Raw genomic sequence first — 72,089 nt, 5'->3', positions numbered from 1 at the left:
CCACTGATTCACTCCCCAAGTGGCCACAACAGCCAGAGCTGAGATGATCCAAAGTCAGGAGCCAGGAGCTTCTCCAGGTCTCCCACGCAGGTGCAGGGTCCCAAAGCTTTGGACCGTCATCGACTGCTTTCCAAGGCCAGGGAGCTGGATGGGAAGCTGGGCCGCCGGGATTAGAACTGGCGCCCATATGGGATCCCGGCACATTCAAGGGGAGGACTTTAACCACTATGCTATCGCGCTGGGCCCAGCATTAGATGCATTTGCCATGGAATTTTTAACAGAGTTTTCCAACTAGGAATTTAATTAATAGTATTTAAGTTAGAGCAAAAAAGAGCAAACCTTAGAAAAAATCCTACAAAGGGTAATATATTTATGCATGAAGATTTTTCTAAAAGGATTGCTGCAACACATGCACAGTAAATGGTAACACCGTTACTCAACACTTCGAGTGTTTCTAACAACAATGTCTCCTCACACAAAGTTATAGCACCTGTGCTGATTTGTTTTGTTCCGTTTTGCTGATTACATCAGAATGGTATTCCACTTTAAATTCAATTAGCTGTAGCATCTCTCCGTTCATGCCTACTTCTACTTTCTCCATGTGGGAGAAAATTCCTGATCGTTCTTCATCCATATATGCCAGATTTAGCAGGGAGCATCCATCTGGAGTGAGGAAGCTGTCTCACCTGTTCTTTCTTCGCTTAGGACTGTGTTACCTGGACCCTTCCTCATATAGTATCTGCAAATATTTTTCAATGCTGCCAATTAAATGCTCCAAGAAGTGGCTACCCAAGCTCAAGGAGCTTGCCTCCATGGCATGTGTTAGCCCGGAGGGCCCGAGGGGGCAGGCAGAAAGTCCCTAGGGGTCACTAAAAGTTTCTACCAAGAATAGCCAGCCTGCCACCTCCACTCATTCAAATGGAGTCAACCAATCAGAAGACAGCACATACCCCTACCTCAAGCCCCGTCAACCCCACTGCTTTAGAAATACATGTCTCATTCCGGGGGCGACTTGAGTGGTCCACTCCCTTGCAGACCCCAGTAAAGCCTGCTAGTCCCACAGTTCTGGTGCGGGTTTTATCCAACAGCATGACCCAGTCTCCAGCCACACCCTGTAGGTCACTCTGCTGAGGTTTGAAATCAGCTTTTCCCTTGGGGGTTTGTCTTGGTCTTCGATTTCCACTGATCTCTTTTTTCAGCAAGTGAGATCTTCTTATTCACCCTCTCCTTAGAATTCAGGCATAGCAGCAGCGGTACCTTCAGGAGTATTCCTTTTATTGCAGGTTCTTTTCCAATTTCCACTCTTCACCCAAGCCAACCCAACATGCACACAGTCACACATACCTCTCTCTCTCTATGGCCCTCTCTATGTTTTTCTCAACATTTTTTCCCCTCTCTAACTTCTGTGGCACAAGGGTCAACTAGTCACGCTAACTTTGCAAAAGCTGCAGCCAGCATTGCTGCTGTACTCACAGAAATGTCATTTTCAATATTTGCTCTTCTTTTTCACAATCTATTTCATGTGGTTTGCTCTAATTATCAAACAAAATCCTAGAATGCATTTTGTTCATTTGTATATTTTAAAAATCCGATATCCACGTAGTGTGAAGTTTTTCATTTGTCACAGCATTGGTTTGTATTTATATTTAACATGTCATAACATTATGCTTTGTACTTATTTCATTCATCTGTATATTGAAATGTGAAATCAATTCCATGGCAATGTTAGTTAAAGGAGGAACTGAAAACAAAGTTTTATTTTCTGTTTGAAGCAGGCAGTTCATTTCAGATATGGCCCCTTTTACATGCACATTCACAACCATCTGGAGCCAGGCAGGGCTTATCTTTTATTTGATGAATTATTTTTCATTTTCACATTAATACTAGACGAGTTTATTTTTTAATCATCCAAATTCCAGTAGTTCAGCTAAGAAATAACTATGTCCCTTTCACAGAAACTGTAGGAAAATCAAACACGCATGCACTCATTTCTTTTTCCTTCAAAGAAACCTCATATATTACCAGAGTCAACTTCTGATGATTCAGATATTTCTACTGCCTTGTACACAGTAATTTGTCAAATTTATATCTTTCCTGCTTGTTGTCTACTAGTTTCATTCAAATACTAACGTTTAGTGTGCTTTATTCAATATAATCATCCCTGTTTACCTTACTGAATGTACATTGCATTCCTGACATTCTCTAAATCTCCTGTCAGACCATGATGCCAATTCTCTTCTATTTGATGAGCTTCGATCCAAGAAAATAAAAGACAGGAGGTTGAAACACAACTTGAGGTTTTTTTATTTGCCAACATTGCAACACTTGAAAAATAAACTGTGATTTTAATCATTTTTTAATGTTCTACAATGAATTCAAGATAAATAGCTTAGAAGTGCTATGATAGAGCATATTAGAATGGGAATTATTAAATCCCTTCTATTTAATGAAAGGCACATTAAGCACCTCTACCACACTTTTTAAGGCAGATATAGATTACGTGTTTTCTGACACAGAAATGTTTGGCAATAGACATATATTACCACTTTCCATATTTTGTCTATATGAGTTAAAGTGTTATTATTTTCAATCTGCTAAAAAAAAATTTAAAGCTGATGAATAAATAAAATAGGCCTGCATTGTGGGTGCTTTGTTATGCAAATCAGAAAAGATCTTAAGCAAGAGCACCAGAATTTAATGCTTAGAAATGTGGAAAGAGGTGACATTGATAGTCATAAAGGACTTTTCAAGGTCAGTGAAATGGTCTACCTCAACTAGTAACCGATTTTAAACTCAGGTAGTCTACTTTTGAAATCGACTCATTATTTCAGATTTTTTTTTTAAATAGCAATTAAACCCAAGTGGGGAGGAGGAGAGCAGTAGGACCAGGAGGTATTTGTGCTTCTACACTGGGTATACTTTCCAGCAGCAGCAGAACCCTCACACATATGCAAAGGAAGCAGCCACTAGGAGCTCCACAAAACCAGCCAAAGACAAAAATTCGGACTGAGTTGCAGGCAGCTGAATCAAAAGAAATGGATAACTGATAAACACAGCAAGCAAGTAAAGCCACAAGTCAGAGAGGCGCTAAACTACAAGATGATTACCAACACTCTTTCTACCTCATCTGCTTTTCATCATCATTAGTTATCACATTTAGAATTTTTAAATGCTTTACGCTGGCAGGATAAGGATATTTTCACAGTTGATCACCACTCCTTTCTCCTCAGATATGCTGATGTACAAATACACGACTCAACATTTTTTTTTTCTTTTTATTGAAACAGCCACTTATTTGAAACGCAGACTTACAAAGAGGGAGGGACAGAAATAGAAAGATGTCTTATATCCATTGGCTCACACCCTGAATGGCCACAATGGCCAGGCCTGGGTAAGACCAAAGTCAAGAACCCACAGCTTCATCAAAGCCTCCCACACGTGTGCAGGAGACTAAGCACTTTGACCATCCTCTGCTGCTCTGCTAGGTTTACCAGCTGGACCAGAAGTAGGGCAGCAGGACTTGGACCAAACCAGTGCCTATATGGTATGCTGCATGTAAGGAACTGGCTTTACCCAATGTACCAGAATGCCTCAACATTTTTTTGTGTTTTTTCAAATAAGCTCGATAAAACTACAAAGGAATTCCAACATTTCCTTACATATAACATTTCCAAGAACAAAAAAGAAAAACTTCATTAGGTTATTATTTAACAGATTTATTCAATAATAAGTATTTAGTATTAATTCATTTAGTTTCATTAGCAAAAGCTGCCAATATAGCACAAGCCATATGTTAACACAAAATTTTCTATTTATTTGCCCTTGTTTTGACTGAAAGCGGGGAGCTATAACGAATTTTTGTTTTGTATCATTATTGAGCATAGTAAAAAAATAAGATTGTAAGATCCAATCATCTTCCTAGAGTTAGTTTTCTGTGGTTATATTTTCTAGATTCTTTTTGCTTCAGTTATAAGAACACATTTAGGATACTTGCTGACTCTTCCCTTTGAGAAAATGACATAAAAGTTTCTATGGATGGCAAGTCTCTCTCCAAGCTTTAACAAAGCGTTTCTAGCCTTCTACACTTTTACTTTCACACTAACCTGTGTTTTAAGATTCATTTGGCAGCTGACCCCATTCTCATTATGTCCACTGTCACCAGCACTCCAAGGAGAAAGGTATCATATCGAAGCCGTGTTAAGAAGTAATTCAAAGAGCCTTTACTTAACACTTTGTCATGCCCAGCACACTGCTGAGCAATGAGGGTACTGGAGTAACATCAGCCAGCCCCACCACAGAAGCTTCTCACAGTAGTCAAACACACATTCAGTCACTTAATGGATACCTAAGGCTACAAAAGCATGTGCCAGGAATAGTGTTAGGACAAAGACAGAAAAATAAATACCACATACATTCAATCCCTAGTGCTCACAGACTGCTAAGAAAAGGAGGGAAGTAGCTAAGAGTAAATCTCAGGGAAAAGTACATGAAGGAAAATCACTTAAAGGGATTGAAGGTTATTTGCTTTACCCAAATGCATCAAGGAAATTAGCTCACTGAGCATGCTCAAAACAGTCCTGCTAAGGAAATAAAGGGAGTTCTGGATATTCTCCTTCATTCAGGCAGAAAAGTTGCTTCCACTATATCTCAATTCTGCCTAGCAAAATGCCATCCTGAGAACACCCACTAAACGGCTCTGTCTCTGGGCACTTGCCATTTGGCATTGCTGGGATGTGCAGCAAGGATATTAATTACCACTCACCATGCAATTAATGCGGTTGATACTTCTTGATGAGATCAGTGAGTTTTGTGGATCTTAGATTAATGATTCCAATATGACAGACAGCAAGCCACTAAATGGTTACCAGGTGGCTAGTGCTACCCCAGTTAGAACTAACGAAAGTAATATTGCCACACAGTCACCTCATAGCAGGATTCATTACATGAAAGCCGAGCTTTCTCCTATTTTTCCAAATACTTTTCAGCAGGAATCCTCATTTTTCCCCATTTCTATTTTTAGGAAATAAACTGACTTCTCAGTGGACTCCACCAAAAATCAAAGAAATTATTTGAAGATAAATATAGACTTGATGTCACTGAAGCCCAGTGAGGGTTATCCACTTTAGACTGCACTATCAACTTCTAGCCTTTGGATGAAGGGAAACAGATAATGTTAGTAATTTAACTTTACCACTTACATGTTTGACCGCTTAAATAGTCTATGATATATTAATGAAAAGACTCTTTATGTTATTCAGGACTATCCTAGTATTATCGTGTCTTAAATGAAATACTTACTAAAAAAAAAAGAAGAAGAAAGGGGGAGGAAGGAAACGTAGAAGGAGTGAGGAAGGAGGGAAGGGAAAAGAAGAGAAAATAATTTGACAGAAGAAAACCTGCTAGAGACAAAATTCTATTTTCTGTCTAGTAAAAAATAGCCAAAAATCCCAAGATAGAACTCGCATATCTTTACCAGGAATCACTGAGATAGAAGGCATTCATTCATTATTCTTGCATACCCAGCACCTAACTTAGAGTTTGCAACAGAAGTGACCAATCCTGTTGAGTCATTTACTGACTAAATTTGCACTGTGGCAATTCAGGCACCTATGTCACTGTGTGTACAGGGACCTGATGCTCAAGCCCAGAGTCATTCTACACAGAGGCAGACAATGCCACCACCTCAGCACACACAAGTTCAATATGTAAGGCAACAATAAATACTTACAGCCACTTTCCTTAAGGACCTTAACACTGTTTTTAAGACAAGATGGCTATGGTTGGATTATTGCAATAGTTACTGTACCAGGAACTAGAACATTCCATCCCAAAAGTCTTTGTGTCTATTTCACTCCATATTTTAATCTAACTTATGACTCCTCTGCCACAATAAGAAGTCTCTTATTACGAGCCAGTGATGATTTTAAAAAGTCAATCAAGTCCCCCGACAGAAACCCTAGGATGACTTTGGCTCCTCTCATGGTGAAAGCTGATATTCTTATAAAACCTGAGTTCCCACACCCTGACCTCTGTCCCCAGCTAGGGAACCAGTGGGACCAGGCTGCTTCACCTCCATCTCCTTGTCACAGAACCCTCCTCTCACTCTCTTCCTGGAGTCAAGTTTACTCAATATTAAAATCTAAATGAGGCTTATCCCCTGTTTACTATTTATCTATTTACTGTTGGAATAGAAGGTAATCAAAATAAGCCACTTTGTCATAGGGGTCATTTCAAATTAATTACAACATAAAAATTGTCATACAGAAGGGGCACTCCTCTTTTCTGCCTAAAAGTGGAGCATGAATTTTCCTTTGTAAAAAAATGAAGGAAGGAGGATATTCTTTATCCTGGAAACCACACTGACTCTACCCAACATATTTTACTAAATAACCCTTCTTTTCAGAGCCAGCCTTGTGGCATAATGGGTAAAGGCATCACCCACAAGGCCTGCTTTCCATGTGAGTGTCAATTTGAGTTTTGGCTTCTCTGCTTCTGTTCCAGCTCTATGCTAATGCATTTAAAGAAAGCAGTGGAAAACAACTCAAGTGTTTGGGCTCCTGCACCATGTGACAAAGCTATAAAAAAAACTCTAGGGTCCTGGCTTTGGTTTGACCTAGCCCTAGATACTGCTGCTATTTGGGGGAACTGGCTGGCAGATGGATGATACTCTCTCTCCATCTCTCTTTCTGTAACGTTGCCTTTCAGATGAGATCGGGCACGTTCAGGGTGGTATGGCCGTAGACTAACATTGCCTTTCAAAGAAATAATATGTAAACATATATATTCTTTATCTCCTATTAGTGGGCAGTGGGCAGCAGCCGAGTGGGCAGTGGCAGCAGCCGAGTGGGCAGTAGTTATTTGTTTGGGAGGGGTCATAACATAGAAGGACTAGTTTGTAAAGTCCCCTTTGTTTTCTTTTTTAATAATGTCATACCATAGCAATTTGAAATATTCAGGCAAAGATTTTTTTCCAAGCAAAGAAATTCCACTAACTCTTCAATTACCTACCCCTCAGATTTATCAAGTTTGAAGGTTTTAGGCCCAAGTGGCCTAACATGGATTCTAACAATTTCTTCTTCTCCCATTAGAATCTCTGACAGCACAACTAATCACAAAATGCTTTCTAGCTCACTTTGGAAAATAAAATGGTAGAATCATTGTTAAATCAAAATTGAATTTAGTGTTATTTCATTTAAATCTAGGATACATCAATTTGTGAATCACTAATAAAGAATGAAACACCATTAACCTCATTTTTTAAAAAAGATTGATTTCTTTTTATTGGAAAGGCAGATTTCTACAGAGAAAGAGAAGAAGAGACAGAAAGATCTTCTACCCACTGGTTCAATCCCCAAATGGTCCCAACAACCAGAGCTGAGCTGATCTGAAGCCAGGAGTTTCTTCCAGGCCTCCCACACTGGTGCAGGGTCACAAATTATTGGGCCATCTTCTGGTGCTTTTCCACAACATAAATAAAGAGTCGGGTTGGAAGGGGGGTGGCTGGAACACAAATTGGTGCCCATATGGGATGTGTTGTCACAGGCAGAGGGTTAGAACGCATGCTACCACACTGGCTTCCCTTCAGTCTCAACTGTAAAATAATTTGATTTTAAGACATATCCAAGGGCAGATATGGTGGTATCACAAGCTAATCTTCTACCTGTAACACTGTCATCCCAAATGGACCAATTTGTTTCCTGAGTACTACAGTTCTGATCCAGGTCTCTGTGACCTGGGGAAACAGCAGAGGATGGCCCAAGTCCTTGCACCCCTGAGGAAAGCTAGATGAAGCTCCTAGTTCCTGGCTCATGGTTCCTGGTATTGGACTGCACCATCTCTGAACATTGAGTCCATTTGGGGAGCAAACCAGTGGATGGAAAATCTCTGTCTTTCCTTCTTTCTATAACTCTGCCTTTCAAATAGAAAATAAAAACCTTTAAAAACAAACAAAAAAGATACATCCAAATCTCAGAAGTCTCAAATTAGTGTCAAATATTCTCGTTTTCTTCGATTGGAATAATAACAAATCTATTAGTTAAAGTAAACAATTGGGTCTGCCATTTAAAGTCGGCATCTGCAATGCCTTATGAGCATCATTCGACTCTAAACTGCTCCACTTCGAATCCAACTGCTCCGCTTCCAATCCAACTGCTCCAACTGCTCCACTTCGAATCCAACTGCTCCACTTCGAATCCAACTGCTCCACTTCCAATCCAACTCTTTGTTAATGCACCTGGTAAAGCAGCAAACGATGGACCAACAGCTTGTGCTTTACCATCCACGTAGGAGACCAGGATGGAGGTATGCACTCCTGGCTTTGTCTTGATCCAGCCATTTCAACCATTTGGAAAGGAAACCAGCCTATGCAGAACTCTTTCTCTCTCTGTCTCTCTCCTTCTCTTCTCTCTCTCTCCCTTTCTTTTTATAACTTTGCCTTTTGAATAAATAAATTTTTAAATAAATAAACTTCTAAAAGTAAACTGTTGTTTGACTACGGATATTCTTGCAATTGCACAATTACAGAATAGTGTTGTAGATTTAAAAAAAAAAAAAAAAACCTTTTAGATTATCCCAGAAGACACTAATTCTGGCTAGCATGAGCAGCATAATTAATCATGACCTGCAAGCCCGAGATCAGGCAGCAATGAACTTCGATCCAAATAAATTGCATTTTAAATTTATTCCCTTTGAGGAAAACTCTTAGGTTTTAAAAAAAAAGTGCTATTATCTTGGGATAATATTGGTCTTTCTTAAATTCATAAAGCAATTGATTTCTCAAATTGTTTTTACTGGAATTCCAAATTTTCACAAAATGACTATCTAATGAAAACATTCACCAACATGATTCTTTATATCAAATTCTTCTTCCTGCTGAGTTCTAATAGAAACTAGAAAGCATCTTTCTAAAAACTGTACTGACTCATAGCAGATAAATCACACACCATAAGCAAGCTAATGCTACAACGGCGGAGGATCTGGCAGCCAAACAGCCAAGAAAAAATGAAAACTACTAGGATGAAGATGGAAAGTGCTTATAAAATTTCAAAGTACGTGGCAAGATCTTTCAAAATGTGAATTATAAGCAATAAGAAATGTCTTAAGAATTTCATGTTATGAAGGGTCATATAATTAAATATTTTATTTGATTTAATAATGAAGATATGGAAAAAGAAAAACTGTACAAAACACAGTCTGAAATAGCTCCCTGCATTAATGGTGTATGCATTTAAAAAAAGAATGTCAATAGATTACAAAGCACTCTTCATTTCTCTCACAGCAAGGTAACTAAGCGTTCTGTCACCAAACCTGTTACCTCACTGCTCCCTGACCGAACGCCTTTAAAAGGATGAGATGAACACAAGTGTTTAACTCTCCTAATATATCAACAACAGAAAATAAAAGCAGTTCTTGAAACAGTCATCTAATTTCCCACTAATTGAATATGCTCATGTTTTTGGTCCCGCCCCAAAAAAGTGCTGGTGCCTAACATTTTTTAGAGCTCAGTAGGAGAGGTTTACCAATTTAGTGACAAATTAATTCAAAACCAAAACATATCTCCACACCTTTTACCAATGCCACACAAACTCAAGGGCTTAGTATCTGTCAGGATGCCTGAATGTGCTACTTGAAATGTTAACTAAATCACACCATAACTTCAAAGCTCATTCTTCCTCATTCACAGTGAACCAAACACAGGAGGTGGCCTAAATGACCAATGTAGACATGCCATAGATACAATATGGAAGAACTTTCCAGAATGCAGAAAAGTTCCCTCCAGAGTGCAACACACCCGACAAGTAGTTTTGTTGTTGTTTGTTCTTTAAGAATCAATGAAGTAGGGCCCGGTGCGGTGGCGCAAGTGGTTAAGTCCTCGCCTTGCACGCCCGGGATCCCATATGGGCGCCGGTTCTAATCCCGGCAGCCCCGCTTCCCTTCCAGCTCCCTGCCTGTGGCCTGGGAAAGCAGTCGAGGACGGCCCAAAGCTTTGGGACCCTGCACCCATGTGGGAGACCCAGAAGAGGCTCCTGACTTCGGATCGGCATAGTATCGGCCGTTGCGCTCACTTGGGGAGTGAATCATCGGATGGAAGATCTTCCTCTCTGTATCTCCTCTCTGTATATCCGCCTTTCCAATATAAAAATAATTAAAAAAATTAAAAAAAAAGAATTAATGAAGTAGCACCTGGGGGGGGGATATTTTGAGAAAAAATAGCACTAATGCTATAAATGAACCACTAAAAAAATTCCAATTTTGGTTCAAACACAGCCTTAAATCAATATAAGAATGAGACGCCTAAATCTCCTTCCTTTGGTTAGCTTCCTTTTTTTGCCCAGCCCATTCTGGTCTCTCATTAAGCATCCCTCTCCTAATCCTTTTTCTTTTCACCTGTAATTCAGAGGAAGATGATAAATTTTAGGGGATAAGAATCTAACAAACTACCTCATCCAGTAGCATTTAAATTTAAAACATGATACCTATAGGAAGAGTAACAATACATCTGGGTACTCAAAAACTTGCTGGAGAGGTTGGTGTTGTGGCATATCTTGGAAAGCATTACCTTCAAAGCCAGCACCCCACATGGGTACTGTTTCATGTACCAGTTGCTTGACTTCCAAACCAGCTTTTAAATGTTGACATTTAAAGGTTAAGCTGAAGATAGTCTGTTTGGGTCTCTGTCAACCATGTGGGAGATTATGGTGAAGCTCCTGGCTCCTGGCTTTGGCTGGGCCAGCCCCAACTCTGTTAATGGCAGCCGTGTGGGGAGTAAGTCAGCAGATGGAAGATCTTTCCTTGTCGCTCTCTGTCTCTCTATCTGAAACTCTGCCTTTCAAATAAAATAAATCTTCCTTTCGAAACATTTCCTGGGGTATCAGATTAAAAGGTATTCATTTTAATAAAAAAATTTGAAATCCATGCATAGCCGCAGTCTTCAGGAAGTTTGTGAAAATACATATTTTTTAAAAAAAGCAAATCTCAAATCATTTGAGCTAAAATAAAGTTACTTTTTGTAAATATCACTAACCTCCAAGTACCTTCATGTCACTAGCAGTGGAATTTCTGAGGTGCTTTTTAAATTCCCCTTTGGTATGTACAACTAACCCTATTTTTGTTTACTAAATTCTACCCTATTTTCTACCTCACATGTCACAGCTATGCTTCCAGCTTCTGGCCTATCAGTTATTAGATATTTTACATGGAAACATGTAAGATTTTCTGGAACAAACAATATTCACACACTGAGTTTCATGAAGCTTACCTAGTTCAATGTAAAAGGATGTTTCATAGTATAAAACAATTTCTAACCCTGGTGAGTCATTTCCATTTTCTTAGTATAGAATGTCCTCATTTGTCTCATTAGTAGGAGTGCATTAGATGAAAATAGTACACTTTCATCTTGGCTGGTATGAACTTTTTCTTTTATATTTTTCTGTACCCAAGAGCATGTGGCCAAAGGCAAAATTGAAAGGTTTTTTTCTTTTTGTGTGTGGTTTAGGATGCTTTAAATGTAGAACACTATGTAACCATGTACTTAGTGTACATAGCTATAAATGTAACTAATATATACACATACATTTTTGGTAGCAATTTTCCTTTCCATAACAGTCATATACTCAATGTGTAGCCCCAATCTCAGAGTAACAGTCTTCATGAAAAGATTGAGAAGGAGCCTAAGAAGGATTGTTGTGCCGGGATTTTGTGATTCCCAGAAAATCATCAGGAGTCTGAAGTCAATGCAAGCACATAAAGGTGGTTGATTCAAAACTAACATAGGCTCCCAGCCCAGCAGAACGGTGGAACAGTATTAGCCGCCACCAAAGTGGCTGAAGCAGGAAAAACTACAGCAGAAGGGGCAGGAGAAAGTTCAAAAAAAGAGACTGAGGTTCAACAGCCCAAGGTTTTTGTACATTTCAAGCCAATTCCATTCCATTATACAGTCCTGATTGGCCAGTTTATCTGTTAACTTTCAAAAAGAGCAAGATGGCAGGCTTCTATTGGTGGGTTTGAAGCAAGCAACTTTCAAAAAGTACAAACTGATGGCTATAGGGCAGTGAGCGACTTCCCTAACAAGCACACCAGGGGTCCCCTTCCTGAGGAGTGCTCTGCCTACCTGACCTGCCAGGTGTCCTGCCAGGTGTCACATAGACTGTCGGGCCTAGAGTTCACACAGCCCCCAGCCATGCAAGTAAGGCAGAAATAACAAAAGCAGAAAACACTTAGGTTCTTCAGGATATGGTTGGAAGAAGGGGATGATGGTATCTTTCATATAAAATTTCTCATGTTGAACCTGAAACCTGGCCAAGACAACCAACCGTTTTGTTATCTCACAGCATAGGGTACAAGGAAAGCTAAAACAACTGCAAATTTAATTTCCTGGTGACTAGAATTGCCAGGGAAGATTTAAAGCTACTGATGTCCTGAAGCCATCCCCAGGAGTCTCGAATTTTGTTTATTTTATTCATGTAAAAGGGAGAGAGAATGAGACCAGGAGGGAGTTTTTCATCCACTGGTTCATCCTCCAGAATCCCCCCAGCAGCCCAGGTGCTGCACCGATGGTGGGAACCAGACACTCAATCCAGGTCTACCGTGTGCGTGACCTGGATCCCATCATCTGCTGCTTTCTCCCAGGGTGAATGTTAGCAAGAAGCTGGGATCAGGAACTGCGTCAAACTGGAACTCAGGCACTCCAACCTAGAGTGGGTATCCCACTGTGCCAAATGTCTCTTCTCCCCCTACGATTCAGATTGGCTGAGGATGCAACCTGAGCATCAGGGGAGTTAAGAGCACCCCGGGTGAATTGTTCATGTAGTCAGTGAGAGCTATTATTATTATTATTATTATTATTATTATTATTATGAAAGTTATAAAAAGGGTAAGAGATGAAGAGGAGGGGGAGAGAGACAGAGAGAGAAATGTTCCACCTTCTGATTCATTCTCCAGATGGTTATTTTGGCCAGATTTGGACCAGAGTAAAACCAGGAATCAGGCATTTCATCCATAACTCCCATGTAGGTAGCTGGGGCCCAAGTACTCGGGCCATCTTCTGTTGCTTTTCCCAGGCCATTAGCAGGGATCTGGATCAGAAGTGGAGCCGCCAGGACCTGAACTGGCATCCATATGAGATACTGACATTGCAGACAGTGGATTTACCTCTGTGCCATAAAACTGGCCCCTGTGTGGTCACTGGTCATCAAAGAAGAGCAGACTGAGCTGTTTCAGACACCTATTTGAACTGATTGATTGAGCCCCAGCTACTTTCCCCAGTGAAATGGGAACATTAGATCAGAGTCTCAGATAGCAGTGCTCTGACCCATTCATTAATCAACAGCTGTTCCTCACACTCCTTCCCTGTGTGAGTTCTGCCTCGCATTGCAGTACAGAAAGTCACAGACAGCAAACAGCCTAGCCAGGGAGCAGCCACTGCAGCTGGAGGCTGGATCTCCCTTCTTTAATTACAGGGAAGGGTGAGAAACTGCCTTTCTGTGAGGCAGAAGCAGTTTAGGAATAAGGCTGCCATCTGGCGGCCTTGCTGGGCACCTCACTCTTTTTTCTGGAAAAAGAAAAATGTGAATGACTAACCATCTCCTCCTTCTTCATTTGCACACCAGACTAAAGCTTAGTTATTCCTCTGCAATGGAGGCTGTGTGGCAGAACAGAGCCAACCCTCAGTGCAGGCCAAGTTCAAATATTTCTTCCACCCACCTGTTTGCCTTGAAGGTTCTCTTTAAGGGTTTTCAGGATAGTTATCAGTATAATTGAAATGTAGCAGTTTTGCTACCAAAAAGGATTTAATACGGGCCAGCACGGGACACAGCAGGTAAAGCTGCTGCTTGTGACACCAGCATCTCCTCGGGGAACCAGGTCCAGTCCCACTGCTCTACTTTCAGACCATCTCCCTGCTAATGGCCTGGGAAAAGCATCAGAGGGTGACCCATGTAGTTGGGCCTGTGATAACCATGTGGGAGACCCAAGTGAAACTCCTGTCTTTAGCCCCGTCCAGAGCCAGCCATTTCAGTCATCTGGGGAGTGAACAGCAGATGGAAGACGCCCCTCTCTCCCTATTTCTCTCTTATTGGTAACTCTTTCAAATAAACAAATTTTTAAAGAATATAATAGTAGGCCCTGAGTTTAACACATAGGAGAATGACCTGAAAGATTTATGAAAAATGTAGACTGTTGGGTCCCATTCCCCGAATTTCAGACTCTAAAAATGCTTAGATAATGCTGGGAAATCAGAGAAGGTATCAGGTGAGACTACTGGTCCAGGAACTACATTTTAGTCAAGGATGCATTCATTAATAACTCTTAGGAATCTCTTGAACACATCAGCCCACTCAAACGGCAGGAGAGGCAAGAGTAGATGAATATGCCATAGCCTTAGGTATCGATCCAGGGTTTAAAGATTTCACTCTGAGATTATTCTTTCATATTTATGGTCTAGCATGAGGGTTAAAGAATGCCTTGTAGGAAGAGGTTTGGTTAAAGGTTACACGGAAGATGCCCCTTCAGTGTTTTGCCTTCAGTTCTCTGGGGACACCTGGGAACCATTTTACGATCTCTCTCCTAACTCCTTCCAGTCCATTTGTTTAGCGGGAGAACACCTTCACAAGCCACAGGGAAGAACTGCTATGGATTTCAAACAGGATTTTACAGACATGGAACCAGATACGTGGTTTACATTCTAATAGCACCATCTAGTGGAAAGCTTGGAAAATTTTGTTTTATAACAAGCAGCCTAAAATGGAGGTGGTTTGTAATTCATTAACAGGAAACAAGAGAGACGCAATGTTTGCCAATTGAAGCACAATGGAGAAGAAAAACAAAGTCAAATTGTGGTTATATGAAGGACATTTTTCAATTATATATGAGGCTCTATGCAAATAGAACAAAGCCATTGGCTGAGAAACCACGCACACATAGGTGCAGATACAGAGTAGTCGAAGGCAAGCAAAGCACGTTACATCAAGATCAATCAACCTCAAAGCTCCTCATAAACAATTGATCAGTAACTTGCACACCAATCCAGAAACAAAGCTCGCTTTCTGCTTGGATGTAAGAGGATTCTTGCTCCAGAGCAGAATCTGTTCGATTCTGTGTTCTCTACAGCCCAGGGAGAGACAGAAGGGGAAAGAGATGTTGAGCTGCTGTTGCTGCTTTGAGAGGGCGTTAGCAAGGGAGATAAAATCAAGATGTTAAAGACATTTGCTTCACTAAACCACAAAATACTTGCAGGAAATGATTCCACGTGAAAAGACAGTTGGGGTGTTTTGTGAAATGGTTTGAACTCAGTGAAATACTAACAAAAAGTAATTTTGTTTTCCAATCATGCTATTGGTTGACTCCTGCCTTCCTGTCCCTGCAGGAGTTCTCGACAGATTCCATTGATGTCTGATCATTTTAATGTTTGACACAAATCACATAACTTTATCTACCCCAGGCTTAGGAACAGATGACCCAGGGGGTCCAGCCTCCTCATCCAGGCTGCGGCATCAGGAAGCCAGCTGGTGGCACAATTCCGTTTTCCCTACTCCTGTAAAACTAGTGTTGTGAGGTGAGGTGAGGTGAGGTGAGGTGAGGTGAGGTGAGGTGGGGTGAGGTGAGGTGAGGTAGGACTGGAGAAGGAATGAACTGGGATCGTTTTGCCCAATTTGTTGAGCAATTTACAATTTCCCCATGAGCTGTTGCAGTTAATCTGGATAACGGCAACAGTTGACTAGTAGCTGATTGTCCCAGAGGGTGGTAGGCAAGAGAAAGGGAGTGCTGTGTAAATTCATAAAGCCCCAAAAGGTCACCCTGTCCTTGTCCAGCTCTGACTGTCCTTTCTACCCGTCCTCAGGCTCCTCCACCAGTCTCTCCCACCTAGCAACAACACACCCAAGAAGACCCTAGTCCCAGTGACCTCCTCACACACCCCGCATTGGAAGGCCAGGTCCTTTCTGATTCACAGCTACTCTGCCCTCTTGCTGGCCATTTCCACACAGGTTTCTCAGACTCAGACAAGAGCTGACCAAGGAAACACTCAGCAGGAACTGCAAGAAAGATGAAGTTACTGTCATCTGCGGCACAGTGTCTCATTAGAAATAGCCTTCCTTGAGCACTCTGCAATCTCTGGGTGGTATCTCCTGTTGGTCCAAAGCAGCAGGAAGCCAATTGACTCGGAGATTCTGGCAGATCTACTCTGCAGCACCTGGCCGAGCTGATGCTGGAGGCAAAGATGCAGAGTCCACAAGTCCTGAGCAGCACTGCAATCTTGTAACAGAGCTGGCTTGGCTGATTTCATTCTCTCGCTCTTTTTAAAAATGTATCTATTTTACTATTTTATAATACAGTTCCATAGTCTCTGGGATTTCCCTTTTTCCCCCTCCCCCAAAAACCCATCCCCACCTGCTATATCATTACAGCAGTATAGTCCTTTACCAACAGTCATAAGTCCATCATTCTGTTATTTAAGTGTATCCTGACATTGCAGCTATGGACAAAGGCAGAGAGTCCAGCATCCTATTATCTAGATATATTTAACAGTTTTGTTGGGAGTGCATCTTTGATTTGGGTCTTTCTTATACCCAGAATGCCAGACTGAACCTTGGCATGGCACCTGTTTCTCTGGCCTGTGTTTGTATTCCAGGCAGTATTTTCTGGTCAAGAGGAAGGATCTCTCTCAAGATCCTGTTATAGGAGATGAAATGCAGGGCTTTGCACTGCATTGCTGAATTCTGGGATCACAATAGCAGGCTGTTGCCTTGACAGTGCTCTGCTCAGTGCCAGGCTGCGTCTCAAATACTTTTATCAATATTGTTGATAAAATTCTACCTCACCTGCTATTTTCTACTTCGAGTGAGACTTCAATATGCTCGGGATTTTTAAATTACATTTAAGAAACTACATGTAATTCTGGAGAGAACTCCTATATGTATTATATTTCAGCACCTTCAACTAAAGCTTTATTAAATTCTATTTTTCCTTGTATCAAGAATCCCTGTACTAATAAATCTTAAATGAGTTTTACATGTGCTTAGGACTATGCTTTAAAGGAGAGGTAAGATCTTATGTTGGATTCCCAAGAGGCAGACTCTGAGATAAGAATTCATGAGCAAGTAATTTTTAGCTGCCCCACCCCATCCCCCTTGTCTGTTGGGAAAAACAGCCCAAGACGTTCCAAGCATGCCTAAAAGCAGAGAGTTCCCAACCCTATGACCCTGCGTACACTATGGGTTTTCCTAGATGTTTACAATAGTAGTAGACTAATTTGCAAATTAACAATAGTAAGAGATTAGCAACAGGTTAAGATTAATTATAACAGTAAGCTGTAATGTGTTATCTGTTTCTTCTTCTTCTTTCTCTACTATTGGTTATTTTTCAGACCAAGGTGACTGTGAGTAACTGAAGCCTTACATAAAGGAGAGCTACTGTATAAAGGCACCCTCAGGACAGATCAGTAAGAGGGTAAGAAACAGAAAGCAAAACAGAAAGCAAAACAGAAAGCAATGTTCCAGATCAAGTCCCATAGAGGGGAGCTTCAGCCTGGACCTGCAGGGATCATCAAATTTCCTGCAGCAAATGTATCCAAACTGGAAGAAAAGGAATTGGTTTTTGATGCTCCCAAACATGCTGTCATTGGATGAATCTGAGGTTAGCCATCAAATATTTGCAAGTGCAGGCTATTGGACTCAAAACCTACCAAGGCTCCAGGAGGTAACAGGACAAGTAAAAAGGAGTGCAATGTGGTGATGTAATACATATTTGGGGTCAAAATCATGGTGAAGTGAGTTAAAAAATCTGACTGCAACAGACTGATGGAATCATGACACCTTATGAAGGACTATACTATTGTAACAACGTAGGGAAAATCATTCAGTGGATAGGACTTTGTAGGGGGGAGGAATTACAGATTCTACAAAATTGTACCATAAAATTCAAAAATTAAAAAAAGAATGTACATATTTAAAACAGAGCTCAGGGGCAAACATGAAGTCCTGGAAACTCACCAATGAAAGCAAATCAAGAGTTTGTCAAAAAAAAAAAACAAAGAAGAAAGAAGGAAAGAAGGAAGGAAAGGAGGAAGCAAGCGAGAGAAAGAAAGAAAGAAAGAAAGAAAGAAAGAAAGAAAGAAAGAAAGAAAGAAAGAAAGAAAGAAAGAAAGAAAGAAAGAAAGAAAGGAAGGAAGGAAGGAAGGAAGGAAGGAAGGAAGGAAGGAAGGAAGAAAGAAAGAAAGAGTCAAATTGCCTGCAGGGCCAGTATCCCATACAGGTGCTGACTGAAATCTCAACTCTTTCACTTCTGATTCAGCTCCCAGGTAATGTGCCTGAAAAGGATGCAGAAGTTGACTCAAGTACTTGATCCCCTAAACCCATGTGGGAGATCTACATGAAGCTCTCGACTGCTGGCTTCATCATGGCCGAGCCCCAGACGTTGTGACCATTTGGGGAGTAAACCAGAGGATGGAGATCTCTTTCTCTCTCTCTCTCACACTCTCTCTGCAACTGCCTTTCAAATGAATACATCTTATTAAAGAAAAAAAAGGACTACCTGCTTAATTTCTTTCTTCCTTTTTCCTTTCAACTAATTATTGCTTAATCCTGCCTCCCTAAACTAAAACAAAAAATAATTGATTTTCATCCCTAGTTCCTGACAAATTCTAAAACCCTTGGCATTTCCCGAATGATAGAAGTGAGAACATCTGTTATTCATCACAAGCCCCTTTCAACCAGGTCTGAGTTTATGTTATTCTCATGGCTCTTGGCAAGTTCCCAGGTCATGTCAGAATGGGGCTGCTTATAACAGGAACTCAGTGTGGCATTAGCTGTGGAACTTGCCGCCCACTCCCACCCTGAGCAGAGTGAAGAGAAGCTGAGATTCAGGAAGGTCTACCTAATGGTACGCCCATAAAAACATGGTATTCGCAGAGCTTTCCTATGTGGGCAGCTGTATGCCCAGACGGGGTATGGAAGCTTTCTGTCCCACCTCCCAAGTTCTATTGCTTGCATTATGTACCTTTTCCATTTGACTATTCATCTATGTTCCAAGTTCTGCGGACCATTATAGAAAATTACAGAATATGAAAAGAAAGTCATGGGAATTTCTGATTGTAGCTGGATGGATTTGTGTGTGGCCTGGATTTGACATTGGTAACACTGAGCTCTCAACCAGTGGGGTCTGTGATAACTCTGGGTAATGGATGTCAGAATGCAATTAAATTGTAAGAAACCCAGATTGTGTGCAGGAATTTAGAAAATTACTTGGTATGGCAGGGAAAAAGACCCATGAAGCATTTAGTACCAGAATCACAGTCAGTAAAAACCAGAACACGGTATCAATATGGAAAATGAATCTAGGTGGAAACTGACAGTCTCTACTTCATTCAGAATAAAGCTGTTTTCTTTACATCGGCACATTACATTCCAGATTACAGCCAAGAAGTAATGGATAGCAACACTAGGCCAAATTCACTCAAGTGTATTTATGGCACAGTGGACACACAGTCTAAAACATAAAAGCAGTGGTTCCTAAACTTCATTGCACATCGAATTCTCCTGCAGATCTTTAAAATATGCATGAAGCCTGGCTCCCACCTCTATCCTTTAAATTTAATTCCTATGGGTACATCCCAGATATTAGAATGTTTGACAGCCACCCTCATCTCCAGGGGATGGTGATCATCGGGAAACTTTGGAAACCACTGGTTCAGGGCAAGAGAGGTCAACGTGAATTACATCCACCAGAGAGAGGCATCTGGAAAGGGGTAAGGACTGAACTGGGTCTTGAAAGATGGATAGAACTGGAGTAAAAAAAAAAAAATAGAAAGGGACTGGCACCACTGGCAAGAAATGTGGCATACATTTAGAGGCAAATAATAGCATTATGAATAAGGAAAATTTAGGAAAACAGCTTGACTTGTGAAAAATAAGGGTTTATAGATAAAGTGAATGCCTATGTCACTCAGTCAAGATGGCAAACAAAACCTTTTAACTTGACCCAGTGGGCAACTGTTATAGATTTTTTAATAGAAAACTAAAATGATAAAAGCAGTGTTTAAAGAAAAGTGTGCTGGCAACAATATGAGACTGATTCAAAACTGTAAGGAACTAGAGCCAAGAAGTTCAGCCAAAAGGTCATTTCAGTAATCCTAATATGCCACACGGTCTTTACTAGAACAATAAGTGTTAACAGCTAAAAGAAAAGTGCAAATAAGAAAAGGCAATTGGTGAGGGGTGGGGGGAGAGAGAGAGAGCGAGTTTTGATCTTGGATATATAAGTGAAACAGAGGATGGAATTAAAGATAGGTCCAAACTTAGTAGGCAATGTAAAGGATTAACTGATGCATTTCTCCTCCCCATATGTAAGAAAATAAACCTCCTACATCTACCTTCTGTAGGACAAGGAGGCATGGGTGGGGCTTGCTCAATTTTAGATATCAAAAGTGAATAGGGCATCAAACCCTCTGCTTTAAAAATTATTAGTATTAACACAAATAATAAAGCAGCATTGTACATGCAAGAAAAGACTCTCAAGAAAAATTTTAGGAGAGTTTTTTTCCCTGCCTTCCTTCAATGCAACCCTATCTGGAGAAGATAGGAAGCAAGGAAGAAAAAAGCTTAAACATCCATAGAAAAGCGTGTCCAGCTCCACTCCTAATCCTTGTGAATCAAAAAGTACCAGGAAAATGTACACTCTTCCATTGTCCTCAGGGATGTAAGGATGGAGTGCTTGAGTGGATTCCTCCCATGCCTCCCCTGCACATGATATGGAGGCCTGTGCTATGTCAGGCACGCAATTTTGATGATGAGTCCCTCATATCAATAATGCTGGAGAGGACCCTTTGAGCCACAGAAATTATTAGAGAGTTTATAGTTCAAGGAGTTACCTGATGTGTAAAGAAGAATTGTGGCAATAGAAGGTGACATTGGATCTGCAGTTCCCACACAGGAGTGGGACCAAAGGCTTTGCAACAAACACAATTGGTGCTGAGAATCCAGGGTAGCAGCAGGAAAATTAAGTATCTCAGTCAATGGTAGTATGGGATGGATCAAAACTGAAAAGGAGACTCACCCCCACCAATACCAAATGGTGCCAGGCTCTGCCTCCTGGCTGCCCAGCGGCGAGCTCTGGGGATTTTAGGATATGAAATTGCTGCTTAGGGCCTGGTGACGTGGCCTAGCAGCTAAAGTCCTTGCCTTGAAAGCGCCAGGATCCCATATGGGCACCGGTTCTAATCCTGGCAGCTCTGCTTCCCATCTAGCTCCCTGCTTGTGGCTTGGGAAAGCAGTCGAGGACAGCCCAAAGCTTTGAGACCCTGCACCCATGTGGGAGACCCAGAAAGAAGTTCCTGGTTCCTGGCTTTGGATCGGCATAGCATTGGCTATTGCGCTCACTTGGGGAGTGAATTATCGGACAGAAGATCTTCCCGTCTGTCTCTTCTCCTCTCTGTATATCTGACTTTCCAATAAATAAATCTTTTCTTAAAAAAAAGAGAAAAAATGCTGCTTAGGGACTCCTATGAATAATGCCAGCTTTAATGTATATGAGAGATGAATTCTGGGAGATTTCTGGCTACAGGTTCCTGAAACTTTCAGGTAAGCATAGGGACCGAGACCTGATGGTTCAGAGGGGAGTGTCCATAAGATCTATTTGAGCCAAACTGAATCACCAGCCAAATTAGGAATCCTGAGAAGGGTATTAACATAGAGCATCACTGACTGCTCTCTCTGGTCCACACCAAAGCTATGGATGGGGGCCTGTCTAGCTGGGCACCAATACTTGACTGGGTGGTGGAACAATGGACTGGTCACATTCAGCAGGGTCAAGACACTTACCAGCACATGAGAGAATTTGGTCTGGGCATAAACTCTATGGGAGAAGTGTGGGCCTAACCCTGTGGAAATACAAGTCCCACAGGTTAGCTCACAAGCTGGGGTGGCGAGGGGCTAAGCTAGTAGTGACAATGGCACCTGCCACCACTTATGGGTAAAGGAACCAATGGCATTCTGGGCAGGTCAAGGCAGCATTACCCAAAGGAGCATCTAAAACAGGTTGTGGAGTGGACCAAGCTGCAACTGGAAGGGGGCAGACTGGGTAGGGCCAAACAAAATTCAGCTCTCAAAAAAAAAAAAAGAATAGAAATCCGGATGGAGCACATGTCATTCCAACCCAGGCTCTTTCAACAACGGTTCTTCAGGAGGCAGGGATACTATGCCACAGCATTGAGGGCAGGGGCTGGGACAGGTGAGGGGAACACCTGTTGGCCTCATGTGAGCTAGATCAAGGAAGGGCCTGATTGGGCTGACTGTTCCGAATGGTGCAAGCAAAATTAGAGTAGGCAAGGGTTGGTAGGGCTTTGCCACATCATCAGATGGCAGAGACTGGCACCGGGGGCAAATTTTCTTAAGTTAAATGCCAGAACCACCTGGAGAGTGCGCAATCCAGAAGTTGGAGTGGTCTAATAGGGAGATAATGGGCACCTCCTTCGTGGCTAACTACTCCCACTTAAGAACACGAAAACCAGGACAGAGGCAGGGGTTGCTAAGCAAAAAAGCACCTGCCAGTGTGTGTGTGGACTGGATAGTAGGCTGGTTGGGTTGAACTAGGCTTCAATGCTCATTGACAAGTACCAGAGCTTAATGCAAGGTGGGACAGATTGAACAAGCCTGCAGTACATACTTGCATGCATGGGAACTAGGGAAGGGAGCAGGCCTGGTGGGGGTTATAGGGAGTCACCCCGACTAAGCTGCAGCTCCCACTGGTTTGCGTAAGGACCAAGTATGATGTGGGTAGGATACAGCTAGACCACAATACCCATTGGTCTAAGTGGATAACAGAGCTAGAAACATAACTGACCCAGTGGAGACTGGTCACATTAAGTAGAGCCATGACATTAACAAACATGGTAGAGAACCATATCCGGCGGAAGATTCTGTGGGGGATGTGTGGGCCAAACCCTATGGAAAATCTAGCCCCACAGGCTACTTCAAGAGATGGAGTGGTGATGAACTAAATCAGGTGTGACCAAGGAGCCTGCCATCAATCACAGATTAAAGAACTGACAACAGTCTAGACTGATCGGGACAGCAGCACCCAAATATGCATCCTGAGTCAGGTGTGGAGTGGGCCAGGCTGCAACATTCGCCAGCTCATGTAAGGCCAAGGAGAGGGCCAAACTGTACCAGGCACTGGCCTACAACCCAGTGGGAACTGGGTTTGGGAGGGGATCAAGGGGAGAAACTTGGGAAGCTCCCCTGGCGAGTCATAGCTCCCACTGGTGAACAGGTGGTCCAGACTTGGGGGTCGGACAAGCTGGGCAAAGTAGCTCCAACTGCTCATCAGTGTATGAAAAGACAATGGAATGGGCATTCCGGGCAGTACTGAGCGCACCTAAGCCCACAAGTAAAATTAGAAACCATGATGGAGCACAAGACATGCCCAGCTAGGTTCTTGCACCAACTAGTCTGCGTGAGCCACAGACGCTGAGCCACAGTGTCTAAGGCAGGGATCGCGACAGGTGATGAGCTGTGCCAAGCTGAGTCAGAGCAACTACTGGCATGCTGAACACTGGCTGGGAACAGGACTGGTTGGGGAGCTAAGGGGACACCCTAGCTGGGTGGAGGTTCCCACTAAGGGCATACGGGCTGGAATGGGGCTGCGTTCTGATCGGGTTATAGTTATAGCCTCCCTTGGCACAAGTGTGGACTGGGACAAGACGCACCAGGCTGGGCAAGACTGCAACACCTGCTGGTATTCTGGAGGACCAGGGTAGATGTGGGAAAGACTAGGCTAGGTCTCAACCCCAACTGAGCCATATATTGGCTATATGTGGGTATGGACGAGCCATGGCTGGGCTGAAATATCCTACAGCAAGAACCAGAATGTGTTGAAGGCCAGTTAAGAAAAGCCACTGTTCCTGCTAGGACAGGAGGTGAACTGAGTAGGACTGGCTCATGGAGCACTGGTATGCGGGAAACCTGGCACTCAGAGGAGTTCTGATGGGGGAGCCTGGGCAAGTCCTCTGACAGGACACAGACCTGGCAGGTAAGCACAAGAAACATGGAAGGAAACAGCTCAGAAAAGGTCATGGAAAGTATCCCACTGTCCTACATCTAGCATGGGTCGGGGGCAGACCAGGCTGAATCAGTTCACATCATCCACTGGCAAATCCGAACACCGGAGCAGAGTGTGGGTCGAGCCAGGTTCAGTTGTGACAAAAGCAGTGCACAACACAGAATGCCAAGGTGAGGTTGCCTGTGCCAGATGTGACCACAACACCCAACCAGCACACGTGAGAATTGGGAAAGGAGGGACAGAGCTGGCAGGGGAATAAATGGTGGTTCCCTTGCTGGACAGCTACTCCCACTGGAGAGTGTGAGCTGAGATGGAGCCAGACCAGACTAAGCAGGGCTTCAGCACCTGTGCACCTCATGTGAACTAGATCAGGGAAAAACTAGGGTGGACTGATTACTCCTACTGGTGCAATCTAAATTTGGAGTTGGTGAGGGTTGTTGGGGCTTAGCCGTAGCATCAGCTGGCAGAAGCTGGCACTGGGGGCTAGTTCTGTCAAGTTAAACCATAGAACCACCTGGAGAGTGCATAATCTGGGAGTGGAAGTGGCTTGGGAGGGAAATAGTGGGCTCCTCCCTCTTGGGTTACCACCCCCCACAGGAGGGCACGAAAACTAGGACAGGGGCTGGGGTGGCTAGACAGACACCCAACAACATCCGTGACAGCTGGATAGTTGAGCTGGTTAGATGGTACAAGGTTTTAATACCCATTGACATGCATGAGAGCAGAAGGGGATGTGGGACAGGCTGGACTAGTCTGCTACACATACTGGCAAATCAGGGCAGGAGGTAGGCCAGGTGGGGGTTATTGTGGGTCAGTCCAACTAGGCTGCAATCCACATTGGTTTGTGTAAGGGCTTTGTATGTGCTGGGCAGAACCAGACTGGATTGCAACACCCATTGGTTCCAGTGGAAGACAGGGATGGAAACAGAACCAACCCAGCAATTGCAACCACCAGCTGATCGGGGCAATGGACTGTGCCGGGCCCTGTGCTTACTACGACATACAAGAATCTGGTCTGGGAACACCTCAGACAAAGTTTCTTTGGGGATATCCCCAATCAAGCTTCCGGACTCAGAACCCTATCCATCAAGACAGAGAACAGAACAAGTCAATCAATCACCTCAGCTATGTGTTGGCATCGAAATACTGGCAAACGGAGACTCTATGATGGACTATGTCAATCAGTGGATTCTTCAACGACTTCATCATGCTTGGAGTGGTGAGAGTGGCAGCAATTCAGAACTGTTGAACTATCAAAACCACTTGAGCAAGACCCTCAGAGTATGCCCCACATCTGGGACCTGGAGTGGGTGGGAGACTGAGTGGGGCTTCTCCCTTAAAATCCCCTTTTACATCAGATATATTAAGGAAACAATACAGAACTAATTGTCTTGCCCATCTCCCTGTAGTGCTTAAACCTTTTTATCCTAATTATGTCAAGTTTGTCAAAAAATAAATTTAAAAAAAATTTTTTTAAAAAACTGAAAAGGAGACCCATCTTCACCAATACTGCACCATTGCAGTGAACAGAGAAGCTCCTTTAAGGAAGACTCATGTGAATATACATATGTGTTATATATTATACATTTACATGTAAATATACATGCATATGCATATACAACTACAAGGGGGCTTCAAAAATTCATAGAAAATATGCATTATCTTTTAAATCCTGTTTTTCTTGAATTACTTGAAATTACATCATATAAATGTAAATGATGTATATATTAAGTATTAAAAAATAAACAATCTTGAATTTGAATTATTTGTTAAATAATTCAAAAAAGAAGAAAGTGTTTTCCTTAAACTAGTAATTGAGATTACTTTGCTTCAGTTAGAATAAAGTGAAGATGTAGTTAGACTTTTATTACAGGAAATAAAAAATCTTATTATTTGCACATATGGATTTATAACCATTGAAAATTCCATGAATTTCATCAGGCTTTATTCTGTTGTGGCATGCATATCTGTGGTGCCAAGACGAGGAGTCTGGCTTGGGACAGGTCAAGTTTAAAGATAATGACAGACAGTGGGAAGCATAGTACGGACTGACAGATTCAGAATAGGGCCAGAGTAGAAGGTGAAAGCAAATGTCACGGACATTCTGTATTATTAGTTGGAAGGTGATCATTTGTACCATGGTGAATGTGCAAATAAAAGCACATAGAGAAAAGCTGCATGCCCCTGAATTCTCCTGTGAGATTCAAAAGTGGGCTTGGTATTTAAAGTATAGATGGAAATTATTCAAGCATAAAAAATAAAGCAGGATATAAACTGTATACTTTTTCTGCACTTTTATCATTTGATTAAACTGAAAATTATAGTAATTGGATAAGCTTGTATTTTCTCGTCTAGCTAATATATTTAACCTAGCAGGATAGGTTGATAGATTAGGAAAGAGAGTTCAGAAATGAAATCACGAAATACATGAGAAAGGCTGAATGATACAGTTGGGGAAAATCTCCCAAAATAAAAGATCACCCCAGGAAAAGGGATGGAAAATAAGAGATGTTGTGGGTTCTAAAGGAGCACCAAGGGCTCCAATATCAAAACGGGTAGGTGAGAGTAAAGGAGAAGACAGATTACAGAGCAATGAAAATTATCCAAGAAATAGTAACAATTACCAGTCTCTTCGGTGAATAATATTCACAGTTTCACCAAATAATAACCTCTTGATTATTCTGTTTCACAAAGTCAACCCATTGACAAGACACAGAGGCATAATTTAAATTCTGATACAGGACATGAATCTTATGGTTCCTGGCAACATTTACCCCATGATTCCTCACTGGAAGAGACTTGATAAATGTGTGAGAAGCCTGATTTCTTTACACCAATGATTACAGAGCAAAGAGTAGCTGTTTTAAAGTGATGCATCACAAAATAAGGTTTGGACTGTTAAAGTCCTACCAGTAATACAGAAGAACCTAGAAATAAAGATAGCCTCTGACGACATAGGGCAGGCAGAGATGGGTGACTGAGCAAAATTCCCTTGCTAGTCAGCCTCTAAAATGGCCCCAGTGATCCTTGCGGTTGGTTACCAGAAGCCTTTGTGTAATTTCATTCCCTTAAAAACAGGCTTGGCTTCATGACTTACTGCTAGCAAATAGAACATATCAAATGTGTAGTGATACAGAACGTGAGGAGAGGACTGGATTGCCATGCTCGCACCAATCATCCACTGCATACTCATCTGGTATGAGAAAAAAAAAAAACAGCTGTCACATTGTGAATTTTCCACCTGACTAGGAGCAATGAGCTAAGTCCTACAACAACCAGAGAAGTGACTTTGGAAGCAGGTCCTTTCAGCTAACTCACATGGGAGGGCAAGTCTAGTTGACACTGCTATTACTACTTCCTGAAAAAGCCTGCTGTGCAGGACTCTGCTACCCCATGCCTGCATTCCTAACCCACAGACTATGAGATCATAAACTGAAAGTCGAGTCCTTGATTTACAGAAAAAAAAAAATCGTAGATACTGTGTGAGAATGAGAAGGGTATGCAAAGGTTGGAAAATAATGAACACCAAGTTGATAGCTAAAACAGTACAACTTAGAAAATGAAGTTTGTTACTGTCTAATCTTGCTAATATATAGGTCCTTAAAAGAGTAAAACCCATGGTAACAGAGGAAATGAGGGGCAGGAATAGATTGAGGAGTTGCTGGATAAAGAGGAATAAGCTCAAGAGACCCACTATACAACATGGTGTCTAGGTGATAAAAATGCATAATATACATAATTATGGAAAGATTATATATTTAAATATTCTTACTACAAAAGAAGAGATGTATATGGAATGTAACATACAAGTCAAAGAGCTTAACTTAGTTTTTCCAAAAAGTACACATGCTGCAAAGTATTTTGTATACCATACAGACATGATATATATCAAATATATGGGAAAATTTTTATTTGTGAGGAAGATAAAGAGAGAGTTGAGAGAAAAAAAAGATAGAAATGGGCATTTTGGTGATCTTTTAATTGCTTCTTGGGATGCCTGTATCCCTTTTATAATGCCTGAGTTCAACTCCTGCCTGTCCTCCCAGTCCTAGCTTTTTGTTCATGAAGACCATGGGGGTGTTAATGAGGAGTAATTGGATCCCTTCCATTAACATGCGAGATCTGGATTAGGTTGCCAGCTCTTGATCGAGCCAAGCCTAATGTGCTAATGTGTTGTAGATATTGAAGGAATCAGTAGATGTGTGTGTGTGTGTGTGTGGTAAATTTTTCTTTTTTAAGGAAGGGAGAAAAACAAAAAGGGAGTAGAAGAGAGAAGAGGCAGAAACAGATGAAGGAAAGAAGGAAAAAATTATTATGCGCAAGAAATGAAAATAAATGAAACTGCAACAATAAAGCAACAAAGAGAAGAAATTTCCAGCATTAAAAAAAAAAGGTCTGAGATTGGAGACAAAAGGGCTCAGTGTTTTGTATGCAATATTGATGAGTGAGAGAACTGTGCTTAGATTTTAGATGAAGAAAAGTATACACAATCAGGAGTAATAAATGAAACTGGTGTTTTTTAAAAAAATAGAATGTATTCTTTTCCAAAAATAGACCTCTAGAAGAATGAATCTCTAGAGTTTCAAAGAAAAATGGCTTAATTCCAAAAATGTAGTCTGAAAGGGTAAATTAAAAGCATCCTCAGACATAATAGGACTTTAAAAACAAGGAACCGACTAACTCTTCTCCTTAAAAAAAAAAAAAAGAACTTGCTAAGATACACTAACCAATTGAATGAATAATAAAAATATTTGATTAAAAATGGAATGCAAAAGCACTGTAGGAAAAGACACTAATAGCAGTTAAATGTGTGGGATAAAGAGCTTGGTGAAATGACATTGATCTGACACTAGACTCAAATGTGTATAAATTCTTCCTCATACACATTTAGAAGTGATTTCATCTTTACTGAATTTGACAATGACATACCTTGGGAAAAGTTATTTGTTTTTGACACTGTGAAGGAGACCCAGCAGGAAAGTTTATGAGCTAAATTTTACTATGCAGCAAACCACCCACAAAGAACATTGGGTCAGAAGAGCAACTATTGAGTTAGCTCATAATTCTATGGCTTCAATTGTGTCCAGCTAGCCAGTGGTTCTATTCTCAACTGACTCCTTGGTACACCTGAGGTCTGCTGCCAGAGTAGGGAGTGCTGGGGATCTAGCTAGTTTAGATGGACCTCTGCCTGTGGCCTCCCACGTTACAGCAAAATAGAATAGGCTTTTTTCACAAGGCAATGGGAGAGATCGCTAAGACAGCAAGAAACTCTTGAGTTAGGTCCCTAGCAAATAATTTAATTTTCATTCATTCATTTTGTTGGTCAAAGCAAATCACAAAACCAGCCCCAAGCAGACATGGGAAAAAAATGAGTTCTAAGCCATGCTGGAAAATTCTGGAAAATTACGAAGGGTATGAAGAAAGAGCCAATACTGACATATGACCATCATTATTCATATCCTCTCAGGCAAAATATACTTTCTTCTTTGTAAGACCATTTGAAGATTAATCACAGTATTATGCTCATGGTTCAGTCTTTGGTCTATGTCTGTCTTAGATACAGCTCCTTTCGAAATAGAGACCTCCAACCTAGAAGGAAGAACACAACAAACATCACAGCAGTGAGACAGACCAAGATAACTGCAATAGAAAGTCATGCTCAGAAAAAGAATGAAGGCTTCTAACCCTCATGACACACACTCCAAAATCCAGAGTTCTCAAGATCTTCTGCTCGGAAGCGGAACGGTCATCATCAGGCTCAGTTCTGATTGCGGAATGTGGCTCCTCCTTAAATTCTCCATGACCCTCGGCTCCAACTCCTTGCCACCTTTTCTTTCTTAATTCTGATCATAAATCTGCTCGATGACACATGGCCAGTTGTCTGTCACCACAGTTGACAGCTAGCCAGTCTCCAAATGCAGAACTGCCATGCTCAGCATATTGGTTTCCAAGTTCGCCCTACAACGGCTCACCCTCTGATTCTGAGTTGGAACTTTATGTGTTGTTCTAATTCATTTAATTTTATGTCAGTTTATGACCTACCAAGTCCCAACAGATAGGATTTGTTCCAAAAAGGCTACCGAGTGCTTTAGAATAGGTGAGAAAAATAAAGCAAAATAGAAGCACTATCCTTATTTAAAAAGAGAGAGAGAAAATATTTTAAGAAGAAAATAAAGGAAACAAGAATATAAAAATAAAAGATAAAAATAAGATAGAGTGGACCGAGCATATTGGTTGTTTCAAAAATGGATTAAATGCCTCAGGTAAAGGCATGCAAGCAAATTATATCCAATTCCAAACTAGTTTCACCTGTGTGTGGCTAACAATATTTTTCAAATGGCATGCTAGTGTAATATCCAAAATAAATAGATATGAAAAAATGTATTAGGCAAAGTAGAAATAAAAAGAAAACAGAAAGTCAAAATTGTATTAGTATTACATTATTACATAATTCAAGACTCAGAGATTCACAGAGGTTAACAGGTCTGTTTATGTTTGTAAAAGATAAATCAATAAGCTATCCCTAAGCTGTGAATGAGCATTTCTGAGGATCTTCACAGGAAAGCATCTTTATAATTTCAAGGAAAAATGACAGAATTTATAGATATTTATAAAGTAAAGCTGAATATTCTTAGTAAGTTTATTTAAGGGTTTATGTCCCGAGCATTTCCAAAATATGTCTAAAATTTGTCATGATGGAAAACTGTAAGAAAATTCCAGGAATGAAAAAAAATTGAGACTTTTTTTACCACAACACAAAAGTCCCCAATCAGGACTCAATGGGTGAACCCATGGGCCTCTTCAGATAGTATCATGGAACTTTCTCTGTGTTGAGTGCATGGTTTTCACCAATCTCTAAAGCAATCCTTATTTCTCACAAAAATGTAAAAAATATAATCTTAAATGAAGTTAAAACTCTGATAAAAAATGTTTAAATGAAAAGATGTTCTACACATAAACGCAAATTTTCATGTGATATAGACATTCTTCATACTACTACTACTTGCATTTAATAAACAGATCTGAGTATTGAAACTGCTCTGGATTTGGCAGTGGACACAAAGTATGGTATTTTTCTTTTTCATGGTATTTCTTAATCAGTAATCCATAAAAATATGCTTGTCTTTGCAGTCAGTCCTACATACACAGTGCTAGATGTCTATTGATGCCATTCTATATGCCATTCTATATGGCTAGATGCCATTCTATATGGCTAGATGCCATTCTATATGTGTCATTTTTCTTAGGACTCTTTCCTTTACAATTAAGAGAAATGCTAATTCAAAAATGTCTGAAGGAAAAAAGAGTTCTTGATCAAGATGAAACACGAAATTGTAAGAGTAATGGACATTGAAACTCCATCCTCAAGACCCAGCATATTTCCAACTCCGTTTTCCAGTCCTTTTATAGATAGACTCCTTTGAAGCAAGAGTGCACCACCAATTTTAGAATTAATTATAATCTCAGCCTCCCCAAATCTCCCTTTACAATATCACCCAATCCCAAAGTCTCCACAAAGTCTAAGGACAGCACATTCGCTCTATGGCATCACCTGGGGAGAGCAAACCTAGTCATTGGAGTCAGAGAAAATGTGGGGATCTGACTTGTCATAGCTGATTCTTGTATCACTGCTAGCACACCACCCAACCACATTTATTAAGAGTGAACTATGAGTGAATTGCCAAGTTTTAAAATGGGAGTGCTGGCTAAGGTGTTGATTGGTACACCCATATCAGAATGCCTGGTTTCCAGTTACAATTCTGCTCCAGATTCCGGCTACCTAATACGGTGTATCCTTGGTGACAGCAGGTAATGGCTCAAGTAATTACATTTCTAACACCCATCTGGGTTTCCCAGCTTGGATTCTTGGCCCCTACTTTGGCCTGGTTAACCCTTGCTGTCGTAGACTTTTGGGGCATGAACAAGCAGAAAGGAAATACTTCTCTCTCTCTCCCTTTCAAATAAACAAATACTTTAAATAGGAGTATTACCTCAATTAGTTGAACAGATGACAAAAGAGAGTAAATCTTTTTTCTGATATCATATATACAACTCTATAAAATATATGAATTCCATATTTAGATGTTTATCATTTATTCCTTTCATCCCTCAATTTCTTAATGAGATGAGGTTTTTTAAAATTCCTTATAATTGCTGTAATAACTATGGTTCACATATCCTTCTTTTCTCTAAAATCTGTCTACTAATAGAAACTCTATGCTTACTAAGTTCTGGGAGCTCTAAATGAATAAAAACCATCTCTGCAAATTTCTGAAGCTAACATATTAAAACCAAAATTCAAACAGATGTCAAAATTTTAGCTGTTTCTGTTGTGAGCAATTGTGATGTTTATTATTAATGACTCACATATTGCAGTGAAGTCAAATTAGAATTTTTCATTGTTCGTTCTCCTCAAATACATCGAGAACTAGGAATAATTGAATTTTTTAGTTGCAAAGATGCTCTCTTATTTATAACTGAAGCTACAGTGTATGGAAATCCAGTAGAGATAATTAATGGGATACAAAGGATTCTAAAGAAAGAAATTCAATAAAATGAAAATGTCATATGAAAGAAAAGGAACAATATGAAAGTGAAGAAAGCAGCCTAGCACACTGGAAGGAGTCAAGGGACCAGGGAGTCTTCAAAGGCTGACTAAGAGCTTGACCTTCCTGACCTCAGTGTAGCAGAGATGGCAAAAAACATTTCTTGGGCTTCAGAATGTATTGTACATTTAAGGAACACAAAATAAATTATTTAGACTGTTTCAATTGAGATTGCAAAATACCAGCCTGTCATAAACAGGTTTTTAAAAGCTTGATACTGCATAAATAATTTATAGTTTCTAAACCAGAAAAGTTCTACATTTGAAACTCTGCATTAAATAGAAGTCTGTCAACCACAGGGCCCTCATCTCCCTTCAGGAACTGACTGAGCTACTTTACAAAAGGGCACCATCATGAAGAAAGGAACATTATTTCATGTCTTAGTTTCTACGCAAATAAAAAACAAACATGAGATATTGAAGATGTGTATTTTAGCATTTTTAATCATATAAGAACAGTAAAACATACTACCTATATATTCTTAACAGGGTACTTTTTAAAAATTTAAGGGAAAAAACACATTATGAAAATCAATGCACCCAAAGAAACTTTTCCTCTAATTATATGACTCACAAACCTTTTGACCTACCCTTGTGTTTATCAGGTTAACTGAATACTAGATTATTGTTCTTCTTTCTCTCTGGGACAATGGGGTTAAATCCTCATTTATTCAAATTCCATCTCACTACATAGAATCCATAATGCAATGGAACTTAAATATGAAGAAAGAATTATAAACCTCTTGGAAATAAATCTGGGTACGCAGAATATTTCCAGATTTTCACAAGAATTTTGTCTTTTGGGGCCAGCCTCTTGATGTAAATACAGCAGCCTGCATGCCAGCATTCCATGTGCGCACCTGTTTGTGTCCTCGCTGCTCCACTTCTGAACCAGCTGCCAGCTAATTGCCTGGAAAATTCAGCAAGAGTTGATCCAAGTGTTGTGTCCCTTGCCACCCATTTGACAGGTACAGATGAAGTTTCTGCTCCTGGCTTTGACCTGGCCCTGCCCTTGCCATTGAGGTCATCAAGAAACTGAATCAGCAGATAGAAGATCAATCTTTCCCTATTACTCTGAGTTTCAAATAATTAACTTTTTTAAAAAGTTTATTTTTTTTTTTGTATTTTTGCCCATGAGTAATTTGACATAATTTCCTCATGACTTACATTTGTCCAGCATATCCATACCTTTCATCTTTAAAAAAAGTAAAAGAGAGATGTCTCATTATTTCTACATTCATGTTTTGTGGGTTCAGGTAACAATTCTTTTATGTTGTATGGTGCAAATAGCTGACAAATTAAGTTTGATATTGCACATAATTAATTGTTGGTAAGCAAACTGAACATCAGGATGCCTAGAGAGAGCTGAGATGAATTGGCATAACCATCGAAACTTATAAGTATCAGTTAAATTGTTTTTTTGCAAAGTCAATAGGAGAGCACTTGTTAATCTGGTGAGTCTTCAGTGGAGATCCAATAAGAATGCTTTCACAGTATAAGAAGGGAAAAGAAGCTTGAGAATGAGGGACTCTTTGTTCCTCCTTTTCTGATCCACAACATAGAATGTATTTGAGTTGTTTTATAGTGTTTTTGTTTACACAGTATGAGAGGATGCTTTGGAAAATTCATAAGACGGGCCCGGCGCGGTGGCGCAAGTGGTTAAAGGTCCTCGCCTTGCACGCCCAGGATCCCATATGGGCGCCGGTTCTAATCCCGGCAGCCCTGCTTCCCTTCCAGCTCCCTGCCTATGGCCTGGGAAAGCAGTCGAGGACAGCCCAAAGCTTTGGGACCCTGCACCCGCGTGGGAGACCCAGAAGAGGCTCCTGGCTTCGGATCGGCATAGTATCGGCCCGTTGCGCTCACTTGGGGAGTGAATCATCGGATGGAAGATCTTCCTCTGTCTCTCCTCTCTGTATATCTGCCTTTCCAATAAAAAAATAATAAAAATAAATCTTTTAAAAAAAAAGAAAATTCATAAGAATAGGAATTAGAAGGTAGGTTTATTTTGATACAAACAAATGTTGAAGCATATGCATAGTTTCTTTATAATATGCTTTTACCGTTAGTGTTTTTTTTTAGACCCTTGGTATGCATAGATGTCAAAAATTAGCTTCCCTTCTAATTCCATTTTCCACAAAGTTAGAAGGAATATTTTCTTCCAGTTTATCCTCATTTTAATGAAAGAGAGAGAGAGACTATTTTCCATCCACTGGTTTACTCCCCAAATGTTCCAGGCTGAACCATGAAACCCGGACTCAGTCTGGTCTCAACTTGAGCATCACCTGCTGCCTTCTAGTGTGGCTATAACAGAGTAAAAAGTAGACGTGGAGCTAGGACTCAAACCCATGAACTCCACCAAGGTTTGTGGGCTTCTCAAGAGCCCACCAAGGGCCCGTCCCTTCAGGTACTTGTTGAAATAGCATCATAGAATACCTATGTTGAAGACATTTCCAAATCCTGGAACTAATGAAAAGCACTGTCTGATTTCTTTTCTAAAGGAGCTGAAAGAAAATCACTTTCAGGATTTAGGAATTTGATACCTTGAAGCATCAACATTTTACCTACTGTCAAATAAACAATAACATTTGTAATGCATTTCTATGTGCTTTTCGCTGTGATAAATGTTTATGTGAACTACCTCATTCAACACAGAAGCATCATGATGATTCTTTTCTCATGTGAAAAAAAAATGACGCTTAGAGCAATCAGTATATGCTAACAGTTACATCGCAAATGAGGAAATCAGGATTTGAATTCAGTCTGATATCATAGTCAAAGATTTACAACTGTAGACCATGTCGCTAGGATTCTTTTCTATTGAACATCAAAGATCCTAACAACTCACAGGGTGTAATCAAGGCCTCTCAGACCAAGGCAATTCCTTCTGGCGACATTCACTCCATCCATACTCCAAGTGCTGTCATCATAGACGGACGGGAAACTTCTAAGACTTATTGGGAAGGGAAACAATCTGTGCTCCTTGGGAAGGAATTGAAATTTGGGATAACAAAAATTCTCTGTGACAATTTTTCTCTCTGAGGGAGACCTGTTTCTGATAATACTTGGTTCTTGTGATTTGGGGGATACTGATAATATCTAAATTTTCTACTAGCCTTCTAACTTTTTGTGCTGTAGGACCCAAAGTCAGGGTAAGGAGAATAGGAATAGAAAATAAGTTGCAATAAAAAATGGTCCCAGCTAGAGACCATTATGCTCAGTGAAATAAGCCAATCCCCAAAGGAGAAGTATCATATACTTTCACTGATATAATACAACCTTTATACAAAATATAAAATCAATAGACACATAGGTAAACACACATGTTTACTGAATAACAGAGACAGTCATAATGAGAAGTGAAGATGCAATGCAGTATGCAACTCTACTCCCTAATCACAGAGGGGCTCCCTATGAAACAGTTGAATGTATATTGACAATAAGATCCTGGACTTTCTGCCATTGTCTATGCCTACAATGTCAGGATACACTTAAATGGCAGAATGATGGACTTATGACTGTTTTTAAAAGGCTGTATTATTATAATGATATAGGGGAAATCCCTAAGCCTATCAAACTGTATCATAAAATTATTTAGTTGCTCTGTTTCTGGCCAGGTGCTTCCGTTACTCTGGCACCTCAACTCTTGGCTGACCCAGGACAGGTCCCATGTGATTCTCCGCAGGAGCTGCTAGCTTGAGTGGAGATGCTCTCAGTGGGAGAGAGTGCACTGGACCCCCAGGCTGCCATCCCGCACATTCACAGTAAGCTGGATTGGAAATGGAACAGCTGGGACTTGAACCTGTGCTCCAGAAAGAATGCTGGCTTCACATGTGGTGGCTTAATGCACAGTGCCACAACACTGACCTCAAAGAAATGTCTGTGAACCTATGAGTGACTTCCAAGAGGGTTCCGCTGCTGCCAAAGAACTTCAGCCTGTATTGCCTTCAAAAGGAGTTCCTTTATTTGATGAAGAGTCCCAGGAGAATGCAGTAGATGCAGCTAGAGATGGCGGATATACAGAGAGGAGAGACAGAGAGGAAGATCTTCCGTCCGATGATTCACTCCCCAAGTGAGCACAACGGCCGATGCAATGCCAATCCAAACCCAGAAGCCTCTTCCGGGTCTCCCACACGGGTGCAGGATCCCAAAGCTTTGGGCCGTCCTCGACTGCTTTCCCGGGCCACAGGCAGGGAGCTGGAAGGGAAGCGGGGCTGCCGGGATAGAACCGGCACCCATATGGGATCCTGGGCATGCTAGGCGAGGACCTTAACCACTTGCGCCACCGCGCCGGGCCCTAGGTAGTATTTTCAATTTCAAAAGAGAAACCAATTTAGAAATCAGTATGTGCCAAACCACATGCTTGGCATTGGGAGGAAGATGAAGCCCTCACCCTGGAGGTTCTGTGCTAGGGGCTGTGCCAGACAATAAACAGTGTATGCCATATAGGAAGGGTCTGGAAGAAGTCAGTGGGTCCTCATCCACCAGAATTTTAAGGAACTTCTTAAACTTGCCAATTTAACCCCGCAGGTGTCTTCTCTGAGTGTCACATGAGCTAGGCCTCTGAAAAGTGGTACTTTTTCAGGGTGGGATGGGGCAAATACTCCTAAGCCAATTTAAAGGGTGAATCATTTAAACTCTCTCTTCTACATTGCCTATTCATCCCAAATCCCTCCTACAAAAATCTTGGCGTCGTCCCTGATTTCATGGTAATTCCTACCAAATAGAGTGAATGAATGATCAAAGATGGTCAGAAAGGATACTGAGGCTCTAGAGGAAGTGGACACACTTTTAAGTAAGTAGCCATAAGAAGCATTCTGCCCCTTTCCTAGCTGGCTCTGGTGAAAGAGCATCTCTTGGATTTCAACTCAAGAGGAGGCAGAGTTCTGGCTACCAGATTCCGACTAGCCATTCTGAATACTCCAAGAAGCCAGGCCTTGTGACTTCCATGGGAAGCTTTGCCTCCTTCCCCCCACTACAATGGTCTGCTAGTGTCCTGGGGCCACCTGGGCTTGTGATCCTCAGCCTGCCTTGCGGATAGAGGGGATCTGGTGAGAACAGCTGTCTTTCCTGCAGGAGAAGGGCAGCAGTGACTGTGAGAAAAAGGTGCCCAAGTTCAGAGCAGCAGAGACCAACAAAGGCTGTGTAATGAAGATGTCATCAGTAAAGGGCGGGGCAGAAGGCAAGGTTACTAAGGAACAGGTGCCAAGGGACTCTCATATGCTTCACACCTTTGAATAAGGTGGATTGCTTTTCCCTTGGTAGTTTGATCTACTGCTTACAAAAAACCCTGACCCCTCCCCGCCCGCTACCAAAATGAGCCTTTGGCTTATACTGCTGTTGCAGTTAGTACAGGCAACACCTCCTCAGGAGTGGGACCAGAACTTGGTCCAGCTGACTCCTGAGGCCTGGTCTACCCAATCTATGGGTAGACTAGATGAGTTGCTCAGTGCGCTGACAACTGAAACAGACCCCAGTGGCTTTGATGACCTGGGGTCTACAAATGTTCTAGATGACAATGTCGTCTATCCTGGTGGCTTCCCGATGGAATTAGAGGAACACCCAGGTGAGCTCCTGGAGCCCTTTGATGGGGCAGAACCATCTGAACTTCAGCCAGAGGACATACCTCAAAGCCCCGAGACTCTTGAGGAGGGCCAGCCTTCGTTGCTCCAAAAAGAAGGCCTAGCCCAGGTTCCACAGCCTCTCAAGGAGACTACACCTTCTCCAATGCTGCAGGGGTCTCCAATTCAGATCTCTGCTGCTGAAGAAGCTGTCCGGCAGCTTGTTCAAAACGAGATCAGTGTTCCACGTCCACCGCTGCAATCTACTTTGCCAAGCATCACAGGGAGGCCAGCGGATGTGATGCTCACAATTACGCTACAGCCAGGTGGTGAAGTTCAAAGTACTCTGGGCCAGCTGCAGGCCCCAGTTCAGCCTGCAGGGATCTCGCAAGGGGAATCCCCTCCCTCAATCCCACAAGAGGCTCCAGCTCAGACTCCAGGCCCTTCTGTAGACCTAGAGCCTTTCCCGAGTAATCAAGAGGAGTCTGCTCAGTATGCTGAGCCTTCAGTGGAGGTGGAACCTCTAGGCCAGCAGGTGGCCCCAATTCCTCCCGCTCCAGGCCCATCTGTGGGAACAGAATCTCTTCCAGGCCACCAGGTGACCCCAGTTCAGAGTGCACGTCCTTCTGTGGAGGTCACATCTCCTCCCACCCAGCTGGAACAGCCAACTCAGGATGCTGAGCCTTCGTTGGAGGCAGAACCTTCTCCAGGCCAGCAGGAACAGTTTGCTCAGCCATCCGAGTCCATTGGACCTGCTGAATCTCCTAAAGGCCAGCCTGAGGAGAACACAGTTCAGCCTCCAGAGCACCAGGAGGAAATATTCGTAGCTTCAGCTCGCCACCACTGGCAACAACACATGGACTTACCCAGTATGGCTGCTAAACCTGCACATGTGCAGAATACAATGCAAGCAGATACAGAAGATGGCTTGCCAATAAAGCACAATGCTGAAGCTCAGCCTGAGGCCCCAGCTGCGCCTCCAGAAGCTTTTGAAGAGGTTGAGTCTATTTCTTCGCCGGAGGTGGTACCTCAGGAAGAGGAACCCTCATCTGAGGAAATCAGACTGTCTCCAGCCCAGCAGGAAGCTCCAGCTCCGGTGTCAGAGACCAAAGAAGTGAAATCTCCACCTGCAGAGTCTCATGAGGCGACAGTTCCTCCTGAAGGTCAGTCTCCAACATTGCCGAGTGTGTCTGTTAACCCTGCAGAGACCATGACCGAGGCTATAACTTTCAAGCCAACAGGAAGTTGCAGCTCAGGCCTCGGGGAACAATGAGCTGGACCTGACACTCCTGAAAGGAGGTGACCACTCAACAGTTTCCACAAGTATGGATAAGTCAGTAGATCCTGAGGTCACCTTCACTTCACCTTCAGAGGTTGAGCCTTACCCAGCCTTACCTTCTGCAGCTGAGCCAGAGGCCATGGATGAGACTGCAGCTTCCCCTAAGGAGATAGAGCCTATCCCTACAGAATGGGAATCTCCAGCTGAACCCCTGGAGGCCCTTCCGATCACCCTTCCGTCTCCACCACGGCTGAAAGTGTCCGCTCAACATCCGGAAATGACTGTGGGTTCCAAAAGCCAACCCCAAGTATATTACCTGACTCCATCTCCTACTACAGAGGGTGTCATTTCTTCGGAGCCCCTAACCCAACCTCGAGAGCCACTTCAAGAATCTGTAGATGAGGAGGCAACGGTCCCCAAACCAGCTCAGGAACAGGCTCCGTATCTAATATTACCCAGGGTCACCTTTCAGCCTTTGAAGCTGCAGCTGACTATAACTCCAGGACCCAGTGTGGAGGCTGAACATTCTACAGCCCTGAAGACCACAACAACTCTGGACTCTGAGATTTCACATCCAGACCAGGTCCAGACTCACCATGCAGCCCTGCCCAAGGTCACAGTTGCACATTGGGACCTGGGAAATACCCCAACTCCAGAACTCAATATAGAGGTTGACCAGGCTCCAACCACTCAGGAGACCCCTGTGCAGCTTACAGAGCCATCTACAGAGGTGGGAGCTCAACCTCCAGTGTTGCAAGAGGTGGCCGTTCCAACGCCAGCTCCACCTCAACCTCCAGTGACACCCAGTGTCACAGATCAGACCTTGAACCTACCACCTACACCTACCAATGGTCCAGAACCCACTGCAGAGGCTGAGCATGCAACCGCCCTGAAAGAACCTACAGGAACGAGTCCAGATGCAATTCTGACTCAGCATCTAAACCCGAGTCCTGCTGTGGAGGTCGAACATTCTACAGCCCCGAGGAATGCCAAAACACCACCTCCAGGTGTCCCTGAGGTGACACTTCCACAGGCAGAGCTGGTTCAGGCGCAGCATCCAAACCTGACTGAAGTCACAGTTCAGGCGTTTGATATTCAGCTGGCTTTTCAATCCAGAATTGCGGAAGTTGAATCATCTCCAGCCCTGCAGAAGACCTCAGCTCAGCCTCCAGAGCCTCCATTGGAGGTTGTAGCTCCAATTCAGCATATAGTGCCAGTCAGTGTCACAGTTGAAGCTGTGAAGACAGAAATTTTCAAAATCCCAGAACCCACCACGTTGGCTGAACAGTCTACAGCCCTGGAGACTACATCAGCAGCACCTCCAAGGCATTCTGAGGTGCCACCTACATATACAGACCGGAGCCAGACTCAACAAGTCACAGGCAATCCTCTCAATTTATCTACAGAGGTCAAGCCTACAACTATTTCGGTTACTCTAACTCGGCCACCAGAGCCAACTAGTGATATAGTAACTGTAGCAACATCAACCCGAGTCACGGGTCAACCTTCAGATTCCCGAGTCATGGGTCAGCCTTCAGATTCCTGAGTCACGGGTCAGCCTTCAGATTCCCGAGTTACGGGTCAGCCTTCAGATTCCCGAGTCACGGGTCAGCCTTCAGATTCCCGAGTCACCGGTCTGCCTTCAGAGTTGGAGCCTATCAAAGCTCCAGTCCCTGCTCCAGAGGTTGGCCCTTCTAAAATCCTGAAGACTACAGCTCCACCTCCAGGGCAGTTTCCAACTTTGTATCCTGAAGTCAAGGCTGCTGAGTATGCTACCCGGCTAACTACTTTCATTGAGTCAAAAGAAAGCACCCCCAACAGCACGGACATCTGCGAGCTCTGTACCTGCAAAAATGGAATGCTGTCATGTACCAATCTCAGCCCGTGGCAGAAGCTCCACCAAGTGCCTGTGCCAGGATCCTTCAGTGCCCACAATGACACCTTCACCATCTTAAATTTCCAAGGAAACGCTATATCCTACATTGACAAAAATGTATGGAAAGCATATTGCTGGGCTGAGACTTTGATTCTCAGTGAAAATTATTTGACTGAATTACATAAGGATTCATTTGAAGGCCTGCTATCCCTGCAGCACTTAAATCTTGGTTGCAATTTACTCGCAGAAGTGAGTTTTGGCACATTTCAGGTACGGCATGGAATGCATTTTTTGCATGTGATAAATCTTGATCAGAATCCATTGACAACTGTCGAAGATCCCTATCTTTTTAATTTGCCAGCATTAAAATATCTAGACCTCGGAAGAACACTGGTGTCAATCAGCACAGTTGAGAACATCCTCATGAAGTCTCTCGAACTGGAAAAACTGATCTTACCGAACTCCATGGCCTGCTGCCTCTGCCAATTTAAAAAGGATATTGAGGCTGTCTGCAAGACAGTCAAGCTGCACTGTCGCAGTGAGTGTCTGAGAAACAATCTTGTGTACCAGAACCAACGACGGGGAATCCCAAAGCGGAATTCCTGAAGATACTGCAGGCCCGGAAGAGGAACACTAGCACGAAATTAATTATTGAATCAGAGAATTCAGAGAAACATAAGTTTGGCATTCTAGACTCTACAAGTGAGCGACTAGACTTAAATGAAAAAGATGTTATCAGTTCACTAAATTACGTATTGCCTTATTTCTCAGGCAGCAGTGTAGAAGACATAGAGTCGGTGTTACTACCCTACATTAAATTGTTCTTTTCCAGTCCACAAGAAGATAGATCTGTGGATCACTTGAAAACCAGTCCAAAAGACTTCTCTTTAAAATCTAATGAACGTAAAATGAGAAAGATCCACTTTCTGAAAAATTTGATAAACTACAATATTGAACAAAAAATTCATGAGATTAAAAAAACACAAAAAGCTGCCATGCTGATGCAGCAGGAGACAATCAGGAGGAGAGAGAACGCGCGCCCCCTTGTGGAGGGCACCGTGCAAGGCCGGCTGAGAGCGCAGGAGCCGAGGAGCAGGAGGAGCTTCATGTGGCCCAGAGGCCCTGGCACCTGGTGGCCAACTCCTTCTACCCAGAGCCCCCACTCACAGAGGAGCACAATGCCAGGGACGCCTCTTCCCTGAAGAGGTACATCGTGGGCAGGCCGTCTGCTGCAGCCCGTGCAAAGTCTCTCTCTGAGCCAGAAAAAACGTTGAATATTTTAAAAATAGCAAAAATTAGGACAAAAAAGACAGAGGCAGCAGAACCAAGTTTATATGATGGAGTGAATTACCGCTTAATTGATCCTCATGCTGTCTTTAGAACGTCTAAGACCAAAGTGGGAGCAGAACCAGAGTCCAGAGGGAATTACCACCTGAATAATATTGATCTCTCTCCAGTGTTCAAAACCAAACGGAGACTGAAGATGAAAAGGAAAAATCCCATCAACACATGGAGCTCTGTAAAGAGGCCTGCGTTCCTCGCCCTACAAAGTCTCATTGATTCCCCTCCCCAAGAGCCTTCTCCCTCTTCTGGAGACTCGAGTTGTCAGGATTTTCCTTCTCGGAAAGTGATAGCTCTTCCAGTACCACATGCAGAAGACATTCTTGAAGCCAGCCTTGCTGCAGCAAATAACTTAGGAAACACTGTGCCAGAAGAATCTCCCCCTGCCAGCACAGCCCAGGGGCATCCATTGGCCACTGGTTCCCCTGAGATTGCCCCCACTGAGAAAATGCAATGGGGGAACCCTAACATGGGCAGGGACATCCCCTCCATGCCTACAGGCATTACTTACCCCTTGCAGTCATCCCCAGGGGACCAACTGAACCAGCAGCTTCGGTCCCTCATCCCCAATAATGACGTGAGAAAGTTCATTTTAATAGTTATCAGGACTCTGCAGATGGACTGTGCGGACCCCCAGGTGCAGCTGTCCTGTGCCAAGCTCATCTCCAGAACCGGCTTCCTCATGAAGCTCCTCAGTGAGCAGCAGCAACAAGTGAAGGCGGCCAAGGCAGAATGGGACACAGACGGCTGGAAAGAAGAGGACTACATCAGCGAGAGCCCAGGAGGCCAGACTGATGCAGGAATGATCGAGCCAAGTGAGCTCAAAGAAGTCCCAAGATACAGCCTTAACAAAATACTCATCATGGCAATATCTGTCACTGTAGCTGTGATGATCTTAATAACGGGAGCCTGTCTCGTTGGGATTTACTCTCACAGGGCAAGAGCCGACGCCGAGGAGGAGGACATAGGAAAAGGTCTAAGCGACCTTTACGAAGATTCCCTCAAGCAAAGACGCGAGAAGAAGCAGGTGGGCTTCTTGGTGAGGTGGCTGCGCTGGCTGAAGGGGTGAGCGCAAACCCCGCCGGGCAATGAGCCAGAAGGAACTGGCTCAAAGGTTGTATGATGAAACCTCTGACGAGGAAGCAATCTTCGTGAGAGGGGCAAGCATGAGCGAAGGCCCGGGCGAGATGGCGGCCGCTGAGTCGACTGCCGAAGGAGAAAGCGAAGCCCCTGAGGAGGTGCTCACCGAGTAAGCCCTTTTGCTGGGGCTGCCTCCATTTATAAAAGCACTTCCCTTCTAAAAATAAAATAAAATAAAATAAAATAATTTAGTTTATTAACAAAAAAGAAAATGAGTTCTGATTATCTAACAGTTATGTTTTTAATATATTTACTGCTAGGCTTTTGTGAGTACTATTATTTTCCCATTATCATTCAAACAAAGTCTTTTTGTGTCATCTCTCCCCCATCCTCAATCCCTGACATTTGCTCTCACTCAAATAAATCTACCAAGAATATACCCAGTCCCTTCCCAGGCAGATTTTTCCAACCGTGCTAGCTCACTGTGGTCACTCTTGGCTGTGAATTCTTACAGAAGCGATTGCCTCCATCTCATTTCCTGTTGCCAATTATTTTTCATACACTTTTGACTTATCTCTACTTATACAGAGATTATGAATTGTTCAAAAGCTGCACTATGTCTCATACGTCTCATCACCGTCAGTATCTTTCTTTTGAGAGACCCTCAGCCAGAATATATTGATTGTCTTCTTAAAAGAAACATAGCCACAGCACAGTCAGAAATCAATTGGCCTTACAATCTTCTTCCTGCTGCAGCCTGAATACCAAGGAGGAATAAAAGTCAGCTATTCCAGTTGTGTTGAAACAGATGAGGACACGGGAGATTTCTTACCTGGAGGATTTAGGATTTCATACTGAAGCTTGTTGAAATGAATTTGAGTTATGTCATTCTTAACATCAACCAACCAAAAATGAATAAACTGAAGAAATAGGTTTGGCTATCCCCCAATGTGTTATTGCTAGGGACTCTTTAGTATAATGTGGATTAGGACATGTGACCTACATGTAGTGTAGCAGTGAAAACACTCACACCACTGAAGAATCAGACCTATTATATATTTTTCTGTTAAAAGAAAAAACATCTGGGCCCTCCATGGTAGCCTAGTGGCCAAAGTCCTTGCCTTGCATGTGCCAGGATCCCATATGTGCACTGGTTCATATCCTGGCTGCTCCACTTCCCTTCCCAGGCTAGTAGTGACCTGGGAAAGCAATCAAGGATGGCCCAAAGCCTCGGGACCCTGCATCCATGGTGGAGACCCAGAAGAGGCTCCTGGCTTTGGATGGGGTCAGCTCAGGCCATTGTGGTCACTTCTGGAGTGAACCAGTGAATGGAATGTCTTTCTCTCTGTCTCTCTCCTTCTGTCTACAAATCTGACTTTTCAATAAAAATAAATAAATCTTTTAAAAGGTGCTGATTAGCAAAAACTTAAATGGGTCTCATTGCTTATATTGACTCTCATTAAGCAAATGACCAATGCTCAACAACATGCTATTTTATTTTCATCTCATAAGACTTGACTCATTATGGCTTTCTCTAAGATTTGAGGACACCGCTTAGAATCTGTGTAGCATTGCTTTAAAAAATGAATTAATGGGATGCTGGACTGTCTGACATTGTCTGTACCAGCAATGTCGGGGTAAACTTAAATAAGACTGATGGAATTATGATTCCTTATGAAGAACTATACCACTGTAGTAAAATGGAGCAAATCTGTCAGGGGGTGGGAGTTTGGGGGAAAAATCCCAGTCTATATGAAATTGTAGCACGTAATTAAAAAATTCAAAATAAAAATATATTAAAAATTGACTATTATAATATCTTCTTCTATTTAAATATCTTAGAGCAGAACCAAACCAACAAAGTATGCTATATGTACCCTCTTCTCTCATCTAACATTTTGATATTTGAACCAAAGATACAATCTTAAAAATTATTTTTGAAAGTAATTGACATCATTAAGCCATGCTAGAAGGTCTGAGGCATGGCAAAGTTAACATGCACAAAGCTGAACAAAGATTGTCTCCTACTGTTGTAGGGTTTTTGATCCCGAGTACAGCAGCAACCTCAATTCTTGTCTCACAGAAAGAAGAATTTTCATGCGGACACAGTTTAGTTTTAAAGCAAGTTTTATTGGAAAAGCTGAGAAGAGGAGCTCCTGTCCTAGTATGTGAGGGGGATTCTAGAGAGAAAGAACCCTTACCTCCTGCCATGGGGCAAGAGGAGGAGAGAAAAAGATGCTAGACCTCTGCCATAGTGGCAGCAGGAGGAAAGAAAGAAAAACAACCCGAATTAATGGTGGGGAAAGTGTCTTAACAGTTCACCCCAAAGGGGTTTCTCCATAAACAAAGGAAAATTCCTGTTTTCCAAGGTACGTGGCCCTGGGACAAAAGGCCCCAAAGTTATTATCAGCCAACTCGTCAGTCCCTTTTTAACAAATAAAGAGACCACTCTGAAACTACCTCCTTCCAATGGCCAGAGACGGAACTGGGCTGGGGCTTTAGGTGGGGAACTTGATATATCAATACACCCTGCCTCTTGGGAAAGCATGTTCTTTTTTTAAAAAAAAAAAAAAGATTTATTTATTTTTATTGGAAAGGCAGATATACAGAGAGGAGGAGAGACAGAAAGGAAGATCTCCCGTCTGATGGTTCGCTCCCCTAGTGCCTGCATCAGCTGGAGCTGAGCCAATGCAAAGCCAGGAGCTCTTCCGGGTCTCCCACATGGATGCAGGATCCCAAGGCTTTGGGCCATCCCCGACTGCTTTCCCAGGCCACAAGCAGGGAGCTGGATGGGAAGCGGGGCTGCCGGGATTAGAACCGGCGCCCACAGAGGATCCTGGCGTGCAAGTTGAGAACTTTAACCCCTATGCTATCTCGCCGGGCCCAGCATGTTCTTGATATATTAAAATATGCACTTGTCTCTTGGGAGAAACGAGCTCTGGTTAATCCAAGACGTGGTGGAGAGAATACTCTTTTATATTTGAGAAAAAATGATGACTCAGGGACCCAGAATACCCTAACTGCCTATTACCCAGTCTAACTCCTCTCACACTACCACCTCCGTTTGTTATCGTTCTGATCCAAAGCATTGTTTTCTGTTTATTCTGATGGCCTATATAAATGTATAGTTCTAAAAGGTGGATTATAAGACTTACACCAAAACCCAACAGTCTGCTATTCCTACCACTGTCGCAAAAAATGCAAACTGTTTTCAATTGGTTTTCTTTTCTCGCTAGTGTTAGTGTTTGTCACAATATTTTAAAATTACTATGCTTGTATTTCTACTTCTTTGCTTTACTTTGGAGACCTATTTACTCATTTAAGAAAATCATTTCAATCCTTATAGTGCACACTATCTCATACACACATATCACTCCCTATGCCCATTAATAATTATTGAATGGTTGCTCATAAAATAAACACTCGGTGCTTATGCTATTGTGATTTTTTAAAATCTCATTCACAGCAGAGTCATATTGTAAACTATAATAACATTTCCATTTCATGTCAATTATCTTATCGATGCATGCTTTTCATTGATTCAACTCTAAGTTCTTAGCCAGAAGTAGAAATGTGCCTTCAACAGATTCAGACACATCAGATAATCTCTGCATTTCCTCATCTTCCAGAGAGAAATAACTCCAGGAGCCTTTTATTCAGCATCTTTTTTAGACTGCTCTCTAGGCCAATAGCACATTTGTCTGAAATCCATTGGCTTCCTGTCAGTTTCATCCTCAGAATTCTCTTGTCCTCTTAGAAAAGTTGAAACTCTTGTTTAGATTCCATGACAAAGATTCTATACCAGCTTATTGATTTAATGCTCCTTTGTTTTGGTAAAAATTTCCTGCTTAACCTCTAAGCAAGAATACTTGAGACATCTAACGTCAAAAATACCAGTTCCAGTAACAGTTAAGGTCCTCGCCGTGAACGCTCTGGGATCCCATATGGTTGCCGGTTCTAATCCCAGCAGCTCCACTTCCCATCCAACTCCCTGCCTGTGGCCCGGGAAAGCAGTAGAGGACAGCCCAAAGCTTTGGGACCCTGCACCCACGTGGGAGACCTGGAAGAAGTTCCTGGTTCCTGGCTTTGGATTGGTGCAGCACCAGCTGTTGCAGCCACTAGGGGAGTGAATCATCGGACAGATCTTCCTCTCTTTCTCTCCTCCTCTCTGTACATCTGCCTTTCCAATAAAATAAATGAATCTTTTTAAAAGAACTAGTTCCATCTTCACACCTTCCTCGTGGTTTGGCTTAACATAGAATTCCAAGAAATGCTCTACCTTTATTTTCTAGAAAATTCTGCTCCTTTTTTTCAAGAATTCCTCTTATTCTTAAAGCTTCGTTGATTTCTAACTTCTTTTTCTAGTTCAATAGATGCCACCTCTTCTGTGGAATTTATTAGATCCTCTTCCTATTGCAGGCACACAGAGTTCTCTCTTGTACCCCATGAAGTCAGCATGGCTGGAGGTTTATTTTGGCCAAATAATTTGAGAAAAAATGAGTTTCACTATCTCTGGATGGAGGTATTTAAATGCTATTCTCAATCCCCAGCCTTCCCTCCTTCTCTTAGTGATAGTAGTTGCATGGATTGATGTGAATTCAGCTTGGAATACTGAGCCCATATGGAGAATAGCTCAGGAGAGTCATTGGAAATGAAATAACTTTAATGAGAAACCCAGGCTTGGGAGTTGTTCTGTAACATAAACTATGTAATCTTGGTGCACTTGACTACTGGTCCTACAGTGAAACATTTAAAAAATCAACAGGACACAGGTGGCACTGTCTTAAAGGCTGACAACCAGTGCTGAGGAAACCCATACCAGAAGATGCAAAGGCGGTTTTCCTGCTGCAGGTTTCTGCAAACTACATGGTACAACTGTGAACAGGAAGACAGACCGTAATATTAATCACCTTGTTCTTTCCAAGTTAGAAGTGGAAAGCATAAAATTAAATTCTGCACTGAGTTTCTGGAGGTATGACACAAGAAATAGATGGGATCAGGAAAGAACTGTTCAGTCTTTACGTGGGAATGAAAAGGATGGATATAAGTGAGTTCAGAGATTTGAAGATATGTTAGAAAGAAGAGGCAGTTCAATTCTAAATGCAAGCAGAAAAAGATAGAAATGAGAAGGTCTTAAAACAAAGGAAATTGATTAAAACTCTGTCTATATTGCATGAGTTTTGTTGTTTTCTGTTACTTTCATCTCTTCAAAACACTTTCTTCTGATTAAATTCTTCAATTACTTATAGGTCATACAGTAGCATCGTTTTCTACTAGAAGATTCTTGATTTTCATTTCTTCAGCTACACATTAATCATTTAGTAGCATGTTATTTAATTTCATGGTGTTGCTAATTTCCTTTTTTCTTCCTGATATTGATTTTGTTTTGTTGCTTTTCATTTAAAGGGATGTATAATAACTGTGTAATGGAGACTGTCATATCTAGTAACATGTTATTTAACTTTATGGCATTGTAAATTTCTATTTTTCTTTCTGATGTTGATTCTGTATTATAATTTTTCATTTGAGGGGATGTACAGTAGCTGTGAAATGAAGACTAACATATCCAGATGTGAGGATACAATGTAGTATGCATTTCTACTTCCAAAGATGGACTTACAATGAAACTGTTTACTATATCTTGACAGTAGGATGCTGGACTCTCTGCCATTGTCCATGCCCGCAATGATGGACATATGACCGTGCATGAAGAACTATACTTTAGTAATGATGTAGAGGAACTAGGTGGGGGGGGGCGGAATTGGGGCATGGATAAGGGAAATACCAGGAGACTGTGGAACTGTATCATAAAATGATAATAATAATAATAATAAAATTTTAATAACTGTCTTAAACAAGGATCAAGGTAAGAATATATCTACCATTTTAATGATCAAAGACTCATTCTCAGATCATCTAGTAAACTTTTTGATTGAATAAAATTGCATAAGGGATTCTAAGTTGTACTTTTCATATAACAAAACGTCAAATTTCTGCATTCCTCAGAGAGTAGTATCTAGTCTCCTGCTTAGGGAACGTAAGGCTATCAAGAAGCAATCTTCAAGAAGCAATCTCACCCAGGTGGAGGAAGGAGAGCCAGGAACATTTGCTCTCATTGTTATCCAAAATGACATCTTGTCCCTGAGCTGAGTGAGATGCCCCAAGGCTCTGCAGATGGTAAAACTCCATTCTCCTGTTCAACACAGAAAAGTCAGCAGTTGTCATCTCCCATATCATAGTTCTCTCATCTTCCTGAATTCATCCTTGCTTTGTCCCTTCCTTGTCATTTTGGCCTAATTGCAGGTGGGAATAAAGGCGTACGTGTGTGCTATCTGTCGTGTTCAACTAGAAGTCAAGCAGGGTAATTTCCTAATCTCCCTACTTCCTCTCCTGTGCCCTAAAAATCGAATTCATCATCCCAGCCAAAATTATCCTAACTTAATTCCTAGTACTTCCTTATTTGAAATCCTCTGATGGATTTCTTTGCGTTAGATTAAAAGTAAATCCTCTTATCACCGGTTTCAAGTCCACACATGCTCTGAGCCTTGTGTATGTTTCTGATCACATTTCATGTTATTTCCCCCTCATTAACCGACCATCCGAGCCCATTGAAATCTTGGCCATACCTTCAAGTGGGTGGCATAAGAATTGCCCAGCCACTTCTAACTAGTTAAGAGACCACAAATGGGAAACCTTTTACCTGCAGGTTTCCACCCAATAAGGAGGGCGTCAGGAAACTCAAAATCTCAAGACACTTCCTCATGCCTTTGGTGTCTCTACCTTTCTCCTTTCAAAAGGCACCTCTCCCATCTCTCTGGCTCTCTCTCTCTCTCACTCTCTCTTACTCTCTCTCACATGATGCTTTCCATGCTCAGTTGGTCATCTCACAAATAAAACTTATCTGTATGCAACCAATTCCTGACTTTTATTTCTATATCAAGCTGAGAAAATAACCCACCAAACTTTCCTGGTAACATTAACCATGGTTAAGCCACTCTGGGGGCTGGTATTATGGCTCCACAGGATAATCCCCTGCCCTGTGGCATCTGAATCCTATGTCTCTAGGTTGTGTTCCAACTGTTTCACTTCAATTCCAGCACCCTGATTATGACCTGGGAAAGCAGCAAAGAATGGCTCAAGTCCTTGGGACATTGAACCCATGTTGGACAACTGTAGCTTATGAAAAATAGAAAAAAGAATCCATAAAAAAGAAATAGTTTGGAAGAAGGCAAATGATTTAGCTGTTTTGATTAATCCAAAGGAAGGTAAGAGGAGAAAAAAGATGTGACCCTTAGGTCTGTGTACTAACAGAAACACATACAGATATTCACCAAAACACACAGAAAAGAGGTTCATAGTTATCACACGTGCTAGCCAAGTAACAAAAAAAAATTTGAAATATTTATCAACACAATTTGCAAAACAGTGATGATAGTGACGATAATTATAGTTGTCATTGCAGAAGAGGCAGGGGCTTCAGGTGCTGATAAAGTTCCATTTTTTTATGTAAGGGGCAGTTAGGTAAGTCTGTTCAAAAATTTTGTGAAAAACCCATTGTGATGTTGCTATGGACTGAATGTTGATGTCACCCGTATGTTGAAATCTAATTCATATGCTGAAAGCTAATTACCAGTGTTAAGGTATTTGGAAGGTGTTGGTTTTTGAGGATGCACCCCTCAAGATCAGGATCAATGGCTTTTGAAGAGATCCTGGAGAGATCTTTTGCCCTTTTTCCCAAAAAAAGTTACAGAAAAAATTCATTCATCTACAAACTGGTTTCTCACCAGATATCAAGTGTGTCCCTTGGAATTTCTACCTCTAGATCTGTGAAAAGTAAGTGGATTTTATTCATAATCATCTAATCTCTCATGTTCAGTTGCAGCATCCTAAAAAGAAGAAAGCAGAAATGCCCACAGGATTTGTATGCCTTCTTTATTTGTTACAACTCAATAAATATTTTATTCTACAAAAAGTTTGTGAGATGCTCTGTGGGAATGTTACCAAGTTCCACAACTGATCCAATGCCTTCTGCATCCAAGGATCTTCAAAACTTCTTATAAACTCTAAGGTTACAACAATGCTTCAATTAGAAGGAGGGCTACCACCAGGATAGATGTTACTCACAGGGGCAGAGGCTTGTAACAGATCTAGGAAGAAAAAAACCTTAGGACAACAGCAATAAACAGTTACTCAGTATTTGTTCTGTGTATAAATATAAAAATATGTGTTTGGTTTACATTTTTGTCAGCTGTTTGTTACAAAAAGGCTTGGAAAAGGGCCCGGGATCGAACCCACAAACATGAAGCTGCAGGACAAGATAGACTACTGGTAAATAATTTTTAACCTTTACTTATCTTATTTATTCCTAAAGGACACTTTCTTCAAAGGGTTGTGAAGTCAGAAAAGAGTGAATTTCCCAAATCATAGCTTAAAAAAAAGAAAAAGTTTTAATTTCTAATTGGAAAGGCAGATTTACAGAGAGACAGGAAGATCCTCCATATGCTGATTCACTCCCCAAGTGGCTGCAACGGCTAGAACTGAGCTCACTTGAAGGAAGGCGTCAGGAGCCTCTTCTGGGTCTTCCATGTGGGAACAGGCACCCAAGGCTTCTGGTCATACTCGACCGCTTTCCCAGAGTACAAGCAGGGAGCTGGATGGGAAGAACTGCTGGGATAGGAACCAGCATCCATATAGGATCCCAGCACTTGAACGGAGAGAATTAACCAGTCAAGTCATCATGCCAGGCCCCAACACATAGCTTTGACCCTGGAAAATCATGGCAGTATAGGCATCAACACTTAAGCTCTCCAGTCACTGTACTTTCCAAAGCATTGTCCAACACACTGATGATTAGAGAGTTAGGCACTTTAGACAAAACAAAACTGAAGGGACAGGAAGAAGCACATGGATTTGAATGTATGGCCTAGTCTCACCTACTCTGGTACAAGAATGTGTGGCCATTTCAGGTCTCCTTGAATATGCTTGTTCATGTACCTTGTACAAGCCAACTCACTTATGTAAAGATTAAGCAACAAACGTAAGCCTCGTGTGAAACATTGAACGTAGAAAAACAATGTTTTGCAAAGTTATCTTTAAAAATTCTTAAAAATGATGAAACTTTGGAAATTAGCCTGCTTTCTCTAAATCTAATAAAGTTTTTTTGTTCTGTAGCATTGGAGCAAATTGCTCTTTTTCAACTGAGCACTGGACTGTGCTTTAGGACCCGTGAGAAAAAAAAAATATATTGTGAGAAAAAAAAATATATTGTATCTCTGAATATTGGGATGATACAAAGTAAAGCAAAGCAAAGTAATATGTGCAGCAGAACTCGAGAACAAGCAGATGACTGAAAGCTTGCTTGGGACACTCTGCCTTGAACAAAACCAGGTCAGAGGAATGATGATGAGGGAGGAACTGCCAGTAATACTGACATGTCCATCATTCTCTCTCTTGGTCCCATCTGCAACTCCTCTCTCACACTCTCTCTTTTTCTCTGTCTGTGGTGGTTTAATTAACATTCATTAGATGTATACAGCATGAGACCTCACAATATTTTAAATATAGGACATAATCTTCTCAAAGACTAGCTTTACAATTTTCCAGATGGGAATATATTATTAGTGGGTAAATCATCAGTCCTTTCTCTTAAGAATTGCCATAACTCTACAAATGTTCTTTCTTTTTTTTTTTAAGGTTTATTTATTTATTGGAAAGTCAGATATACAGAGGAGGAGAAACAGAGAGAAAGATCTTCAGTCCAATGATTCACTCCCCAACTGAGCGCAACGGCTAGTGCTATGCCGACCCAAAGCCAGGAACCAGGAACTTCTTCCAGGTCTCCCACACGGGTGCAGGGTCCCAAAGCTTTGGGTTGTCCTCGACTGCTTTCCCAGGCCACAAGCAGGGAGCTGGATGGGAAGTGGAGCTGCCGGGTTTAGAACCAGTGCCCATATGGGATCCCGGGCATTCAAGGCAAGGACTTTAGCTGCTAGGCACGTCGCCGGGTCCTACACATGTTCTTTCATTTGATTTCCGGAACACTCAATGCTAAGTGTGGCCTGGGGTAAGACCCTCAGTGCCATCACTTGTAAAGAGTAGAGTAGCTCCTGGCTCGCAGAGTTGCCCATTATTTAGAAAGAGTCCTGGCAAATAGTAAATGTGATAGAAGTATTTAGCAAACAGACACATAAATAAAACTGTTGATGCCTTCTCGATGAATATTTAAGTATATGAATATTTAAATATTTAAAGATGTAAAGAGTCTTTTCTTAAGTTTCTGTGTTTTATAATGTCATTCTGCTGCTTTGTCATAACAAAGGAAATGCAACAAGGCTTCCTTCCAGATGCTATACGCTTTATTTCATCATCTGAGCCAATTTCCTCAGCCATTTCAGCATTCCCACTGAAGCTGCTTTTTAAGAACCAGGTTAGCAAATCCCTAAGACATTCACCCATCTACACCACATTCTTCAGCTTTTAGGAATAAAGACCTTTCTGCAGATCCATCACAATGAAGAGTCCTGTCAAAATAATTGTCCTTGCCAGTCATCGCTGCATGTAACAGCTAGCCAACTCTCACCTTATTTATAAGGCACCACCTACCAGGTCCCTCAAAGTGATGAGAAAAATCAGTAAGAAATAATAAAACACACAAATAGAACAGGCCAAAGCTAACTCTCAAAACTGTACAAATGCTACTGATTCGAGAAGGAAATGGAATAAGAAGGCATCTTGGGCTGTACGCCAAAGAGCATCAGCACAGTGATTGCATGAAAAAGTGTGTGTATTAAATTTTGTCTGTATTGCCGACATTTTGTTAAATGGCTGCATTGAGCTACACAGTAATCTGCACTTGTTTGTGATTGTTTTCCCTTGTGCTTTGGTATTTTACTTATATATTTATGTTTTGCTGTTTTAAAACATTTTATTTTTGGGCCCGGCGCGATGGCGCAGTGGTTAACATCCTCATCTTGCACGCCCGGGATCCCATATGGGCGCCAGTTCTAATCCCGGCAGCCCCGCTTCCCTTCCAGCTCCCTGCCTGTGGCCCGGGAAAGCAGTCGAGGACGGCCCAAAGCTTTGGGACTCTGCACCCGCGTGGCAGACCCAGAAGAGGCTCCTGGCTTCGGATCGGCATAGCATCGGCCATTGCGCTCACTTGGGGAGTGAATCATCGGATGGAAGATCTTCCTCTCTGTCTCTCCTCTCTGTATATCTGACTTCCAACAAAAATAAAATAAATCTTAAAAAAAATTTTTTATTTTGAGTCTCAGTTCTTTCGTTTCCTGGTATTATGACAAAAGGCAGGTCGTTCTAATTTCTTACAGATCCAGTGAGTTTATCTGTTTAATACTGAAGGTACATGTTCTTCCTCTCACACACACTTCTTAGAAGAAAATCATGTATATGAAATCTGCATAAAATATGTTCTAAGGCCTTTTCCTACCTAGAACCTATGCAAATAGTAAAGTTCAAATCATTTGTTTTTTTTCCATTTCATTGACATTCTGCACATTTATTCTAACACATTATATTATGAGTTATTTGTAAAATTTTATAAATGAAAGTTACATATGGCCTAAATAATCTTAGGCCCTTTATTGTGGATCATAAGAAAAGTTATTTTCAGCAACCAGCACAGTAGTGTAGCAAGCTAGTCCTCCACCTGTACTGCTGACACCCATTTGGGTACTGGTTCAAGCCCCAGCTGCTCTACTTCAAATCCATCTCCCTGCTTACAGCCTAAGAAAGCAGCAGAGCATGGTTCAAGTCTCTGGGCTCCTGCACCCATGTGGGAGACTTGAAAGAAGCTCCTGGTTCCCAGCCTCAGACCAGCCCAGCGCTGGCCATAATGGCGATTTGGGGAGTGAACCAGTGCATGGAAGATTTCTTTCTCTCCCTGTCTTCCCCCAAATGACCACAATAGCCTCTTCCTCTCTCTCTGTAATGCTGACTTTCAAGCAAAATAAAGACAAATTTTCAAAGAAAAAAAAAAAACTTTTTAGAAAAAAAAAAGAAATGTTCTTTTTTCAGCTAGCCTGAAAATGATCGAATCATCCCCCCCATCTGCCAAGTGGTAGAACTTGAGTTCGCCTCTTATGCCTTTACAGCAGAACTGAAAGGGAGAGTTAAAGGCCAGGAGTTTCATTGTAAGACTGTTCCTGTTCACACTGCTAATCATCACTGCCAGTCTAAATCTCTGGCAATTTAATAAGGTCGCCAATGTAACATAAACCTCGTCGCTGTGAGCTGAAAATTCATTTGCTCAAGCGCTTATCTCCAACGCTTCAGAATGTGACTATATTTGGAGTTGGGACCTTTAGGGAGGTCATGAAGGTAAAACATGGTCATATGAGTAGGCTCTAACCCTGTATCTGATCTGCTTGTTGTAAGAGTATGGGACGTGGACAAACACAGAGGAAAGTCCACATAAAGAAGTAAAGGAAAGATAGCTACTCACAAACAAAAGAGAGAAACTTGAGAAGGGAATGTTTTCAATACCTTGATCTTGCACGTTTGACTCCCAGAATTATGAAAACATAAGCTCCTGGCATTTAAGCAAGCCAGTCTGCGATATTTGTTATGGCAGCAAGCAGCAAACTGTACAGGCACCTCGATAAGACCTGGATCCTAACTTAGTCACAAGTGTGCGCTCGGCCACCTTTGCATCTCCACTGCTGCTAATGCTTCATGTAGCCCATCAGCTAGCCTCGTTCCAACCCTTCTTTTCCACTGTTAAGGTTATTCCAGAGGCTCTCTAAAAATATCATCCTACTCATTAGGCTGCTTACTGCCTGACCCCTATTTTTTCCCTGCAATTTGCTTCTTGTACTTCACCCTGTATAAAGATTCTCTATCATATCAAATGTGTCTGTACCCTATGACGCCATCTTATAACCTCTCAATAATAAGAATTTTAAAGAAAAATATTCTACATTGCCTATGACTTTGTTTTTGATGAAAATATCGACAATGAAAGCACATATAAAATAAAACAATGATGAACTATATTTCACCATAATTAAAAGTTTCTGTTCAGCCCTAAATGCTTTAATAAAATCAACAGACTAGTCAGAGACATAGAAAATATTTAAAATACATGCATCTGGTTAAGGATGAATAATATGTATGGATTGTCTAAATTAAAAATAGGAGACTTAGGGCCCAGCACAGTGGCCTAGAGGCTAAAGTCCTCGCCTTGAATGCACCAGGATCCCATATGGGCACCGGTTCTAACCCCGGCAGCCCCACTTCCCATCCAGCTCTCTGCTTGTGGCCTGGAAAAGCAGTCAAGGATGGCCCAAGTCCTTGGGAGCCTGCACCTGTGTGGGAGATCTGGAGGAAGGTCCTGGCTCCTGGCTCTGGATCAGGTCAGCACCAGCCAATGCAGTCACTTGGGGAATGAATCATTGAACGGAAGATCATCCTCTCTGTGTATCTGACTTTGCAATATAAAAATAAATAAATCTTTTTTTAAAAATGGGAGACTTAATGAGGAAGATATTAGAGAGACTGATTAGTCATTAGCAAAATACAAATTAAAACTAGGAGACTGGTACACTCACTAGAATGACTGCACTCAAAGACTAACAGCATCGCATGTTGAGTGATACGATTAAGTAGTCACAACTGCCCTACTCTGCTGGTAGCCTGTAAAGCCATGCCTCCAAAGAGAAGCTACACAGAAAGGAAACACATATTCACAGGGCATGTGTTATCAGGTGCAGCCAAGTACAAGTCGTGAACAACCATGGGCTGGAAGGTACCTAAACAAATATCGAGGACACATAAGCCACAGGAGGGAAGAAGAGGAGTGGAAATCCCGATTCTTACATGTATGTGTATACATGCATACAAGTACACGCATGAGTGAGTGAGACAGAAAAATCAAAATGAGGCGCTGGATGTGAAGGACCGAGTTCTGGTTTACAGCTAAGAAATTGCTCTTGTTCAGTTTTTATAAACTTTCTTGGGACAAAAACGGGCTTCCACTATTATTTTCACAGGAAAATGTTTCACTAGTTAGAACTGTATGAAAACTAAATAAACAGTTGGTTAATTGATATGAGATTGTTACTTGAACTGTGGCAATGCAGCAAGGTGGAGGAATCCACCATGGGGGGAGGGTTGGAGGAGGGGAAGGGGGAATCCCAGTGCCTAAAAAACTGTGTCACATAATGCAATGTAATAAAATAAAAAAAAGAAGAAGAGATTGTTCATACATGTATGTATATGTTGAGCTTTTATTGTTTTAACAAAGAATGATCCATCTTATCAAATTTTGTAAACTATAGCTGCAGCATGAATTTCTCCTTGGCAATAGAATAAATGACAGCTCTTCTTATCCTAGACCAGGTTCCTGTCCATGTCCACTGTCGCAATGGGGGTAAGCCGCGAAGGGCTTATCAGATTATGCAGTATTATGAAGTGCATACTGCTCTCATCTGACTGCTTTTCAATCAGACCTCTCATCTTTTGCCAGATGTAAACCAGCTTGTATAAAAGAGCTTTTGAATACATGGCCAATGCATTTTTTTTTCTGTAGGTTTTATTGCAATACTTTTTAAATAATGAAATCCAAACTTCCCTAATGTAATCTCTATAGGCAATCTGCACACATATAAATGACACAAGTATACAATTTTTACCTTTATATTAAACATTCAAATGTGAAAAAGTTAGCAATGATGTGTTTTAATTTCTATTAGAATTTAGACTACATAGTTACAGTCTTCTCATTTCTCAAGGGTGGAGTGGATAGAGCATTGGTGTTAAGAACAAAATGAAGGGATAATGGCTCACAGACAACAGACAATGATACTTTTCTTGCCTAATATCCAGGCTGTTGGTAGGGAAATATGCACAGTACTTTGGAAATAAATTAGCAGTCATGATGCCCAGGTTGAAACTTACTACCATGACAATGGTTGTATCTAAAACTTTTATTATTGTTTTCAGATAAACAGAGTATAGTGTGTACATGGCACAGTTATGATCTGTATTTATTTGTAGTATTGCTAAGTACTAGCAAAAATATAAATAGAGAAAAGGCAAATTTAAAAGAATTGTTTCAAGTTCATTATTCAACAGTTAGTCCTTGAGTACCTATGATGTGGAAAGCACAGCACAGAACATCGTATTAGAAATAAATGAGAAAGTTTGAGATTGGGGAAAGCAGCAGGTAGAAAAGAAAGAAGAGGGCCCAGTGCAATGGCTCAGTGGATCCAGGATGCCATATGGTTACCGGTTCCATTTCCCATCCAGCTCCCTGCTTGTGGCCTAGGAAAGCAGTGGAGGACGGCCCAAAGCCTTGGCACATGGGAGACCAGGAAAAAGCTCCTGGCTCCTGGCTTTGGATCAGCTCAGCTCCAGCTGTCATGGCCATTTGGGGAGTAAATTTTCTCTCCATAAATCTGATCTGCTTTTCCACTAAAAATAAATCTTTAACAACAACAGAAAAAAGGGCGGGGGGGATAAGAAAAGAAAGAGGAGTTAGCTAGTTGCTTACTTAGATACCAAGAATCACAGAATGGGAAGAGTGAATTCCTATACTATGCTAATTTAAGGTTAGCTGAAAAACAGCAATTATTGCCAAACAAAATGTACAAGTGAAAAATGATTTTAAAAATCTCTTTTGATTAGCTGAGTTTTATCTCTGAAATGTTAAGGTACTTCTGTTTAGCAAATCCCTTAATGTAATTCATTAAAATATTATATTAAATGTTAAAAATATAATCAGACATCAAGAAAAGGATAAACAAACTTCTTTGTAAAATATAAATAAAAACCCCTTAGTGCAATGGAGTACACGTATTAGAAGCTTGCAGTTTAATTACAACTATTATATGCTTGCCTCTTAAAATGAAGAACAAAGCATGAGAATCAGTTAGCAACATCATTTTATGGTCTGCACTGAGATTTCCTAATGGGATAAGGGAAAAAAAACACACAATGAGGAAGCGATAACATCACTGTTTATGGAAGAAATAACTGATTCAGCCAAGAAATAATTAGAACTAATAAAAGTCTTCCATAGGGGCCAATACAAACATTATTGGATTTGTAATGTACTGGAAATGATCAATCACAAAATAGAAAATAGATCCCACCAAGAATAAAAATAACACACATGAAAGCGAATGTGACATAAGTATAAAGACAGATCATGTCATTTTTATATTTACCTTTTTTCTCCATCTGAAACTTGTTTTTTGATCATGATGTTAAGTAGATATCTGATTTTTGCTTTACAAATGAATATTCAATTTTGCCAGCAATAGAAAAAGAAAGAAAGATAAAAATTACATACAAAACTCCTGAATGGAAACCCTCAGAAATGTTAAAGATTTTATTAGACAGGTGAGGGGATATGTGTGTGTGTGCAGAGATAGAAAGAAAAAACAAACAAACAAACAAAAACAGGGACATACAGGGAGAGACAGAGCACCCATGTAGTGTGTACCACTGGAACAGCCACAATGGCCAAGGCAGGCCCAGGAGCCAGAACCACAATCTCTCAAATGACAGGCAAGGAGCCCTTGTTTGAGCTATTATCACTGCCTCTCAATGCTTAACAAACATCAATGTCAGCAGCTAGAGCTAGAACCTAACCTAGACACTTAGATATGGAACGGGAACATTGTAACTACTAGACCAAATCCTGCTCCCCCAACATTTTGAGAATGTGGATATGTAGAGTTTTCCCAAATTAGTGTAACAATCTACCCAAATCACTTTCAAGAGCATGTTTTTAAGTTATATAATCTGATTTTTAAATTAAAGTACAAAATGGAAAACAGCTATTGAGTGTTCAAAACAAATATCATGAAAGAATAAAATTTGGCCAGCAAAGAATAAAAATACTTATAAAAGCTACAGTAATCTTTAACCAATAGTATGATCTTTGAATTAGTAAGGAAAATGTATTAATAAGAAATTTTATAAATATGTTTATATTTATATTAATAAATAATTAATAAATAATTTATACAATACAGATTTAAGCAACAATTTAGAGGAAGATCAAATGAAACCATAAAGTATAAATAATTTGGTGGATAATTTTAAAATCATGGAACAGGAAGAAACTTTCTGTGAAAAACAAAGGCATAACTTCAGTAAAGAGAATGATTAACACATCTGTATGCAAAAACAGTAAGACTCTGTCCAAAAAACTATCACACAAATTGGAAAAAAATCAAATCCTCAAAGAAAAGAATTCATTTATAATATGCAAAGTACGTAAAACTTAAAATCGTCCAATGAAGGTAAGTTCTGCAAAGCAAGAAACGAAGGATCAAAAAATCCAAAAATAAAGAAACAAAGACATAAACAATTTTCAGAAGGAAACAAACAAAGCAAAAAGATGTTAACGTTCCCGATCTCATTAGTAATCAGGAAGATATAAATTGAAACGCTAACAAAGGAAAATTTCTCCCCCAATTATTTTCAAGAACTGTCACTAAGGTTTAGCTTGGACGAGAGTTTTAAGGGATAGAGCCCATGCTGCATACTGCGTCATAGCATAAAATCATAATGGCTTTTTGGAATCACATTTAACAATATCTATCAGAGCTAAAAACATGCATTCATTTTGATACGGCCATTCCAGTTTTAGGGATCTGTCTTGGATACCTAACTACCATACATGTACTATAAAGTCATATAGAAATAAATCATTTCTGCATCACCTGCAATGTTGAAAAACAAAAAACATCTCAAAGGACTACCAATAAGGCAAGAAACAGGCTAGAGCAACGCTTACCTGAGCTGCTTTGCAACTGTTAAGAAGAATGTAAGAAAAATCCATATGTATTTCTACAGAAAGATTGCCAATATATTTTAAGTCGAAAAACAGTGAACAGAGCACTTACAAAGGCATTTCATATGTGACCACAAGAACTATCCATTTCTCCACAAACTTGCAGAACTGTGTAGATGGATAGACTATGGATAAGAAATATGTATGTCACAATAGCAACGCTGACTTTGGAAGAAAATGGAAAAAACAAAATATCCTTCCCTTTTCAATTCTTGCCTAATATCATTTAGAATTTTAATCCTGGGAATTTATTAACTTATTTTCAAGTTAAACAAGCAAAAGCCGCTTGTCAATATAATATTTGATTTGTACACAGTTTTAATCTATTTTGTAGATAATTCTTCCTCTGAATGATTTCTTTAGGCCAAATCATTTCCATAGATGATCAAATGTAGGTTCAATTCCAGAAATCAAGCAGCTCACTTACTTTCCCCCCATTTTTGTCTCCGATTCACCGTGCTGACTAACCCACAAATTATATTTACTAAATGACTTGAACAGAAATCTAACGTTGTCCCATAACACAGAGAGATGAAGGAAATCACAGAAGCCTACCTTGGAATCGCTGTTACCGATTCTGTGATCACAGCATCTGCTTACTTCAATAACTTTCAGCACCAAGCAGCCAAACGCAAGAAGCATTGCTGGTCTCAACACACTTGGAATTAACAATGATCAACTACTGCTGCTATTTGCTCGTGGTTTAAACCAAAAGCGTGATGCTGAAAGAAAAATACTGATTTTTTTTTTTTTAACCTGGGAGATAGCACTTTTGATGTGTCTGTCCTCAAAACTGAAGACAGAATGTTTGAGGTTGAATCCACAGCTGGAGACACCCACTTAGGTGAAGAATTTGACAATCAAACCGTCAGTTGTTTTGTTGCTGAGTTCAAACGCAAGCATAACAATACGAGTGATAACAAGAAAACTGTCAGGTACCTGCACACACTTTGTGAATGAGTTAAACGTACCTTCTTGTCTAACACTCAAGTGAGCATTGAGGTAGATTCTTGCAATGAAGGATTCAACTTTGCCTCCATTGCCGGTGCTTGATTTGAAGAGTGGAATGCTGACTTTTTCCATGACACCCTGACCTCCACAGAGAAAATCCTTCAAGATGCCAAATTAGATAGGTCACAGGCTCACGATACTGTTCTGTTGGCTGGTTCTACTAGAATTTCCGAAATTCAGATGATTCTTCAAGACTTCTTTAACAGTGAGGAACTGAGTAAGAGCTGTTGCCCATGGTGTAGCATCTAGGCCGTCACTCTAACTGAAGACAAATCTGACAATGTTCAAGACATATTGCTGTTGAATTTCACTCATCTTTCCCTCGGTATTGAAACTGCTGGTCGAGTCATGACTGTCCTCCTCAAGTACCTAACTACCCTCCCTACAAGCCGACTCAGACCTTCACCACTACCTATTCTGAGAACCAGCCTGGGATGCCCACCCAGGTTTATGATGGTGAATATGCTTGGTAAGGTTGAATTCATGGACATGTATCCTGCACCCTGCATGGTGTTCATCACATTGCAGTGACTTTTGATATTGATCCCATTGCAGCCTCATTGCCTCTGCTATGGATAACAATACCATCACTAAAAACATGGATCATTTGAGCAAAAACGATGTTGAGCATATGGTCAGGAAGCCTAGGAGTATAAAACTGAAGATAACAAGCAGAGGGACAGGTGTCTCTTCGGAAGTCCCTTGAGTCTTGTGCGTTTAACATGAAAGCAACTGCTGCAGACGAAAAACTTCAAGGTAGGACCAATGATGAAGATCAGTAAAAGATTCTCTTTTCTTTAAAAAAAAGATTTATTTATTTATTGGAAAGTCAGATATACAGAGAGAAGGAGAGACAGAGAGGGAGATCTTCCATCCGATGATTCACTCCCTAAGTGAGCGCAACAGCCAATGTTATGCTGATCCGAAGCCAGGATCCAGGAACTTCTTCTGGGTCTCCCACGTGGGTGCAAGGTCCCAAGGCTTTGGGCTATCCTCAACTGCTTTCCCAGGCCACAAGCAGGGAGCTGGATGGGAAGTGGAGCTGCCAGGATTAGAACCGGTGCCCATATGGGATCCTGGGGCATTCAAGGCGAGGACTTTAGCTGCTAGGCCACGCCACCAGGCCCAATAAAAGATTCTTGAAAAGATGCAATGAAACCATCAACTGACTGGATAGGAACCAGATAGTAGAAAAGAATCTAAACAGCAGCATAAAATGCTGGGCCAAGTCTACAATCCTGTCATGATGAAGCTGTCCCAGAGTGCAGGAGGTGTGCTAGAAAGAACATCTCAGGACTTCCCTGGTGGGGAAGCCCCTCTATCTGGCCATACTTCCTCAGCGCCCACCACTGAGGAGGCAGATTAAGCCAACCACAGTGCAGAGGTACCATCGTGCCACACAGTAAGAACAGACGACCCTGTAGCAAATGCTGTGGTGGATTTAAAGTTCTGCTGCTATAGTAATTCATTAGGCATTCTCAATACTTGAAGATGGAATGTGTGCATAGGGAAAGGAAATGCCACTGCACTTTACAAGCAAAGCATCTGAGTGGAAAATGCGATGTCTTAAATAAGCCTGTATTTAAAATGGGGGGAAAAAGAAATTTTATCAAAATCACTCGCCATCTTTCTAAAACACGGCATGCGTGCTGCCCCTTAGAATGCCAGACGACAGACATAGGTAGCCTCTGTATTTTCCCATTACCACTTGTTAATGTGTTAAACGTGTATGCATCAACACATCATACATTACTTGATAATCTTCTAAAATCTGTCATGCTTAACAAGAATAGAGAATTGTTGTTTATATAAAGGGACAAATTTCATGAATTGAATATATCCAGTTTCAGGAGCATAATGATACTGCCCATCCTACCCTCCCTTGCTGATTTTGAAAATTGTGGATTTATAAGCATTTTCTTTAATTACTCTCATTCAACAATATGCCACCTTGCAACACTTGGGGGCAGTATTTCTTTAAAAAAAATCCCATGTCTTAAATGCTAATTTACTGAGGCAGTACAATAAAATATCTTTTAATGACATGTCAAAATTAAAACAATTTAGCATCCATGTGAACTATAACTCACAGCCTTTGGGAGAAAAAGCACAGTGTTTCATTTCAGGAAACACTTGAAAAATTTCTCAATCAAGAAGTTTATGGGCTAGCACAGCTGTGGAGACAGAGTAGAAAAAACAAGTGCATGGTGCTGGCCCTGGCTATGCAAGCTGTCTTCCTGCTTCAAGCAGCTGAAGGATCACACCATCATGTAAATGGCAGCAGCAATTAGTTGAGTGCAAAGAAAACAGAAATGGTACTTCACCACCCTAATAAAGTCCATTTGGGAAACATGTAAACGAAGGGCTGTTTCCTGGGAAACAGGCAGCAGGAATTCTTTCAAAGAACTCCTCGCCCCATGGTTAATGTACTGACTTACAGAATCATCACTTCAGTACGCAAAGGTTCCGGAGTTATGAGTAGATATCCCAGTACTTGTGTTTCATGGTGGTTCTAATGGCATTGATTCACGGGTGAAGGCAAAGGTCAATGGGAATCCTTGCTCCAGTGGGCTGTAAAGATAGACTATATACTCTGCAGCAGGAGCCAGAGGTACTCGTACCTTAAATGACTCCAAATGTATGTCAGATGGCCAAGCTGACGAGCCTCCTTCCAGCACCATGGTATTATGAATATCTACTGAGTCCAAAACACGCCAGGCTATCTTCAGCTTCAGTTAGCCCACTTATTTTCTTCTCCCAAGTCTGAGAGATTGATTTTGGTTCTGAGCCACAGGTTAAATAGAGTCAGTATTAAATTGGAAGTTCTTACTACAGAACCTGTGCATTTAATATTGCATGACACATTGCTTTTTACAAAAGGTCAAATTGCTGAATAATATTCATGGAGCTGAGATTCTAATCTTCCACTTCTACTAAACCTTCTCCTTTAAAATTTTTGTCAATATAAAGAGAGCAGATTTCATGTGCTTCATATATAGTATTGTAAGCAGATATTACTTCCCTATCTTCCTACCTTCCTCCCTTCTTCCATCAATCCTTCTTTCTGTCCTTCCTCTCTTTTTTCTTTTTTTCTTTAATGTTTGTAATAACATGATTCCAACATAAATGCTGAAAGAAATTCATTACATTACTGTTAAAATCTGACAGTCTTGCAGTTATTAAGGAGTAGTCAACATCTTTTTAATTACCCTAAACAGTGATGTGTGTGTGTGTGTGTGTCTTTAGCATTTAGGAATAATATAAAACTGAAATAGTAGTCAAAAATCACTTGGTTCTTGAAATCCTAGTCTGGTCTGTTAGTTCTCAGAAAACCCATTGGATCAGATCAACAGGCTTTTTCAAGATCATAACTGAACTAGAAAACCGGATGCCATAATGACATAATGCACAAACTAGCATTATTTGTTCCAGAATTAATTTAGAATGTTTTATTTAAGTTGATTCTTGGCTTGATTTGGGCTACATTTAATGAAACAAACAAACAAACAAAAAGCAAGTGAGTACTAGGTAAGGATAATCAACTTTAATATGCTTTCAAAGTCATTCTGAATTCTACGTTCTTATTTCCATCTTTAAATTATGCTGTATTTTTTCTTAAACTGTCATGTTGGAAGGAGAAAAGGAAACTAGCATTTTAATATTCCAGAATAGTGCCAAAAGCCTTGAATTATTTCGTTTAATAGTCATAACTTCCCTGCAAGGGATAAATTAATTTCCATGGATTTCAGATGAGGGACTTCACATTTTTAAATCATGGTGTCATGCTAATTTTATTGATGTGGCTAAAAGGCTAACCTGGGAGCAACAATCTTCAAACAGTATATTTTGAAACTCCTCCTGTGGAAAAACAAATCAGAACCTAGGGATTATTTCAGACTTTGGAGACCATAAGATTGGTTAACAAGAGCTTGTTATTGGACAAACATGCACTCAGAGTCCACGGAGGCCTTGGGTGGGAACTGAGACTGAAGGTTAGTGTAGGGTCCCTGCCTTTAACAGGCGTGTAGCCTAAGACTGCAGAAGATTGCTTAAGAATTATGCACTAGGGGCCAATATTCTGGAATAGCAAATTAAACTGCCACTCCTGATGCCTTATACCACATAAGAATGCCAGTTCAAGTCCTGGCTATTTAACTTCCAATCCAATTCCCTGCCACCCCAGTAGAAGGCATGGATGAAGTCCCTGGCTTCAGTCTGGCCCAACTCCGATTGTTCTGATCCTCTGGGAGCTAAACCAGAAGATGGAGGTTGTCTTTCCAGTTGTCTCTCTCTTCTCTGTCCATTGGCAGTCAATAAATAAGTGTCTAAACAAATATCAAACATTGGAATTTGGCACAGCAGTGAAGCTATAGTCTGAGATACCTGCATCAGAGTCCTGGACCCAATCCCACCTCTGCCCTCCATTCTAACTCCCTGGTATTGCACATCCTTAGAAACAGTCCATGTTAGTTTCAATCATTGTGACCTTGTCTCCTATGTAGAAGAACCAGATTTTGTCCTTTCCTCCCTGTTTCAATGTTAGCCAACTTTAGCTATTGCAAGTTTTGGAGGAGTGAAGCAGCAGATGGGCAATTCCTGCTTGTCTCTGTGTCTCTCTACGTAGAACAAATTTGTAAAAAAAAAATTAAGGCACAAAGTCTGAAATTACGACCTAATTCTTTGTTCAAAAACAAATTAAGCACTTTCTTAGGTTACCATAATCATCTAGTCCTAAACACCTTCTCCTCCTAATCCAGGTGTCTCTCAGTTGCCTTCTAACTAAAAATAACTAAACAAATTTCAGCCTTATTGCTGATCTTTGAGGATTTTTTCCCCTAGATTCCCTTGTTTCTGTATACACCAGGCTCACTTTGTTCCCTGTGCTGTTCTCTGATGAGAAGTTGGACTTCTCCAACTTCTGAATGTCAGGGTCCAATTACACGAAATGAAGGCTTGCAGGACTGCCTGCAAGAGAGTTCGGTAGCCGTCTTGTAATACACCCAGCTTAGAGATTATGGATAATGTGATGCATACAAGAATCAAGTCTGAGGGCCTGGCGACGTGGCCTAGCGCCTAAAGTCCTCGCTTTGAACATCCCAGGATCCCATATGGGCGCCGATTCTAATCCCGGTAGTTCTGCTTCCCATGCAGCTCCCTGCTTGTGGCCTGGGAAAGCAGTCGAGGATGGCCCAAAGCTTTGGGACCGTGCACCCGTGTGGGAGACCTGGAAGAGGTTCCTGGTTCCCAGCTTCAGATCTGCATAACATCGGTTGTTGCGCTCACTTAGGGAGTGAATCATCGGACGTAAGATCTTCCTCTCTGTCTCTCCTCCTCTCTGTATAGCTGACTTTCCAATAAATAAATAAATTTTTTTTTAATCTTAAAAAAAAAGAATCAAGTCTGAAATAAAAAATGAAACATTGGTCCCACCCACTTTTCTCCATACCTTTAACATCCCCACCCTAATCAGAGACCCATATGGGTGTGTATCCTTTTCAATTATGTAAACAGTATTAAAAATAAAATTTAAGAAACTTTTACAGATTTTCAGTAACAAAAAAAAATGCAAAATTCCAAAATGGAACAAACATAATAAGGGTCAGTTTCAGAAAGAGGGCACTGCCTCTGAGGCAAACCCCAGATTAATACACAAAATAAACAGACATCTGAAAACTCACTCCTTTTTGAAAATCATCACCTTTCTTAGCCAACTGAAATGCCAGTCTGGCTTCACCAGTCCTGCCCAGGAGCTTGGTGGGAGGATTCTTCTTGGGTTGCAAGGCAAAGACCAGCTAGAAGCAAGCTGAGAGAGCACAGGGAGTCATTAAAAGGAGGGAAGACCCCACATGAGCAAGACAAAGAGGTCTCTTTTGTCACAACAGTTAAGCCAAGTGTTGCATGACATCTGCAAGCTATAAAGAGCTCATAATCCCATTCTCCAGATGAAAAATCCTTTAATCAATTAGAATAAATAGTTTTAAAATGTGAATTATTCCTTCTCTTTATTTTTTCCTTCTCTATATTTTCATTAATTTCCCATGAAAAGCAACTCAATCCTGCTAGAACCAGTTGTAATTCTCACTAATACACATATCTAGGTAAGGAAAGCTAGCACATAAAAGCTTTTGTACAGGGGGCCCAGTACGATAGCATAGCAGTAAAGATCCTTGCTTTGAACGCACCAGGATCCCATTTGGGTGCCGGTTCTAGTCCCTGCAGCTCCACTTCCCATCCAGCTCCCTGCTTGTGGCCTGGGAAAGCAGTCAAGGATGGCCCAAAGCCTTGGGAGCCTGTACCCGCGTGGGAGACCTGGAAGAGTCTCCTGAATTCAGATTGGTGCAGCACCAGTCGTTGCAGCCACTTGGGGAGTGAATCATCAGTCAGAGGATCTTCCTCTCTATCTCTCCTCCTTTCTGTACATCTGCCTTTCCAATAAAAATAAATAAATCTGAAAAAAAAAAAAAACTTTAGCACGGGCCCCAGGCCTAGTGACTAAAGTCCTCACCTTGCATGCACTAGGATCTCATGTGGGTGCTAGTTCGTGTCCCAGTGGCCCACTTCCCATTCAGCTCTCTGTTTGTGGCCTGGGAAAGCAGTCAAGCATGGCCTAAATTCTTGGTACCCTGCATCTGCATGAGAGACCCGGAAGAAGATCCTGGCTCCTGGCTCCTGGCTTCTGGCTCCTGGCTTCGGATCAGCTCAGCTCCAGCCCTTGTAGCCACTGAGTTTCTTAAGGGATTGAGGGATTCCCCAGGAAGGAAAAATTAAAAGTCCTAGAGGCTGTGTTGCTGTATTTCTTTGCTGCCAGAAGAGGCAGGTGCTGGTTAACATCTCAAACATCCCATTTACCCTGTCACTCACACCTGGCAACTCCTAGGACAAAGTTCTCAGAGGGTGTGCTTGGACTCCTCCAGACTCTGCCTCTCAGCCTTTCTCCTTTTAAATCTGATTGTATTTTCCCAGTTATGAAGGTAGCTGAGTCCTGTGAACTTTTCCAGTAGGTCACTAAACCTATGAGTGATCATGAAGCCCCTGAAAGAGCTACATTCATTGCTTATCTTGTTTCTTTCTCCCAGTAGGACACCAGCTCCTCAGGGCAGGGATTTAAGCATCTCTTTGGTAAAGATAAAGTCCGTCATTTACGATGCTTCACATCTTTAACTTTGATTCCCACTCTGGCTCCCGACTCCAGCTTCCTGCCAATGCAGACCTTTGGAGGCAACAGCGAGGCTCAAGTGACGGCTCTTGCCCCTCACATGGGAGATGCGTAGTACATTACAACTCCTGATTCATTTCTCACACACTGTCACAACCACAGAAGTTCATAGGTATAAACCAGCAGGCAGGAGTATGCTTTCATAAGTGAGCATGTTCCCTCTCTCTCTCTCTCCACACACACACACACACACACACACACACACACACACACACACACTTTCTACCTCCTAAAATAAACAGTTCTTTAAAAATAAAAATCCCTTTAGCTCACTGCTATACCCTCAACGTCCAGAATAATGACAATGTCTACCACACAACAAGCATTCAAAAAAAGTTTAATGGATAAATGAGGAACAAAGTAAATATTCTTGAATGAATATTTCCAAAAATCTGTGAGAAAACATTTCATCTGGAGACTACATTTCTATGAAGAAAAACTACTCTTAAATGAAGGACACAAGCTGAATTACAAGCATTATGACAAAACGAACAGCTGATTTCATACTGCAAAAATATCACAAACATGAATCAGCAGCTAGAAAGTCACTTCAAACTCAGATGGAAACAGTAGGCACGGACATAATAAGTAAAAGAGAATGTACATTTCAAAATTCAAAATTAAAAATATCCAAAAGGAAAAGTCCAGTTACCTACCCTGCATAGGCATAAGGTAAGTTGTTCAATGAACTGAGTGAAATAGAAAAAAAAAAATCAGATAATATCAATATCACTGTTTTCACTATCAAAGCATTTGAAACATTTAGAAGAATGTTACACAAGTATTCAATAGAAGAAATCACTTGCTAAAGCAACAAAAAGACATTCCCAGATATTTGGTTTAATATTGCAAAATATCCTCAACTGCTACATGGAGCTGTGACACTGTGCTGAATCCAAAACTTCCTCCAGAACATGAAGAGGATCAAGAAAATGGAAGCCCAGGATCAATGTAATAGGGTTACACAAAACCCCACTACATCTTGTTCCTAATGACAAGGGATATTTTTCAAGTTGATGTTTTTCTGTGACAAGTAAGTGTTCAAGGACTCATTGTGTTCTGAAACAATGTGTACCGCCAGTGCCAGCAGCATGATCTCCAATCTTTTCAGTAGCACAATCACTCCAAACTTTCACTGACTTCTGTTTCAGGAACATTGGGTAGGACTCTGGGACAAAACTTTCTCTAGGGAAACGAAAGATGCTAGTCAGAAAAGTAAATGATTAGGTTCGCAGATTGCATTAGGTTAGCACCAAGTATAGAATCTTAAGTGGGTAGCAGCACTCATACACTGACAGAATTGTATATTTGTGTTTCTGAGATAGACCGTTACGAAGCATGAATCTCCAACAGAATATCTGCTTGCTAATGCCAGCTAGTATTATCTAGACCTAAAATAATGTAAGAATAACAAATTTTTGGAAAGAAGAAAGTGAAACTCTAGAACTCTATGCAACTGACTGCCTAGAAAATACAACTGTATGAAAAGACTATGGAAGATACTGCAATAACATGCCTAGTCATGTGTCTATATATTTAAAAGCACTATATAATAAGCCATAAAAAATCATGGAAAAATCATTCATAAAGGCAATAACACAAACATGTAGAAATATTTCTATATGCTGGAGCACCTACTTGCAAGAAAAACTCTTTGTAAGAGCCACTACATTGCCTGGTCTCCCCATACAAACAGCAGTTGATTCTGATCTGGATAGATGAGATGAGAACATGATAAAGCACCCCAGTGCCACCACACTTAAGTGTATCCCTCTTATCTTATTTGAAAAGGTCTTTATAAACTGTAAAATTAAAATAATAAACAAGAATATTCAATAAGAGGCATAAAAGTTTCTGATTGTTGCAGATAATTTGGGTAATGTGCCAAAATATTATCCAGAAAAATAATTTTTGGCAATTGTTTCTTCAGTCTGTACATTCCACAGCCACAAATTTACTAGCTCTGTGGCTTTACCAAACTCTCATCTTGCTTGACACATCCTGGTTTTGTCAAAAAAAATTTTTATATAATCTCATAATATTTCCAAGATGCATGAACTATGCAACTAGAAAAATGATACCACAATTACTATAAAAAAAAACAGTAAAATAGTCACTTGAAAAAAACTCTATAATACCAGTAAATGGTATAAAAAGGGCCTTGAATAAATGAAGAAATCAACCATATGGATACTCCAGTATGATAGGCTGCACCACTCTATTTTCAACTTAGTAAAGCTAGAGCTATATTCCC

General features: G+C 41.2%; 2 protein-coding genes and 1 pseudogene across 2 annotated transcripts; all 3 read left to right on the top strand.

Moving 5' to 3' along the window:
- Positions 1-36,416: 36,416 nt before the first annotated feature.
- Positions 36,417-39,484, top strand: LOC121150833 (leucine-rich repeat-containing protein 37A3-like). Its single transcript, XM_040972006.1, has 2 exons — positions 36,417-36,661; positions 38,163-39,484. Exons 1-2 carry the CDS (start codon positions 36,541-36,543, stop codon positions 39,482-39,484), a joined length of 1,443 nt encoding a protein of 480 aa, XP_040827940.1. The 5' UTR covers positions 36,417-36,540.
- Positions 39,485-39,536: 52 nt separating this feature from the next.
- Positions 39,537-44,004, top strand: LOC121150832 (leucine-rich repeat-containing protein 37A3-like). The gene is given in 4 exon segments (XM_040972005.1): positions 39,537-41,016; positions 41,065-41,922; positions 41,925-42,444; positions 42,747-44,004. Coding segments are annotated over 4 exon segments (3,888 nt in total). The 3' UTR covers positions 43,777-44,004.
- LOC121150831 lies at positions 43,796-63,985 on the top strand (annotated as a pseudogene).
- The last annotated feature ends 8,104 nt before the right edge of the window (positions 63,986-72,089 follow it).

This window comes from Ochotona curzoniae, unplaced genomic scaffold (genome assembly GCF_017591425.1).
Source record: "Ochotona curzoniae isolate NIBS_2020 unplaced genomic scaffold, NIBS_Ocur_1.0 contig_2210, whole genome shotgun sequence".
Classification (NCBI taxonomy): domain Eukaryota; kingdom Metazoa; phylum Chordata; class Mammalia; order Lagomorpha; family Ochotonidae; genus Ochotona; species Ochotona curzoniae.
The sequence above is the reverse complement of the archived record's forward strand: the minus strand, read 5'-3'. Positions and strand labels throughout refer to the sequence as shown.

What these genes read in the sequence shown, in the direction of transcription:
- LOC121150833 (XM_040972006.1), top strand. Translation starts at nt 36,541, where the DNA reads ATGAGTGACTTCCAAGAGGGTTCCGCTGCTGCCAAAGAACTTCAGCCT. An exon ending in AGTAGATGCAGCTAGAGATG is followed by an intron (nt 36,662 to 38,162) that starts GCGGATATACAG and finishes CAAATGTTCTAG; the next exon opens with ATGACAATGTCGTCTATCCT.